This window comes from Miniopterus schreibersii, assembly GCF_964146895.1.
Source record: "Miniopterus schreibersii genome assembly, chromosome: 19".
NCBI lineage: Eukaryota > Metazoa > Chordata > Mammalia > Chiroptera > Miniopteridae > Miniopterus > Miniopterus schreibersii.
The window spans coordinates 17,997,679-18,069,767 of NC_138119.1; positions in this window are offsets into that span (position 1 = coordinate 17,997,679).

Genomic DNA, 72,089 nt, shown 5'->3' on the forward strand with positions numbered 1-72,089 from the left:
TGTTTTCCACATAACTACACTTGACAGTGTTGCTAAGCTTTCTGCCCTTGGATAATAAAGATTCCCTTCTTCAGTTTACACTAACCTATTCCTATCTTCTTTCTTTGAGTTCTCACTGGCAGCATCCCCAAAGTCCCAATTTCTACTAAAAATATGTTCAAGGCAATTTAGGCTTTCTCTAAACATGCTCCTTAAAATCCTTTTGGCTTCCATCCGCCTCCCGATTCTAAAGCCACTCCCATAGTTTTAGGAATTTGTTATGGTACCCAAATCTGTATGTTATCTACATATAATTCCTCCCCACCAAATGTAATGGTTTTCAACAATAAACATTTATTATCTCATTTATCGTGGGTCAAGAATCTGGGTGTGGGTTAGATAGATGTCCCTGACTCAAGATTTCTCACAAGGTTCGCATCAGGGTATTGGCTGGGGCTGCCATCTTATCTGAAAGCTTACCTGAGTTGGAATCCATTTCCAAGCTCACTGTCTCTCATGTGGCTGTTGACAGGATTCAGGTCCTCATGAGCTGATGAACAGAGGCTCTCAGTTTTTCATAGGCTGTTGTCTGGAGGTCTTCCTCAGTTCCTTTCCATATGGGTCTCTTCATAGACCAGATCATAGCATAGGAGCTGGTGTCAATCAGAATGAACAAGAGTGGAAATGTGCAAGATGGAAGCCACATTGTCTTTAACCTAATTTTGGGTGTAAATATAAAGATGTGGGAATCAGTGAGGTCCTTTTAGAGACTACCTACCACAGGAAGTCTCTTATGCTACAGGTAGGGAGAATGCAAGAACAAGACGTACAAGAAAGGTAGAAATAAGGACCACATTCTTCCTGGACTCCAATGTCTTCCAGTCCCTAAGTATAGCCCTCATGAAGACCAACTGCCTTACTTGCCCTTGGTTTCCATGATATACCCCTATAATCTATGCAATAAGTTACTTTTTACAATTTTTATTTAATTTTATTTTTCAATTACAGTTGACATTCAATATTATTTTATATTAATTTCAGGTGTACAGCAGACTCATGCAGATTCAGATCTGGCCATGTGGGGGGAGAGCTCAACACAGGAGACAGGGCCCTATTGGTTGTGTGGAGGACAGCTCAATACGGGGCTAAAAGCTGCCATCCTTCAGGCTTTGCACTAAAGCCACACAACTCACTTTTTCCCTGTATGTTTCTGGGGCCCACTGAGCTTGACCAGAATTTATCTAGAGTCTTTAAGAAAGACTACATTGCAGGCCCAGGGTGGATATGGCTCAATATAGGGATAATGGTAGTCATTCCTCCAGCTCTCACTGTGAAGTCATACAACTGAGGTCTTTCTGTATTTGTTTGTCGTCATCCTTGAACTTTACTGGAATTCCTTGAGAGATTTTCAAGAAAGATTCCATACGGGTACAGCCTGGTTGACTTCAAGAGAGCCTGGGGCCTTTTGTGATTTGGGTAGGGTGTGGTCTCAGGGAGTCCTTAGCGTAGTGCTAGTGGAGTTCACCAGGGTAATGCAGATTCGTATTTGACCGTTTGAGAGGAGGGCTCAACACAAGGACAATAGCATCACTCCCCCTCAAGCCCTCACCCCAAAGCCACACAACTGTTTTTCCCTGTATGTGTCTGGTACCTTCCAAGCTTGACCAAATTTCTTGAGAGTTTTTGCAAAAGACTGCAATTTAAGCTCAGGCTGGCTGGCACCAAGAGGGCATCAGGCATTGTGAATGTTGGGTAGATTGTGAATGTTGGGTAGGTTGGATTCTCTACAGGTCCTCAATGTGGAGCTAGTGGAGTTCACCAGGCTAATATAGATTTAGGTTTGGCCATGTGGCAGGGAGGGCTCAACTCAGGGACAATGGTGGCTCTTCCTCTGGCTTTTCCCAGAAGCCACACAAAGCAATTTCTTCCTGTATATCTCTGACATCTCTTGAGCTGACTGGAATTCTTTGAGAGTTTTTTAAAAAAACACTGCAATGCGGGCCCAGTCTCGTGAGTTGGAGAGGGCAGGGTCTTATGGAATCCTTAGGGAGGAGCTAGTGCAGACTGAGCATATATAGGCTAATGTGGATTCAGATTTGGCTGTGTCCGGGTGTGGCTCAACACAAGAAAGATGGTGTAATTTGGTCCTGTGGGACGAAGGCTCAGCACAGGGATAATGGCAACTGTCCTTCCAGCTTTCACCTCATAGCCACACAACTCAGTTTATCCTTGTATATTTCTGGTGCCTGTTGAACCATTTTCCCTCTGCCAGAGCCTAAGGTGAGTGCCTGTGAGTGAGTTTGTGTCTTAGCTTTTTAAGAGGACGCCTGGGTCTCCAGCAGCCTTTTGTCTTATCAGGATGGATGGAATCCTCACTGATTTTCTCATCCAGGTGTTATGTGGATTATCTTCTTGGCACTGGTGTCCTGGACTGGGGATCCTGTCATGGAGCTAAGACCCCTTGCTCCTTAGGGGGCACCTTTGCAGTTGAGAGATTCTCAGGATCCTCAGCTGCCACACATGGGTGCGCGGCTAGCCTGTTTCTCATCTCTGCCACTCCTACCAGTCTTAGTGTGGTTTCTTCTTTACATCCTTAGCTGTAGGGCTTTTGTTCAGCTTGTCATCCAGGTAATTGTTCTATGATTTCGGTCTAATTTTGATGTTATGGGAGGAGGTGAGTTCAGTGTCCTCCTACTCCTCCATCTTGACTGGAACCTCAAATTCTCATTTATTTTCTGTGAAGATTTTAAAAATATATATATATCTTTTATTGATTTCAGAGAGAGGAAGGAAGAGGGAGAGAGAGAGAGACACACATCAATGATGAGAGAATCATTGATCGGCTGCCTCCTGCATGCCCCCAACTGGGGATCGAGCCCACAACCTGGGCATGTGCCCTGACTGAGGATCGAACCATGATCTCCTGGATCCTAGGTTGATGCTCAACTGCTGATCCACGCCTGGCTGGGCTCAAATTCTCATTTTTAAAGATAGCTTGAGTGACTTTTGTTGCTTTTCACTGAAAAAGGCTTGACTAAGGCAGGATTGTAATTCACCAGGCCAGGTCTGGGCCCTTATTAGATTCTCAAATCATACTTGCTGCACTAAGTAAAATATTGATCTTTTCTAGAACATTCCCCATGAGATTATGGTGTCATCTTAATCAAACTATCAGCAAGAATACCTCTTATTTTAACCAGAATGTCCAAGGAATAGGATTTCACAGACTAAGGAGTTAGAGCAGGGCCTGGTGGTGCGAGTTATCGGATCTGGTTTTATTCAGTTTTACAATATTTGTGTGAGGAGCAGACTCAGTGCCATACGCCCTCACATTCCATGCATAGACAATAGTGCTGAGGGGAGATGGTGAGACTATAATAACTGGGGAAAGGAATTGGAAGTTGCCCACAATGCATTCCTTGCTCCAAATAGTCTGAGGCAGAGGCCTTTATCATTAGTCTCAGCGTGAGCCAATGTGTTTTAGAGTTTTATTCTTTTAGCTTTTTACCACTAACCCCTTGCAAAGGGCTTGGCTCTGTGGCAACGTGGGCTGACAGTGAAGTGTTCAAAATCCCATGTTTTGGCGAAATGTGGAAATTCCTTTGAGGATGACTCTGTCTCATCATCAGAGATAATCCTTTCAGGAATTCCATGTCTGGCAAATGTGGCCTTCAATTTGTGGACCCTTGTGGTAAATTGGTATTTTTCGGGCTTTGCAATCCTGAGATTTTTATTGTAGTTATCCTCTCTAATGATATAGTCTCTGTTACTTTTCCTTTCAGATAAACATAATGGTGCCAATGTTCTGCTGTGGTCTGGTTCAGGAGGCTTGGGATATCATTAATTTTTTTGTATATATACTAATACACCTTTCAAGTGAAATTGGACATTTGCTGATGAGTCAGCCTATTTACTAATGAAACTACTGAACTGAGACAGTAGGCTGCTGGCATTTCATATGCTTGCTGAGACCATGACAGAGTTTAAAAACTTCAAGGGACCATAGAGATTATCCAGTTCACAATCCTCAGTTCAGAGTCAGCCTTAATGAATCCAGGGCTTGAACCCAGGGTACTTGACTCTTTTCCTTTACTATGCTGTTTTTATCTTGATCATGTTTCTTACTGTTACTCCTAGAAAACTTCCAAAGATAGTAAACTCACATTTACCTTGAAGCCAAATGTAGCTTAACCTTCCCAAGTTTTCTAGACTCCCCAATCTTTGAATTTCTTTGACAATGTTATGCGGCTGTAGGAAGTCTAAACTTCCCTCTAAGTATTCTGAGAATCTTGGTTTTCAACAGGGAACGATAGACTGTCACCTACTCATTTATCTTATCCCACAATACACACATAATTGTTTCATAATAATAATAATACCAGCCCTTCCACCAACAGTATGATTTGGAGTCTATTTTTGAAGTTCCTCTCTATGTGGTTATGTGACCAACTGGATTCACATTTAGATTCTTTAGTTTCTTTTCTTTCTTTTTATTTTTTTATTTTTTTGGGAATGATTTAAAAAATTTTTTTACAGCCATGTAAAATATATACATGAGTCCAAAGTCAATCTGTAAAACAAGCTACTCAGAGAAGTCCAGAATTTCTCTGTCCACTCCACAATATTCTTTACCTATAGGTAATGATTTTTATGTCTTTTATATAAATAATCTTTTACTGTGTGGTCTATTTTTTAAGATCTCTCTTTTATATATATTATTCAGTTTTAAAATATTTGTATGATGTCCAGAGAAAGGTTTGCATTTTATTGTGATTGTCTATGAATAAATGCATTCGACTTTTTCCTTTCCAATATAGGTACGTTTTATTTCTTTTTCTTGTCTAATTGTAGTGGCCAGAACTTCCAGTACAAGGTTGAATAGAAGTGAGAATGTACGTCCTTGTCTTGTTCCTAATCTTAGGTAGAACCCATTGACTTTTTCACTATAAAAGATACTATGTTAACTTTAGTTTTTTCACAGATGCCCTTTATCTGGATGAGGAAATTTCCTTTTGTTTTAAGTTTGTTGAGAATTTTTACCAGGAATGGATTTTGATTTTCATTAAATATTTTTTTTCTGCGCCAACTGAGGTAACATAAGGTTTTTGTACGTTAGTGTTCATATGATAAGTTATATTGATTGATTTTTAAAATGTTCCTTATATTCTGGGTCATGCTGTGATATCCTTTTTATATATTGTAAAATTTAATTTGCTAAAATTTTGTTTAGAACTTATGCATCTATGTTCATAATTAATATTTGTCTATAATTTACTTTTCTTGTAATGTCTCTGTCTATGTTTGGAATCAAGGTAATCTGGACCTTGTGTAATATGTTGGGAAATATTCTCCTTTAGTTTTCTGGAAAAGTTTGAATAACATTGGTATTATTTCTTAGTTAATGTTTGGCAGAATTTACCATTGAGCCATGTGGGCTGGAGTTCTCTAGGCAGTATGGTCTGACTGTAATTTACCACTCTATAATAATTCTTTTAATCTCATCTTATCTGTGTTATTGCTGGATCAGTTTGCTTGACTTTTCCCCCTCACTGTGGGTCACACTTTCCTCTTTCTTTTGATGGCTGGTAATTTTGATCGGCTGGCAGGCATTTAAAATTTTACCTTGTTGGGTGCTGGATATTTCTGTACTATTATACATACTATTTATTCTCGTTCTTGTGATACCATTTAATTTCTTGGAAACTTTCTCATCCTTTGTGATCCTGATTTTAAGGTTAATTTTTAGGGAGGTGGAAACAAAATTTAGTATAAGGTTAGTTTTCCCCTGACACTGGGACAAAACTCTTTTGAGTGCTCTGCCTAAATGCCCTGTGCTAAATTCTGCACTCTGGCTAGAACTTTCTCCAAGAATTTTTTCCAAGAACCTCAAGGACTGTTTCTCTAACACTTTTTGGTGGCTCTTTCCCTGTTTGGTGGCTCTTTCCCTGTTTGCATGAATGGGGTGATCAGTGTTCAGATGATAACTCAAGGGGGCCCCTCTGGAGATCTCCAAATTAATCTCTCTCTCCCACTCCTGTCTAGCACTCTTCCCTGTGAACTCTGGCTGCCTCAGCCTCCCGAGATTTTCAGCTCTATCTCCCCAACTCCATCTATCTACCCAATTCTGGGATCTTCTTGGGTCCTCCAATGTGCACTGTGGCCTGGAAACTGTCTTTAAGCAGTACATTGGGGCATTTTTTTTCCTTTTCAGACTAGATGGTAAATTTGACCTCTGTTACTCCATCTTGGCTGGCATTGAAGTTTCTAACCTGTTTATTTTTCAGTTTAAAAGTTTTATTCTTTTCACCTTTTGTTTATCTTATCTCTTTTCCATTAATTGGTTCCTTCTAATTTAGTTGTAATACTGAAATTACGTAATCTTCTATTTATAATAACTTTTTTAGTTACATATTCTTTTTTCTAAGGAATTACATTTTTTTATTTATAATTCTTTTTTTAGTTACATATTCTCTTTTCTAAGAATTCTGATTACGATGTGTGTTTTTCTTTCATCATTTTCTTAATTGATTTTAAGCTCAGTTTGAAATATTAGGTCACAGTTTTCATCTGCTTTATAGACATGACCTTTTGCATGCCTTTGCTATCTAAAAGAATGTTATTCTGCTCTTTATTTCCTTTTTAAAACTTATAACAGGATTTGATCATGAACTTTGTTCCTCATTTTAAACGAAATGAGTTTTTCTATATTTTTAGGATGGTGGGATGGGCCACGATACCTTTTCCAATTTAATGAGCTTTATCTTGTATTATTTGCACAGTGATTGATGTCCTCACACTTACTGGGATTGTCTTCCCCTACGCCTCCACCCCTTTTGCTCCTGTTTCTCTGTCTTGCTCTATTTGTATAGGCTCTTAGGGATTTCTCCTTACTGTTGGGCTTTATCCTGGATGAGCATTTTAGTGTGTTAATTTCAAGATTTCATGTAGTGTAGACCGATCCAGCCCCTTCATACTTTATTGTTTATTCCATGCTCTCACCCTGAACATTGAAACACTCTCAGCTCAGCTATTGATCTCATATTGGCCCATTGCCCTTTTCAGTGACTCTCTATTGGGGATTTTGGAGTTCTGATGTTTTCAGGTGCATCAGACACCCTGGTATTTTCCTCTGCTTTCTCTGTGGAGATGCTGATGCCATGCTGGTTGTTGTTGGTTTTCTTTCTCTCTTTTGATTTTGTGATTTGTGGAAATTCTTGTCACCTAGTTTTGTGGTAGATTTATTCATAGGCATGTTTTTATTTATGTGTAGTAGGCAGAATAATGCCTCCTCTCTCCCCAAGATGTCCCCATCCTAATTCCTGGAACCTGTGAATATGTTACCTTACGTGGCAAAAAGTGCTTTGCTGATGTAATTAAGTTATGGACCCTGAGATAGGGAGGGTATAGTGGATTATCAGGATGTCCCCAGTGTAATCATAAGGGTATCTATAAGCAAAAGAGGGAGGTAGAAGTGCCAGAGAAGGAGATGTAATATGGAAACAGAGAGTGATGTGATGTGAAAAAGACTTGGCCAGGCCCTGCTGGCCTTGAAGATGGGGGAAGGGGATGATACTGGGTAGAAAGGAAAGGGAAACTTGAGTCTTTGAAACTTGCCTAATTCATGTTAGTCTCCTGACCTGCTGTATTAGCTTCATGTGGCTATTGCACAAAATTATCCCAAACTTGGTGGTTTAAAATGATAGAGATGTATTTTCTTATAGTTAAAGTCCAGTAGTCTAAAATCCAGGTGTCCAGAGGGCTGTGCCCCTTCTGAAGGCTCTAGAAAAGAATCCTTTCTTGACACTTCCAGCTTCTGATGGCTCCAAGGTGATCCTTGGGTTGCGACTGCTTAACTTCAATCTCTGCCTCTGTCTTCAACTGGCCTTCTCTGTGGCTCTGTCTTCTGCTTTTCTGTTCTTGTGTGTTGAGGGGAACAGATTTAAATTCTGAAGGGTCTAAAATAAAATATTATTCTAAACTTTCTGCGCAGCTACATGCTCCAGAAAAATTAATTGAGGTCACTTTAAAAGTTAAAATATCTAATATTATGCTGAAACTCTTTCATTTCTGGAATCTGGGATCAGAATGGGAAACTATCTCCCCTAGAATCTCCCTGAGGTGTCTGCAATCATCTCCTTTAGGTGCTGCAAGAGGAAGAAGAAAGTAAGGAAAAACAACCAAAATCTCTCTAAGTTTTGGTGTTTTCTTTTAGTTCATTGCTATCTAACCTTTTGGATACCAAATGTGAATCCTGTCTTTTACATAGTTAACTTCTTTGTGACGGTTCATACTAAAATAACTTACAAGGGGCTAGACTCACTTCTTAGCAAATGAACTTCTTTTAGAAATTATGCTTATTTTTTGCATAGTTATAGTAGGTCACTGATGGAGCTTGTCGACAGTAGACTGAACTCTGTGTAGAAAACCTTTAGTTTTGAGAAACAGAGTCAGAGATAGAACACTAGACTCTACCATCCTGCGGTTTTTATTCTGTATTAAGGTATCTTTTTTAATGAAAAAAAATTTTTATATTAGGTAACTTTATTGAAAAAACAACAACTCATAATTTGATTAATTATTTTGTTTTCATAAATAAAATTGCAGAGCAAAGATACAATAAAACTTTAAGCTAGTTGTTTTTTAGAAGAAAGTCCTTGATTGCTTTTTAAATGCCTATTATTCTGTGAGCACTGAATGAACTTCATTTCATGTAGCCACATTTCTTTATTGGCCTGCCCTCTGAAGCTCAGAGACTGTGTTATTTAATCTCCTGGGGGTTTCTCTAAGGACTTGGAAATGGCCTCAAACAGCTGATTGATTCTCACCCACATCAGAGTTCCTCCTTTCTGCTCAACGGTTCCTCTGCTTTTCAACTCGGCTTCCATAAGGGTTCAGTCTTTTTTTCTTATATGTACATTTTAAAGTTACCCAACAAGATTATCATATCCCAAAAGACTTAAAAAAAAAAAAGGAGGAGGGGGACATTTAAAATGAAGATCGAAATAATGGTATTTGGGAGCAAGAAAAATGTTATAAGACTATTTCATTATTTAAAGGTAGGTGAGGCCCTGTGGACAGTTCCTGAGGACAAGAGGCCCACCTAGCTCCTGTGTTCCCCATTTTCCCTTCTCAGAGAAAAAGGGATTAAAAAACAGAAAGGCTGAGTACAGACCCAAGGATGGAGATGAGTAAGTGAGAGCAAGAGGGCATCCAGTTGCTTCTCATATATTCAGGACTTTAGACCAAGGGGCAGTAAGTCAGGAACTTGGAAATGTGTGCATGGAACTGCCCCTAATAATCTTTGAGGAGAAAATGGAAAAGCGCCGTGTTGCTAAAAATCTGAGGGAGGCACGCATCTTAACTTTTATAATGGAAAGTATCGATTTCAGACATTACAGATGGGAAACTTGGATGTTCATTCACACAACTGCTCAGGCTGGATCTGTGCATGACCATGTTCAAGGCTTGGCAGGGAAGTGGCGCCCTAACCCCATGCCCGCTCCCAGAATTCTATACCTCAGTCTAGTATCCGAGTCTATTGATTTCCATTTTCCTGTGAACGGAGACAGGACTGCACCTAGAACAGATTATTAGACAAATAGTTTTAGGAACTTAGAAAAGTATGTTCTTTATACTGGGAACCAGTAGATGTTGACTGGTAACAAGTCATGCCAAAGCGACTTCTTTCACTCTCTGGGGGGTTTACTAGTGTTGAAAGTCTTTGTATGTCACCAAGATACCAGGAACTGTGGAACTGCAGGGATCTTAGCGATCACCTAGGTCAGATTCCTAATTTATAAGAGAAAAAGGAAGACCAGAAAGATGGACTACAACCCTTAATGTCACACAGTTAGTTTATGGCAGGTAGAGCTTGGAATACGCTCAAGTCTCCTCTTCTGAGTTCTTTCTAGCCCATTAGGTTCTTCTTGTGATATCTTTCCTGACAAGTGGAAACCCAAATGAAGCACAGGTAGGTGGATTTCTAATTGGTGCAGTAGCCACACTTCAAAAAATTTTAAGACACTTGTGTCATTCAAAGAGAGATCTTTAATGGTGTTCTTCAGGTCCCTGGCTCTGGCCCTCTCACTGTCATTACTGGATTGGAGGTAGAGAACCAGAAAACCTCTCACTAGATTTTCAAATGACACAAAGCTGGGAAGAACAGCTAACATATTGAACGACAGAATCAAGACTTAAAAGGCTTTTGACAGTGGAACAATGAGCTGAAAGTACTAAGATGAAATTTAATAGTGGTAGCAGAAAAGTGCTACAATTAATTTTTTAAAAATCAGCTGCTTCTGTTCAAGACAGGGGGTAGTTTTTTAAAAGCTTTAGTTGAATGTGAGCGCAATGTAGGCCAACAGTGTCATTTGGCTGCCAAAAGAATTTACTGCCATCTCACCCTGTGTCAGGAGCATTCTTGTGTTCCCGTCAAGGAGGGTAATCGTTCCTTGCACTGACCAATGTGGAGAACGAATCGGACTTTAGTCACACGTTTTAGCAGGAATATTGACAGTGGCAGTGCTTTAGAGCAGAGGGACAGGGTTCTGAAGGGTCTGTTGGGAGGAAAATGAGATCCGTTTATTTTGAAAAGGAAAGGACTTATAGGTAATTTGTTAATGTTAACTGTCTCAAACTCATTTATTTTTTTCCTGTTTGATTTTTTATTCATTCAGTAAACATTTTTTCGGAACCCTCTAGTAAGTGCAAGGGAAACAAAGGCAAACATGCAGGAGTTTTGGACAACTGGGTGTCCTTCAAGCAGTATAGAGTCCTAGCCTTCTCCTCAGATCTCCTGAATCCGCTCATGGGGGTGAGGTCTAGAAAGCTGTGTTTTTAGGACCACATATATTAGCAACATAGTTGGATAAATATTGTCATGGAGGTTTGTCCAGTGTGCTTAGGAAGCATATGGGAAGGAGAGTCAAGGTCAGTTTGATGTAGTAGAGGGACACAGGTATTTCTAGATGTTCTCTTCTATGACCCATGTTAGCACAAAGAGAGGGACATTTCTACCAATACTTTTACCCCCTTTTTCTCAATCTGCCTACTTCTCCCTCCTTCTGGGAGAGACTAGTCAACTTTGTTAGAGTCTGGGGCATTTTTGAGCCCATGTTTCCTCTTTATCAGGCTGGTGAGTGCTGTGAGTCAAACATGCAGGCTTTTCGTCCAGATGGGGGTGGGTCCCCAGGGTCTGCTCTGTAGATTCCAGTGACACACCTGAGTGTGTAGGCTCCAAGGTATGTAGTGAAGACTTCAACCTGCAACAGCTATAAGCTGTATTCCCCAGTGTATTTACCAGGACCACTGCTTTGAGGGTCATTGAATGCTTTCCAGGTCATTAAGAAGCTGATATTTGGATCTCTATTTAGTTAGAAGTTCCATTATTGGATACAGTTCTGAGGTGGAAAACAGGTGAGTCATAGGCCCACAAATCCATAATGCATTTTTTTCCTTATTGAGTGGTATGTGGAAACTAGCAGTTGGTCTCTCCTGGCAACCAGACAGGGAGTCTCTAGAGGGGGAAGTTTGGACTAAATGACTTTGTTAACCTTTCACAGTCTTAATGGAGTCTAGATGTTCCAAGTCCTTATTTGTTTATAGACTCTGGCTGATACTACTTGAACAATTTGTCCTTAAATCTGCTAATCAATTATGCCTGTCTGTCAAATGGCTGGATCTCAACTTTACCATCTTTCCTATGGCTTTAGGAATCCTCAAAAAGTTGGTGAGTCACATATAATTTAGATTGTCCCCTTCATTTATATAATAAATTGTGGTACATGCTGTGGTATGCTGCCCAGATCCTTCTGTGAGGACCACAACACTCATTCCCCAATTTGTCGGGAGTTGGAAACTGATGGCTTATAGTAGAGTTCCTCACCAGAGACTGTCTTCTGCTAAATGTAACCTCATCCAAGGTGACAATTCCTTCCTGGAGGTAATCCGCATGGTTGACCCAAGGGTATGAAGGCTCATCCCTTTCCCCAACTTGGGACAACTCTGTAGGGCCATCCCAGTTCCAGAGCTCCCCAAGGGGTTAGCTGAAGATTTTGTTGTGACTTACCACAGACCAATTTCTCTCTCTGTTCAATGTTGCTTTCATCTGTTCCCATAGGTATGAGCCCAAGAGGACTCTAAACAAAGGTCTTGCATATAACTTGCTGTCTTGGAAATCTTCCTCCTCCTAGGGAACCCAACCTGCAGCACAGATACTCACGGTCTTATTTTAGGTATCAAACAAGTAGTAAGTGTATGGAACATGCAGTGAGAAAAGAGCCTACAATGTTGTAGTTGCTCTGTTCCAGCTACAGTCCTGCCCTGATCTATGTTATGACTTGGTTAAAACATGTTACTGCCTTCCCAGGTCGACCTTACTGTTGATGTTCACAGGGTGCTGCTGCTGCACTCTTCTTGACACGGCACATCTCATCACTGCCTGTGGCTCTGCCATAGTCACCTCGAGGCCATCGGCCCTGCTCTGCCATGCTGGCTGTGCTAGAGTCTGGATGCCTTGGCACAGTTGAGGACCTATGCTCAACCTCCACATCCCTTGATATGTGTTCTTGCTGCCGTCTGCTCCCCATCTCTGCCTATATTTGTTTTCTGAGGCTTTTGCCGGTGAGGAAACCTGTTTCCCTTCTTATGCCTGTCTCCTGTATAGGCATCCTTGACATAGCTGCTTGGCTCCCTAGTGGTAAAATCTTTCACTCTCATCATCCAGGCCTCTGTGAAGGTCGTTTTCTTGTCAGAGATGCAGACGCTGTTGAGTGATTGATTTCTTTTGTATATTTGTTTTTATGCAGTTCTCTTCGGCCTTGGACATATGGACATCCCAGGAGGCTGGTTGGGGCTAGATGGAGAATGATTTAAGGACAGCCTCAGACTGTACCCAGAATAACTGCTCTCTGCCCTGCACGCAGGCCATGATACTAAGTTTGTCCCTCCCAAGACTCTCCCCACTTATGGTAACTTTTCCTTCAGTGGCCTGATTGTCACTCTTTGGATCATGGCTTCCCTTGGGACCTTCCAATCTATCAGTAATGTCTGCATTTGTCTAGACCTCAATTATGGACACAGTTCAAGTTCTTTCCCATGGGGGTCCTGGGCCCCATACCAGTAAAAGGATGCAGCTAGATTCTTATCTAAGTATTCACAAACATTCCATGACACTTACCCTTAATAGCCTGGTGCAGGACAGGAGGGCGCCTAGTTCCACATGCTAGCATATCTGAGTCTCAGCCAGAATGCAGTGCTCCGCACAGCTTTGGGGTTCCATGAAGAGATGATGCACGATAGGACGGGAACAGAAGCTGGAGTCAGGAGAGCCGGAGAGAGTCCCATTAATGCCACTAACCCATTGCTTTAGCTCTTTGAGCCTCGGCTTGCTCAATTCTGAAAGATGGAGTTAGATCAGATCATGTCTAATCTCTTGTAGTTCTAGCACTTTATGGTTCTTTCTGGCCATTTTGTCATCGTCCTACTTTTTTTTGCCACGACTTTAATTGGGTCTGGCATGAACTCCTCTGAGGGACGACATTTCCAAAACAGTTTGCTGCTGGAATGCAGAAGATACTTTTCCAGGGTTGACACATATGCATTTCTTTGTGTGACCCCTGGAACCCAGCACAGAATTTTCCATCACACAGTCTGCCTGGGATTAATCAAGTGCTTCAGGAGAGGCCCCTCGAGGGTAGCTCATGTATAGCAGACTCTCAGGTAGCAATAATTAGGCTCACCTTGTGCCCACATCCTATTGAAGCCTGGAAGGAAATTAGTTGGTTGGAGAATTTTTAAAATGCATTTACTGCCCTAATACTTACTCCCTGTATTCAACATACAGCAATGAGCAAAGAATAATAACGAGTAGATTATATACTCATATAAGAAGAAATTCAGTGGTTAGAATGCTCATAAACTGGTCCTACAGGATCGAATGCCATCAGTACATGATGCGCCTGTTTTAACACAGGGAGTGAAGCCCAAAGATGCAACAAAGAGGCTGGAAAGAACTGGGCAATGATACTTGTGTTTCCTTTTCTTAAGGGTGAATGAGCCTACATCGAGCCATCTCAAATGGGAGATGGTCGATGCTGCCTGTTTAAAAGCCAACGGAAAATCTATAACCCGCAGGAAGAAGCACTTTGTCATCCTCTTTATAATAATTCATGGTCTGGAAAGCCTTTCTGTCACCGCTGTCTTCACCCAGGCAGACCTGATACAGAGACGCTAACACAAAGGCACAAAATTCAGCGTCCTTCTTTAGTCTCTACTATCCATAGGTCTTGCCAATTCTTTCTCTAAAATGCCGCCGTGCTAGTTCCCTGCCTTTGTCACACCTCCTTGCTTGGGTTCAGGCCCTCGTCATTTCTAATCTGGATTACCGTACTTGCCTCTTCGTTCAGCAAGCGTCAGTTCAGTGGTGCCAGCAAAAAACTGGGACCCAAGGCAAGATCGGATATCCCCAGGCCCTCCGGCACCTCTAGAATTTCTCATTTTCTCGTAAGCCTGGGAAGGAAGGTGGACTAGCAGTGGTCTGGCAGGCGTGCTAGAGAATTTAGGAGGAAGGGGAAAACCCATACAGTATTGGGAACAACTGTACCAAAGACCTGAAGAAAGATGCCTTGGTACCTTTTCTTGAGGCCTAGATCTGGGCTCATCTTATATCTCCTGCACTAGCACTGAAACTGGCTCACAGAACATGACCCATAGGTGTGGGCCGGATGAATGAGGTTGAAGAGCTCCCTACCTAACAAGAGTGATTGAGAGGAGACATTTTTACTGAGTGCTGGTTCAACAAGACATCCTCTAAAGTCCTTCCTAGCTCTTAGATACACAATTGTATGATCTATGGGGACCTTGAGATAAAAATTCTCGGGAAGTAGCTGCTTCCATATAATAACACACATTTTTCTTGTTTGGGTATTAAATTTGGTGATTTTCATCATTCTTATGGTTAAGAGCATGAATTCTATTTTCAAAAAGTTCTTTTACTTTAATCATTTTACCCACAAATGGTTTAGTTCCATTATCTCTTCTTAAACAACTGGATCGGATTTATTACTCAGTGATTTTTACTCTGTCTCTAAGATCCTATCAATGTACTTACTATGTGAAAGTGTTTAGTATGGAACAGGGATTAGGTGTGGGTTGAAAAGACTTAGGCAGAGCTAGTTCTGAGAGTAAACCAGATCTGGGGGCCAAGGGTCAGCAGTCAGCCAGATGAGCAGTCTGACAGAGTCATGGGCATGTGTGTCTTGTGTCACAGTCTGCAAGTGGGATTAACCTGGGCAGACGGGGAGAAATCAAGAGAGCACAGACCTTCCAGGGTAGGGCAAGGCAAGACTGGTGGCCTAAAGGCTTGGTGGGTAGACAGGAGAAAGTAGGAAAGGGTCAGGGACAGTGGAGCAGGCCAAAGCAGAAGGGCAAACAGATTCAAAGAAGAGAACCTTGATTTTGGGGTAGACTCTGACTCAGTCAGGAGATTCTCGGTGCTCCTTGTTATAGCAGGTATTAACGTCAGCACTAATTCAGTCTAGACCTGTAGGATGGTATTTGTACTTGGCTGGAGGCAAATTGTCTATTGGAGAGCTGTGATGGTTCTTATGGAACTTTAACTTATTTTACAGTGTCTTATAAGCATACCTAATGTCTCCTGTTACACAATAACTCCTTGAGAGCAGGGACCATGATTTTCTATCTTCAGACTCTATGTTACACTTAGGGTAGTGTTTTGTATATATCTGATGCTCAGTAGTATATAGTGAATTAAATTACAGCAGTGTTGAAAACTTTCTAAAACTCAGAAATTCAATATGGTGAATCAGTTTTTGCCTTCTTTTTTCTAAAAAAAAAAATATGTTTTTATTGATTTCAGAGAGAGGAAGGGAGAGGGAGAGAGACAAACATCAATGATCAGAGACAGTGATTGACTGCTGCCTCCTGCACACGGCTTACCGGGATCAAGCCAGAAACCCAGGCATGTGCCCTAACCGGGAATCATACTGTGACCACCTGGTTCATAGGTTGGGTCAATGCTCAACCATTGAGCCATGCTGGCCAGGCAGTTTCTTCCTTCTTGATGAAGCATCCTTCTGCCTTTGGGACTGCACAGCTCTGCAGCCAGAAGGAAACTCTGGCAGTATAGGCATATCAGAAATGCTGTGTTTTCAGAATCTTATGTAATATGCACTTAGGAGTAAATATCAAATTTAACCCTGACAAATGAATACTGGAGCCTCACAAGGGAAGGTTCACATCTTCTGATTTCTTTTCTTATTTCCACACCAACTGGGGTCAAAACATTCTTCTACTTGCTTGGCCCTCCTAATTGTTTTTAGTTATTTTTTTCCTCCTTGCTAAGCCATGAAAATGATCCTATCCTAGAGTTTTCTATGGTAAGTATGTGGCCCTCTGTAGAGAGTGAGCTTGAAGTTTAGGATTCAGTTTTAATTCTGGGAGCTGGACACAAAATAGTTTAATTTAATCTGTTTGATTCTAGTTCTTTAGTTTCCCCATAAAGGAAATTTAATTTTCACCTGCTGGATTTTGCTGGTTACCCTTGGCCCTGTCTTGTGTTAGGCAAAGTCCCAAGTGGATTTGGAGTCCAAAGTCTTGGACTGGAGCTTCATTTCCACCATTCATTAGCTATGTGAGTGTGGGTAATCACTGGAGACTAAGTGTTCTTACTTGTAAAATAAGAATAAACACTTCTGCCCTGAGTGGATTAGATGAAGGACTGTATGTATGCCAAGATGTTTTGAGACCACTATTATCATGACCTAACTTTTTGTTTTTTTTCTTTATATATGAAAACTCTTAGAAACTTAGTTCCCCTACTGTCTTAACATTTTACTGCAACTCTTAAGGTAAAATTCAATCAGTGGTAACCAAAGACAGACAGAAAATGAAAATCATCACCATCACCACCGTCAACATTATGGTAGAAGGTATATGGGGATAAAACCAATATTAGGCCAAGGGGAAGATCCTCCTAATTGTTTTTAGTTACTTTTTTTTGTCCTTGCTAAGCAATGAAAATGGTCCTCCTGTACAGTTTTCTAGGGTAAATATGTGTTGTGTTGGGTAATAACTTGGCCTGGTTTCAGCTTTGTCTTTCCTATTAACAAGTTTTGTTTGGCCTTTATTCCTTTTTACCTCTTGTGCTCAGTTTCTGTAACTTTAAAACAAAAGGGAGTTGAATAGATAACCTCTTAGTTTCTTCCTTCAGAAAACATTATTGAGGTCCTGCTTCTTACTTTGTACTCTGATACAAAATAAAGAAGACACAGCCCCATCCTCTAAGAACTTACAGACTAGTAGAGCAGATGAAAGGTAGACAAATGCATGTAATAAAATATGTAATAAATATTGGCCTTGATGTCTGTCTGGGCCCCTTCTAATTTTAATATTTTATTATTTTAAGCATTTCTTATAAAATATGACACACAATTTGGGTTCCTTGCAATTTTTTCAGGGATTCTGTTGTCCAGCGACCATCTGTTCACCACTGAAAATCACCTTCCACAATTCTTCACTACCTGGTTTTGGTGTTTCACATAAAGCAAGGAACCTTCTAACCGAAAAAAAAAAAAAAGATTCTTTTAATGTACTTAACCCATATTATTCATACCATTACGTGTCACCCCAGATTCACTAGGGTCCATCAATAAAAATTAAAATAATGATAATTGCTAATGCTGCTATTAATTATTCATGTTAGTGTCATCCACTAAAATCACTCAAGAACTCCCCAGGTAGATTTAGGCACTTTCTTTTCCGCATTATTGTCTCATTGCCTATCTTCCCCTTCCTCCTTTCTTTCCTTCCTTTCTTTCCTTTTTCCTCATAGTGTTTTTACAATACTTTGTTATTTTTCTTCTCCACTAAAATATAAGCTCCTCCAGGGCCCAGGCCTCTTACCTATGTGAGCATCCTGGCACTTAGCATGGCCTCTGGGCACAGAGCACATGTGAGTGGAATGAAAGAATGAATTTGATTATCTTGACTATAGTTATGTAGACAACGCAAGTTTGCACTGTGCCATTAGGTACTCAGGCATTATTCTCATGGAGGGCTGGTGGACACTATACATCTGTTTATGTTTAAAGAAAGACACTCGATCGAATGCCATTTTACAGAGGCTCAGATCTGGCTTTTTCTTTTTTTTAAAGGGTTCCTTTCTCGCTTTTGAAAGAACCCGTTTCCATGACCTGAACCATGCACCCTCCACTTTCCTCCCCCCCCCGCCCTCACGCCTCCTTGCAGGCACATGTTTGGTGCAGCACCATTTGGGGGCAGAATTTTATAAAAGGGAAGGACACTGGATCCAGTTAGGTGGCAGAGTGGGGAAAGAAAAGCTCACCTGTTTCTTTGGTTTCTGCCATTTTTTCTCTTCTTAGTAAGACCTGCAGAGACAGCCTGTGTTCAAGACTCTGAAGGCTGAATCTGACACCAGGAGCTACCCAAGGGGTAATGGGTGAGGGAGGGGTTCATTGTGAAGATCTGAGGAAAGCATTTGGATCCAGAACCAGCTTTCACTCCATAGCTAAATGATCAAACGTCCCTTTGGTTCCCTGAACTTATCCATGAAATTTGTATCTTGGAAAAACTGCATTTGGTGTTGGCAGGACACAAGTTTTATGTTTATCATCGTTGAGATTTTAGTGTTTTGGGCTCTCTTTCCTTAAGTGCTCTATGTGTTCTGAATAACCCTACCTTCTCATCAGCCCACAGTAGTGAAGAAACGCTGCTTGCAAAGATGAAAAAACAAACATTAGCTTCATAACTTGTCTAAGTTTTTTTCCATTGGCCAGGGACAGTACCAGGTTCCCCATCCATTCTGGACACGGACAAGCTAGTAGCGTCCACATGAATCTAGATTGTGATGACTTTGTCTTGTTTTGACAACATGTAATATTCTGTGTCTTATTTAATCACACAATAGAAGGACAATTCTCACTGAGTCATTCACTCACCATATCCCAGCTGCAGAACGTTTGCTCATTTCCATCTTCTTCCCATGATGAGGGGCAGTGAGTCAGGTTCCTGTTCTTCTAGGGATCAGAAAGTGAAAAAGAATAGCTATTCTGGAAGATGAAAGTCATAGACGAGATGGAAAGTAGCTGGATATAGGGAGTTGGCATTTAGGGAATAGACAGTTTGTTCTCCTTATAGGCCAGGATGGTAGAATAAAATGAATGAAGTAGAAGAGGTGGAATGAAAATGTACTTTGTCCAAGTGTAGGAATAACATAGGAGAGAAAGCTGGAACAAGGGAGGAAATGCTGCCAGAAACCGAGTGGTGAAGAGACTTGACAAGGGGGGCGAGTGGTTTAAATTGTTTTCGGAAGGTACTGAGGTTCCCAGGAAGGGGGTAATTCATTAGTGTAATATAATAATAGTATAATAAACATAAAAGAATGTCCTTATGGTAAAGGGTGGGGAGCAGCCAGTGTTAAGTGTAGCAGATTCTTGTAAAGCTTCAATTTGGCGTCATGGTTTTATGAAGAGGTTGAGTAAACCTCTTGAAGAACATGACTCATAATATACCGCCGTGATGGAACTTAGAAAAACTGGACACATGGTATTAGATAGGAAGTCCTGTAGTAGGTGAGCTTTTTACCAGATTAATGCCAAAGGAAATGATGAGAGCCTTGTAACTTTGCAACTTTGATCAGTCAAAGGGTATTTTCCCAATGCTTTTCCACCCACGACCATAGGAAAACCAGCCAAAACTGTAAGGGAGGATGCTTGGGAGGGGCTTGATTGAAAGCCCAGGACTTCCCGCAGCACCAGAAATCCACGTGTTGAAGCACTCTTGTCTAGACTCTTGCAGAAGCCTCGCTTGTCAGGTCCTACATCTGAGTGCTGGTTCCCACCTCCTTCCTGGGAAGGAGATCCAGGCAGGTGGCACCTTGCTGAGGCCGTGAGCAAGCCCCACCCCACCCGCACTCCTCCCTCCTTCGGTAGTGAGCCCTTCAGAAGAATACTGAGGTTTGGGGCCTCCACCCTGAGGCACCCAACTTAAAGAGCTAATGAGTAAAGTGCAGTAACAAGAATAAATCCCAATGAGCTTATTAAAAAACACAACCACAGCTTTGGCAAGGGCAGGAACCATTGTCTGGAACTTGTTTGTTGATTTGCATGCCTTCATACATCCCCCACCCTGGCCCTTTCAGAACAGAGAGATTAGCAACAAAAGATAGATGTTCAAAGCTCCACACAGCTGTGATTTATGCTCCACTTTGGAAACTAGACCGTTAGGATGGCTTCTCTTTGGGACTGTAAAGAGTTCCAACTAGTCTCTATTTCAACGGACCTCCTGGGACTTTTGCTGTGGTGTGTGTGGAAAGCAGAAGTGCTCTGATCCAACCTCCATCTCTTTTGCAAAGGCTTCTTTGTAATTGCTTTGGACTTTACGAAACCCTCCCCCCACCAAAAGCAAAACCAAGTTCAAGCCTATAACTCTTCTATCTCGGAATCTGTATCACCAACAGCCTGGAATTGTCCCCCAATTGCCTGTTTCCCTCCCTGGGGGAAGATCATGTTTCAGAGTATCTATAGGTGCTAAGGTACTTCTGAGAATTTTAGGGACTTCATGCCCTTCAGGGACTTGCATCCTCAGGAAGGCTAGGGCTGCATCTGTGTAGTCCCTAACTAGTTAGTTCTGTTCAAGTTCTGTGATAACGAGGCCAGTGCTGGAGGGTGAAAATCATAGGTGAAAATGCCATCTTGGAGAAGTGTCTGGTGGCATCTGCCCACACCTGTGACCCAGCAGTTGCACTTCTAGGTGTATACCAAATAGAAACGCACCAAAACACTTGTACAAGAATGTTCATAGTAGCCTATTCATAATAGCCAAATCCTGGAAAGGACACAAATACCCACTGGCAATAGAAAGGACAAGTCCACTGTGACACATCTCACACAATGGAGTAATATACAGCAATTAAGATAAATGGTCTACAACTAAAAACAATAATGTGGATGAATCTCAACAAATAATGTTGAAGAAAAGAAGCCAAGCACAAAAGAATACACACTGTGTGAATAGTTATATAAAGTACAGAAACGAACTAAACTAATCTATGGTTCTAGAAGCCAGAAGCGTTTTTAACTCCTTAAGGGTGTGTAGACCTAAGGAGAACACAAGGAGGGCTCCTAGGGTGATGACTAAGCACGTTCAGTTTGTGTATTCAACTTGTGAAGTTCATTCCACTGTATACTTATATGCACTTGTCTGCATATGTATTATAATTTGATAAAAGGCAGAAGAAGTCACGTGGCTGGTTAGTTTCATTCTGCCAAGTGATCGCTTAAAACTCCAGCCTTAAAGTCACCTAAGAAAGGTACGGCTGTTGGTTCCAAGAAATAATGGAATTGGGTGGCTAGCTAGCTCACTGCAAACCTATCAGCACAATTGAAACATATAAACAAAGAAACCAAAAGCTAAAACTAAAGGTTTTAAAATCTGTATATATTGGTACCACCACCTGACCCCACCTATCTGGTTTCTAGACCTTTTGAGGTTGTGTAATCAGAGCGCTCCAGGTATGCTCCAGTGGCCCAACAGGAAAGACCATGTGTGAAAGGCAGGTGCTTGCTCAACACAGCATCTCAGGTGCAGCAAGAGGCTTTTTGGGTTAATTTGGTTCTCTCCATACATTATCTCTGTCATCACCCCTGCTAAAACCAAATTCTCATCTTCTCTTGCAGCCCAGAGTCTTTCACTCAAGCTTTCCTGAAAAGAGAGAGAAGACTAAAAGCTTTAATGGTGTTGGGTTGATTCTCACCTATACTGAACAATAAGGAAGTCTTCCAATATGGAAAACATCTTATTGGACCACTTCAGAGTGGACATAAAGTCTATATTCTACCTTTTTAGCATCTTGGGATGGGACTTAGACTTGTGTGTGCCCAACCTATAAATATCTGAGGACAGGTCCTTGTATTATAAAACTGCTTTACTTTTTCAATGGCTATTTACTGAGTATCTACAATGCTAGAGGTGCTGAGGGTTAAGGTAAGCACACTTGGGCAACTGCAGCCCTCTCTCTCAATGGGTACCTGTTTAGCCTTGTATTTTCTCTATCATATGAAATGAGAAGAATACATATATGTTTAATTATAAAATATCAATCAGAAGCATGGAATCTGAGACAGATAAACCCAAGTTTAAATTCTGGCTCAGGCACTTAATAGCTATGTGATCTTGGGCAAGTCCCTTAATTTCTTTGTTTTGCTTAAGATAGAAATAATAATAGTAACTGCCTCATAGATTTTTTGGAAAGGATTCAATGTGATTAGATGACAATTCCATCTTGTCCTAAATTAGACTCATGGCTGGATTCGAAGGAGGCAGAGGCTTGTTTCTTACGGCACTTGGAGTGTATATGGACAGCATTCCACCCAGTTCTCAGGTCCCTCCAACTGGTCCTTTGTGGCCTATGTAAATTGTACTGCCTTTTCCTCCAGGCTTGAGATAAACATTCCTTTCTGACTTCTGTATTCTGAACCTAAATCAAACATATTCTTACAGGACACATATACCTTTTCTTTACACGAGACATATCCAAACACACCATTCCTTTTCAGCCAAAAAACCCAAAAAACCCACAAAAACAAAAACACACAGGCAACATGAAGCTCAAGGATCTAGCAAACTGGGCCATAGGAAGTCCTAAGGAGGACAGGGACTTCATTATTCTTGCTCTTTGCTGTATTCCTATGCCCATCATCCTACCTGGAACATAGTAGGTGCTCAATAAATATTATGGGGTCAGTGAGTATACAAGCAAACTCACATAGCACACACACACAAGCACACACCTATTTGTCTGGAGTCAGCTTCCAGTTGTCACAGTTCATTTTCGCTTTGTTCCTCCCTTCTTAGAATTATGCAGTCAACAAACGCTTCAGTAAAACCTTTTGATGTGCTGATGCCTGTGAGAGTTGAGGGCAAAAATAAGATGGAATTATAAAATGTAGTTCTCACGGCCGAGAAGCTCATCATCTAGTAGGGCAAGTGCACGTGAGAAAGGCATGAGAACAGGAAGCAGGAAGCAGCTCAGCACTACCTGATACCATTTGGAAACTTATGGAAAGAGTCTCAGCCAGCAGAAGAACGGGAAATGGGGAAACTGCCCCCCCCTCCCCCCCACTGGCCTACACAAATCATGGGCCTCCCAACACACTTTGGGGCCTTGGAGGGTAGAGGGGTTGCTGGGAGAGCTGGCCTGGGGCAGAATCTTCACAAAGTTTTTCTGAGGGAAACAGAATTTGAGCAAGTCGCTGGTGGAGGCCCCACTGTTCTAACCAGCTGCTAATGAGAAACTGGCTCTTTGATGCCAGAAGAGTCTGCTGAGAGAGGCACAAGTACTTAATGGATTTCAACAGAGCTTCTGCAGATGCATCTTCTAAGGAGTGGAAAACTCCATTCTGGACCCGATGGGGCCAAAAGGGTGCCTGTATATGTGAACAGGAAAATTGTGGCAAAAAAGCCAATAATACAATGATGGAAATCCTCAGCTTTGCGTCCAGGGAAAGCTTGGTTTAGCAATCATTGTGAGAGAGTGGAACCAGCTCAACCAACGTCAGCAATTTGAAGACATCTGGTCTTTATTTTTGGACTTTTGTGCACTGAGGAGGATTATGGTTTATATGATGTAGAGGCCATTTAGCTTAGTCAATGTACAGAATTTCTTATAATAGGAATCCCTCACACTCAGAATAGAACCCTGTTCTGCAAAGCCTCCTTGAGGTGTTCAAATATTAACTCTGTCCCCTCAGAGTGACTTTCTGAGGGAACTTACTCGAAAGAGATATTTTCAATAGAAAAATTGAGTGATAGAGTAGGTCTGTATTTTACCCAAGAGGGGTAACCTAATAATCAGTGGACCCTCAGAAACTCCAGCTCCCATGACTGCCCAAAGCATTGCTCCTATTCCTCTTGCGGAGCCCCTTGGCCTACCCCCTACCCCAACCCCAAATCCAACCCTAACTCTCTGTTAATGGACTAAAATGACTTCCTCCACCAGGAAACAGTTACATTGGGGATCTCAATATCAAAGAAGTCAGTGAGGATTCTAGCACTATGGCAGTCTTCACTCTTGATTTTCCCCAGTCTGGCTGCCCACTGAGCCCACCTCCAGAGCTGGCACCTGTTCTCAGGCTATGGCTCCTGTAAGCTGGTTGGGCTTCTCTTTCATCTCAGTGTTTTCAGTTTATGTGGTATTTTTCAATATTCTAAGAGCAAAGGACAAAATGCAGGTTGCATGAAGAGGGAGGAAAGGAACGTTACAAGGAGTAAAGGGCCAGGGCCCCAGGCTGAGGTAGTCGATCTATGGAAAGGCCCATTGGGTACCAATAAAATTGTCCATTAAAAAAAATCCATAGGCTTTTTAAAAATGCATTTTCACCTTTATATAGCAGGAACAGGCACTCGGCTGTGCAATTCTTCAGGATTTATGGCTGGCCAGGGTTGATGGTTGAGGTGTTATCCCTTTCTGTGCCTCATTAATCCCCAGGAAGCACCCATGCTGGACTGTGTGGCTCGGGGAGGCCACAGAGGCATCCATGTGCCCGCTCCAGCTTCAGGGTGGCAGCACAGGCCTGTCTGGTCGGCTCTCAGCTCCCGCTTGGGCCCTTTGTCTGCACCAACGTGTCCCTCTGAGGCTGGCTTAGTGACCCCTCCACCCCAATGGCATTATGGATTCTAGATAAATTTTGGGACAGATGACAGACATTCTTCTCAGATACTGGCTTTGCTGATATGACTCAGTCCTGGCCTCACCACCCTCCTACATCACAGAAAGTTTGAAAAAGACGAAACTGTCCTCCTCTGAGAAAGGAGGGTGAGTGTGACCCTCCTCATGCAGTGGGTGACAGAGGAGACTGAGTGACAGAGGGGACAGACCTGGAAACAAGACAGAGTCTCTCAGCAGCACACTATGCATTCTGGTGACCAGAATCTATTACACCTTGTGCTGGGGGTGGGAGGGGGTGTCAAAGCTTCTCAAATAGAGGCCACAGTGTTTATAAAGTATTCTGTGTCTTTCTGTCCTACCTCTCTCCTTTCCACCAACATTAACTGAGTGCTTACTAAGGTACTAATGTAGATATGGGGGATTCAACCTTGAACAAGAGCGACAGGGCTCCTGTGTTCAGGTTTTCTAATTTTACTGTGTGTTTGGGTCATGTGTGTAAGAGGGCCAGACAATAAACAAATAAACATATCATCTTTTTGCAACCCTGAGACCCAGGCAGAGAACATACTCTTAACACTTGTTGAATTGAATTGAGCCAGCTCGTCAAGGTCTGGCTTCATATCTGGTTTCAAAAGGGTCCCCAGGCCATCAGAAATGCTATATTCAAATTAAGCAAATAAATAAGTAAAATAAAACCTCTCCTCATTCCAAACTGAAATAGAATTTGGTTGTTCCCCTTTCAGCCAAGCTTCCTGCTTTTATGCAATTAATTAAAAGCTGAGTAGCTGCTAAGTTGCAAGACAAATGGTAAATTATTTATATCTTATTTATTAATGGAAAATGTCCAGAAAAATCCTAAGTCAGCTGCATCACCCCTCATCCTTCCTGTCTACCTCCCTGGCCTCCGTTGGACGGGACCTAATTACAACATTTACCCAGCCTCAATCACTGCGGCATAGTAGGAGCCACGAGTGTGTCCTAGGCCCACCATTAGCTGAAATTCTGACCTTAGGTAGTTCACTTCTCTCCTGGTGTCTCAGTTTTCTAAGCTATAAATGGGGTTGTAATAACTGTCCTACCTTATATCATGAGTCCTTTTGAGGATCAAAATGGGCTGCCACATGTGGCAGAGGTTAAGAGGAGCAGAACACTCAGTACGCGTTAGGGGATGTCGTTACTATTACTACAGCACCACGCCTGCTGACTGGGGAGGATGCTAGACATTTGCTAACTTGGCTTGGTTTCCGATGTGCGCAAAGGGGTGTTAGGCTTTTCATATTCCTTTAGCGTCAGAGGGCAGGGATGTGGCTCTGGGGACAGAGGACAAGCATCGTTCTCCCCTTCCAAGGGTCAGGTTCCCACCTAAAGGCTCAGTTTCTCCATCTGGTAAATTGTCACAAGGCGTCTCATTTTCCCTTGATAAGTGATGACCCCTGGCTGCCGTGTCTCCTCTTAGGCTGCTAGGGCTCCCTGGAGCTGGCAACTGCAGTTCTCCTGGGCTCCGGCCAGGCCTGCGCAGGAGGACCGCGGAGGAGCTTAGGATGAGGGCTGTTCACATCCGCTGCAGACACCCTCTCATGTTCAGTGTCTGCTTGGCTGGCATTAAAGGCAGAGGGAGCGCTGAGGATGGGTGTGTAGGGGGTGCAGGAAGGAAAGGGTGGGTAGGGAGAGTTCTCTTGCCAAGTTTAAAGGGTTATAAGAGGAAAAGTAGGTTGGGGGGAAAGCAGGGAGGGAGGATGCATTGGCCAGAACCAAATACTTTATTTGAACGGAAGAGAAAATATTTATTTCTTCTACAGATAGAGTGATCATGGTATCCAGATCAAAAATTGTGACCATGGACTATGATCAAACAGGTATATTTATGAGGATAACAGGACAGTGTAGTTCAAATGTAGACTGTCAGGGAAAATTCTGGAACAGTGTGCCCTTCTATCTATGTATGACTTCATACTCTCCCATAATTTCAAATCTGGTTGAGTATAGTTTTCCTATGAAGCACAATTGGGAAGTTTTTGTTTGGGATCTTCCTACCAATCTTTCCTTTCTTTTCTTTCAACAAATGTTTGCTGAGCACCTGCACTGTGTGGGGCTCCAGGGCCGCCTCGGTGGGCGTGGGATCTGTGCACTTTCAGAGGCCCTACACTTAGGAAGGCTCTAGGCTTGGTCGAATGTGCTATTCCTGTTATCTTGAAATTTTAATATTTCTTATACAAGGGGTCCCGAATTTTCATTTTCAGTTGCACTGGGCCTTGTAAATTATGTAGCTGGTCCTGTGTGGGGTACCATTAGGTGTTGGGGACACAAAGATGAAAAGACACAGGCTTTTCCCAAAGTTTCTCCCTGGCTGTCATCAGCCCCCTGCCTAGGTGACACCTAGGTGCTGGATATAGCTCTCCACACTATCATCTGCTGAGCACTGTCTTGGATAGCAGGCAGTTTGAAAAGGTCCAAACACTATAAATTGCATCACTATTTTTCTTGTCAGAAAAGTGGTTGAAATTACTGTAGAAAATTAGAACTACGCAGAAAAATGTAAGGAAGAAAATATAGAACAGTCCATGATCCTGTCACATATCTGTAGTGGTTCTCTCTGGGGGCAGCATATTAGATGTTTTTAATTTTGATTATTTCCTATTTATATATTTAAACTAAAGTAGGATTCTACTGTGGTTACAGTTTTATAATCCTGCATTTTTGCTTAAAGTTGCATTCTTCCCATTTCCCACATCACTCAATAATTTCCTAAAACATGGTGTTTTATCTGAGAGTAGATGAGATTAAGTTCCAGTGGTATGATCCAGGGAACCACCCTTTAGTATTATAGGGAGTCAAAAAGAAGGCATTTCATGAGGGCTGTAGAAATCATGGAAGTCCTCATAGAGGGAGTGAGCCTTGAATGACTCAGTCTGTGCAGTAGAAAGGGGTGTGAAGGCTTTCCTGGTGCAGAAAACAGCAGTGTGACTTGCTCTGGGCCATGAACCCAGACTAGGGGTGGCCCTGTTTTTTTTCACCCATCAAATCAGGGCCAAAGGGGATTGATCATCTTGGGAAGCCAAAAGTTCCTTTCAACACCAAGTGAGAAAGATTACTTCCAGAGCTCAGGACAATTCAGGTTGGGTATTCCACAGTGAAATTCTGTCAGGCTCACCTGTTCTATTTAGAGATTCTAGATTATATTTTGCAGCTCTGAGATCTTGTTGGAGGCCCAGTCATTCTGAAATAAATCCAAGAGAGCTGAGGGCCTGTCTCCTCCTCTTTTCAGTTGTTTTCTCCTGAGCTTTTATTCTCATTGTTAAAAGTGTTGGCAGGTCTGGTTAGTTGCAAACAGAGAGTAGCAGTTGTCTTGTAGGAGGTGAGCTTCAGCTTCTCCATCTCCAGCTGCTCCACAGTTGGAAAACTCCCTGTTTGTCACACAGGGACTTGGCACCTGGGCTGTCTGGTGAATCCAGGCAGCCGGCACCTTGTTTACTCAGCTAACGGAGCAAGGTGCTCGTGAGGCTCAGGTGCTGGTTCATTTCTCACTGAGCCAGTTCATTTCACAGTTTTCTACAATGGTCCTAAGTGATATCCCCTCATGTGATCTATCAGTTCACAAAGGCACCAGTTTGGGTGGAGAGCTGTAGGTTCTTCAGCACAAGCGACGTTCTCAATTGTGCCTCACAGCTGAGATGCTAGACACATGGTTGGTGCTCTGTGAGTCCATTGGATGGACATGAGCCGCTGCAATGTACAAGGAACTGTGGTAGGTGCTGAAAATGCAAACTAATTTAGGGCTCTCTTTGTCCCATGGATTTGATAAATACGTGCAATATACACAGAGACCCAAGATGGGTTGGCTGGGAAGATAAGCGGCAGCAGGGAGTGTGAGATCAAGGCTGACCATTATAAAGTGGACAAAATGTGACAGATAGGGAACAATCCCAAAGGTCGCTCTATCCAAAAATTCCATGTACCTCAAGGTTTGTGGATTCAGGTAGCTTCCAAATTAGTTTTGCTGGGCTCACTTTGGAAAGTGAGGCAAACAAGCCTCTGAGATGTTCCCATCCTGATGTCTCTGGGCCATCACATTCCTCCCTTGAAATACCCTTTGTGGAACTTCTGGCTGAGTTTTCCCATTGCTCAGGAGCTTTGTTGATATGGGAAGACAATTTGGGTGTTCAGCCAGCACAAGCAATTCTGCTTATTAATCCCTGTGGCTTTTAGGTGTACCCACAGCAAATGCTCCTTGCTAACCTGTTGAGGACACCCTTCCAGCTATAGGCTCCCATCTCTTCTTCCATCTTCCTAGCCAAGCACTGGGGAGTGTAGTCATGGAGGTTCACTCACCTGGTCAGCTCCGGCCCTCTTGCTGGTGGAGTGGGCTGGGAAAAAATTAGGGGCTGCAGAGGCAACATCTTCTGCAAGGGGCCCCTCCTGTGTTTTCCTGTTCCTTCCCATCCTTCATCTTTCACATGGAAGGACAAACTGATTTTAAAACCTGTTAGCCCATTGATCACAAGGGTTGAGTTGGCCGCTCAGGTGCCAGCTTCCTTCTTCCCACCTGCTTGCAGGTATCACTTATCAAAGGGAAAGGTTTCTCTGGCAGGAGGATAGATGAAGGATGTTGATCCCCTGCTAGCACTTCCCTTTGTCCCTCCTGGGTACTTTGGGACATACAGCCTTTAAAAGCTTTACCTTAATAACTAATAATAACAATACTATATTTACAGAACATATATTACCTGTTCAGTACTTTGCCTGGCAATCTAAACATTCATCTCAGTCCCATAACATAGGGACAAATATTACCCCATATCAGGGATGAGTAAAATCAAGTCTAGAGAAATTGTTAATTTATAGAAGCTGGTAGATGGAGCAGTTAAGATTCAAGTTCAGGTTTCTATCGATCGTCAAACTCTGTTCTGACCACTGTGCCTCCAAATCCTTTCAAGGATTATATATACTCAGCAGCTTGATGGGCAGCACAATGTGGAAGGAATAGTGCTGGTCTCAAAAGTGAGTGTTTCTACTTTAATTTCCTTGATAAGCCCAGGTCTTTTTGCCCACGAAACAGCTCTCTTTCCTCAACTCCTTGTGGCTTTTTAAAAGCCTAACTGTTGGAAAAGTACTTTTCTATCAGAAAAAAAGTCATTTGTGACTTCTCCCTGGGGTCCATCGAATGCACTAGTGCCTCCTTCACTTCCCCCTCCCTCTCTTTTTTATTTCTGTGAGTGGTATCCAAACACACACTGTAACTTGCACATCCCTCTAACACCCCTGTAAACACATTTGTGACGATAAATGGAGGATGGTCCAGGATTAATTGCATTGTGGGGAGAGGTGGGTACAGCAGTTTTTTTTATTGGACTCTTAATGTGGGTGGCACCTTGGGAAGAGCTGTCTTCAAGGATTACGTGAGCAGTTGCATACTTTCCCCAGCTGGGAGAACTGCTCCCACTAGAAAAGGCAACGAAAAGCTGACCATGGTATTTCTTGGGACCCGGCCCAAGTGTGACTGCTTGTGAGAACATCCACTGGGCCAAAGGTCCCGGATTGTTTTATGGGGAGACAGTGCTCTCACCTCCCAGGCTCTGGAGGGCCAGGAGATACTTCACTATCCCCCAGATGTCCTGGAGGAAGTGCATGTAATCGTGCTCTGGCTGCGTCAGAGGCCTCGCCACAGCCCAGCCCGCAGTATACAGTCCAGCGCCGCAAACACGTGCTCCGGCTCCCTGCTGCTCTCTGAAGTTAGTGCTGCTGTGCACTGAGACTCTCTACGTACCTCTGCAGGGGAAGCTGCCAGCTCCTTGAGGGAGGTTTTTATGGGCTCCAGGAAGGGGCTTTGCTTTCCAAATACTGTCCAGGAAGCATGATGGAATTTCTCTAACAGGAAGCACAACGTTCAGTTTTGTTAAATTCCCCAAGGCAGATGCTAGCTGGAATTCACACTGATATGTAAATGAGAGCCAGCCCACTCCAGCACCTGGCAGGGAGGTCTCCGATTTTGAAGGTGGAGATGAGGGAGAAAGCTTGGGTGGGGCTCACTTACACCACCCCAGCATTAAGGGAGCGACCCGAGAATTAGAAACTTGTGCTGACTTCTCATGGGCATCTGTTTCCGTCTATTTCCTCTGCTTACCAGAGGCTTCCTTGAGTAAGGGGTAAGAATTCTCACTCTGTCCTTGTCAGTGGGTAGCTATATAAAACAGCCTCCTTTCTTTAGTTTCCTAGTGAAGATGTCTCAACATCCATTCATGCTTGTCACCTGCTGCTCTTTCTAGACCTGAAAGCTGGGAAGGCAAACCAGAGGGACATGGTCTAGGTCCAGGGGATAGGAGAGTGGTCAGGCTAGGACATACCAGGGAAGTGAGGCTGGCTCTAGACTCCATGGAACACTGAGAGAAGGAAAATGGAGCTGAATTGAGAAAATAATACTTTCCTAAAGGAAGACTTCATGTCCCTGAAGGCACCAAAGCAGAAAATCCAGAGAAATGTTCAACCCCCAATGAAAATGGATCAGAAGCAACAAAAAATGTGAAATAAAAACACAATCATTTTTAAAACAACACAACAATTCCAAGAATACTTTGTGATTATCAGTTTTGTGCCAGCCTTTTTTAAGTGGCGTCTCCTCTAATCGTGGCTGGATCTGATTTCTAATCTGGAGACCACTGCTTTGGGTCACTGATTTTTTATTTTATTTTTTAATTTATTTTATTTTATTATTTTATTTTTATTTTTTTGGTTTTGGGAGCTGGCCCCATGGTTTCTCTCCAAGTCCCCGGTGGCTTCTTGGATCACACTCTCAGAATGTGAAGGAGCTATTGATTCTAGGATTGGGTTTGTCTTCTCCAGCTTTTACAGATAGCTGGTGAATGTGCCTCTTTAAGTGGGGTTCATGCCAAAGCAAAGGAGAACATGGGAAGGGAAGTGTTTGTTACCTGGGACGCTAAGAACCTTTGTGGGGCAGTGAAAAATGGGCAAAGTTTAGAAGAGGAGGGTTATGGGTGGTTCTGTGCTTCTTGGTTTGGGCCTGAGGGATTTGAGGTGCTGCCCCCAAGTGGATAAGGAGCTCAAGCTGGGTTCTCGGAGACTTATTTCCCTCTAAGCCAATCAGATTTTTATCCCCAACTTTCATTTGCCCTGCCTTTTAAGATCCAGTTCAAGACATCCTACCTTGGAAAGCCTTCTCCAAGTACTTCAGACTTTTTGAAGAACCCAGGGCATTTGACCTGCAGAGTTTCCTGCAGTCTGGTTGATGTTGGTTGTGTTTTTCTGATGCAGTTCTGTGTTTCCTGCCAAATGGCAGCTGGATTTGGAGGCTTAAAACTCAGGTTCAATCCTTTTGGTAAGATGATGGCTGATACTGATGGTTGGCTCTCTTTGTTGTTTTAGTGAATATAGATGCCCAGTGCCTACATCCATCTATTTATTGGGAGCTGCAGAATATTATGATTGTTTTTTTCATTGATTAGTCAGAATAGTTCTATAAAAAGACACTTTTTCTCATTGATTATTTGTTTAATCAGTGGTACAATTCAGATAGGAAAGATAAAGTAAGTGCTTCATTCTTTCCTTTTATGTACCAGTTGTCATGATAATGAATGTTTCCCATTATCCTCCGAAGATACCTTTTTATTTTAATTACACAAACTCATGTATCCATGTATTCATACATGTATTTAGCACATTTGGTGAGTTTTGAGCAATTATAATAATTTTTTTTTGCACGTCAAGCCATCCCATTGTTAGCCATTGAGAGCCTCTTCCATTGGCACATGAATCCTTTGACATGACCCTAGTAGTCTTTCACGACTTCTTGCTATCTGATATGACAAGATATTCTGGGTTCATCTTGTACATTTCCTGCCCCAGACCTGGAATCTGCCGTTTCTTCAAGGCACCCTGGTTTCTTTTAGCAGGAATTTGTACTTCAAAACCACAATGTAGGTATAAAGTATGTTCATTACTACTCTGGTCATTGTTTCTTGGCTTTTTCATTGGACAGAGCTAGGAAATATCCATATATATTTAAAGACAAAATATTTCATGAGTTCATTTTGATATTTCTAATTCAAATTTGGTGCTATAGGTTTTTTACAAACACAGCAGGCTTAGGGACAATACTGGTACTACTATCACCAATATGATTACTAAGAGTTATATTTTCATTTTCTCTCTGCAGTTGCCTCTATTTTTTTGGTGTGTGTTTTTAATTTTTAAATTTTAATAGCTGTTATTTCTAGAGCAGTTTTAGGTTCACAGCCAAATTGAACAGAAGGTATAGAGATTTTCTATTAGCCCCCTGTGCCCACTTACACACAGTCTTTCCAATAATCAACATCCCATACCAGAGTCATACATTTACAATTGTTGAACCAGTGACACATCATTATCACTCAAAGTGCATAGTTTACATTAGGGTTTACTCTTGGCATTATATATTGTATAGGTGTAGGCAAATGCATAATGACATGTATCTACCATTATAATATCATACAGAATAGTTCAATTGCCCTTAAAATCCTCTGTGCTCTGCCTGTGCATTCCCTCCTCCCCCAACCCCATAGTCTTTTTTACTGCTTCCATAGTTTTATTTTTTCCAGAACTTATATGGTTGGAATCAGATCATATTATAGCCTTATCTGATTGGCTTCTTTCACTTAGTAATGTTCATGTAAGGCTCCTTCATGTTTTTCATGGCTTGGTAGCTCATTTCTTTTTAGCACTAAGCAACATTCCATTATCTCTTCTTCCACAGTGCATATGTCAGTCCCCTTGATGGTGTCCCACAAGTTCCTTATACTCTCTTTATTTTTCTTCAATTTTTGTTTTTTTCCTGTTTTTCAGACTTAATAGTTTCCATTGTCTTATCAAGTCTCTTATACATGCTCAAATCTGCTTTTGAATCTCTTTAGTGAATTTTTAATTTTAGTTATGGTACTTTTTAGCTTCAGAATTACTTATTGGTTTCTTTTTAGGTTTTCTGTCTTGTCATTGATATTTCTATTTTCTCCATGTTTTTGTTTAGTCCTTTGAGCTTCTTAGGACAGTTGTTTTAAAGTCTTTGTCTAGTAGATCTGCCATTAGGTCTTTTTCAGGGATAGAGTTTGTTGATTTATTTGTTTCCTTTGAATGGACCACACTTTTCTATTTCTTGCAATGTTGTTGTTGAAAACTGGACATTTGAATCTAATAATGTGGTAACTCTGGAGATCAGATTCTCCTCCTACCTTAGGGTTTGCTGCTGTTGTTGTTATTGTTTTTATCATTAAAAAATTATTGTACACTGTCTCTGTGCCAAGGATAGTCCTGAGGTATAAATTTAGGGTCCTCTCAGGTCTCTTCTGACCCTGTACATTTCCCTGGATGGGCATGGTCACTCTCTAATTTTCCCCTGCAAAAAGTAATTTTGCAGTTACTTTTTAATATCCTAGTCTTTAATGTCTGGCTCCCCAAAGGGGAAAAATGGGAAAATGAAGAAGTGGCAGAAGAGACCACCAGGCTTTTAAATCCCCTGGGAGTCACTTCGGCTTAATGGGAGGGGCTTGCCACATGGGGTAAAGTGCAACAACAACAGCCTACCTCATCATCTGCATCTCAGTAATTAGAAGCAGTAATCAGTGATCAGAGCACAAACCCCTAATGTTTGGAGGACAGGGCCCTTATTGGCCACCCTGGCTTCTGCAAGCTGTGTGCAGATTGCTCCAGGAATATATGCATAGCTGCCTGCCTTGGGACTAGGAATGGGTTATGGATAGCTGCAACTGTGCTAAGAGCTGAAATTGACTAAAATTAACCACAGTGTACTGTCCAAGCCTTCTCCTGGAAATTGCAAGACTTCAATAGGCTCCAAAGTTCCAAAATAGTTACATCAGACAGATTCTGCCAATGCAATTATTGTCTAGGTCAGAAGACAGATCTCTGGTTCTTCTTACTCCCTCGTCTTCTCAGAATCTTCTTCTAAGCCCCAGGATTTTACACTTGGAAAAATCATATGTTGTGTGAATAAGTGGGGAAAACAAGCAAGAGAGAAGAAAATTTTATTTGCAGTATGAACACAACAACATCAAACAACTATAATACAAACTGAATATAAAAAATGAGAGGAAAATAAATGTAAACATGGTAGTTATCTTTGGTTGGTGATCTTAAAAGTAATTTCTTTTTGTTTTTCTTTTCTAAAATATTGAAACTAAAACAGAATGAATTTACACAGTAAACAAAGTCCACGAATGCTATGCTGTGAAACAGTTCCTGAGGCGCATGGCTCATCTAAAACGTGTGCAGCAGGTTTCCCATAGTGAGAAAGCCACGCTGTCCTTAACTCCAGGCTGGCACCGAGTAGGTGCTCAATAAATATTTGTTGAATGAATGAATGATTACATGTTTGTGTGTGGGTCTGACTTGGCTCACAAATAACCAGAAGCCTAGTATAGGTGAGGAGTTTTTAATGGAGTGTTACTGAATATGAAAAGCCCAGATTCTCCTGTCTTGGCCCAACATCAGTTGTTACTGGCCCTCAGTGCATCCTTTCAGGAGGAAGGTCTACACTGGAGAGAGATGGTTACCTCTTTTAGTAAGCAACAGAACCCTGCGTGCTGTCACTTCATTCTCCTGATACCCAAGAATAGCTCTGGCTAGAGAAGTTCCTGTCATTAGGGACCCTCCAGGATGGGAACTGGGGAAAAAAATTGCCAGACATATTTGCTTTCTGAAAATCTCACCAGGCAAGTTAAATGATTGAAAAGGTCAATGGCAGTATCTTGGCTGAGCCAAGAAAATAACACAACATCTTATATTCCTAATAATAGAGGTTAGCAATTTTAGTGTGCTTTTTTTCACATTGTTTTTTGGAGGGTAAGAGAGGCAAGTGTTTTAAGGAGATGGAAAGAGTTATGGCCATTGTTCATTTAATTTTAAACATCTGAAAATTGGGATGTTAAAATATTAAAAGAGAAGCAACTGGATTATCTCCATTGGGATACCTAACTGGTACCTATTATGGAAATGGGAAACAGAAACCAAGTGTGGTAATTGGGCTTGCAGAAAATGCAACTCCTCAATATTAGTAGGATATTAGGTTTTCTGATTTACTACAGTTATTTGGTGCTTTGATTTTAAAGGGCTCTTGTAAGTTTTGGAGCAAAGACTATTTTTATAAAGCTTTGATCATTTCTCATTCCCCCCTAATATCTTTTCTGATGACCAGGCCAGCGTTATTTTAGAAGAGTTACAAAAGGGAAAATATCGAGAACACATTCTCAAGAAAGCCTTCATCTCAGTCTTGCCAACATCTGGTTCCCCTAGTAATATAAAATGTGGTTTAAAAAATATCAGCAAGCACTTGTTTCATGTCTAGATTGTATGTTCCTTGAGAGCAAGGACTTTGCCTGTCTGTTTCCTGTGTCCCAGCTCCTAGAATAGTGCCCAGCACACTGAATGTCATTTGTTCTCTGCCATACGTGTGGTTCTGAGAATCCAAGAGCTGAAGTTCAAGTCCCCACTATAATAAGAAAAACATGACGACTGCAATTTTCTCCTAAATCCAGTGACCTGCCCCAGGTGACATGCTTTATTATGATAGGACATGAGAGAGAGGGTTCTGGGTGGGCCAGGTTGGTAGTGAGATAGCATGAAGGCCATTGGCTTTGTCTGAGGAAGTCCAAAAAGTGGCATTTGGGGTGGATATCAGGGTGGTAATGGGTAGTCACTTATAGCTATGGCAGGGAAGCATCAAATGTTTTCATTCCAATGGCAACAGTAAGAAAGAAACCAGAGAAGACAGTGAAGAATGGAAGATGAGAACCAGAAATTCCTGAGCAATTGGTTAGGCAGAACAGAGAATGGCCAGCAAGTCTGGCTAAGCTTCTCCATGCATATTCTGCCAATTCTGGGTGCAAAGATGGAGGTGGTCTTGTGGAATACTTGATAAAGCCTCTCCCTCTGGTCTTGAATGAAGACCTGGTTTTTACCCAAGGCCTATTTATGCCACAGTCACCTGTTGATATCTTAGGAGTTAAACTTTGCTGTCCCTTTGTTGGAGCTGAATCAAGCTGGATTGAGGTGAGGTTTAAGTTACATAAAACCTTGAAGGCAGACTAGCTGCTAGGGTATCTCTCCATTAATCAACCAATGAGGGTATGTTCTTCATGGGACCTTGACAAGAATTCTACTCAACAAACATTTTGGAGACAAATAATAACTACTATAGTAGTAATATTAGCTAACACCTCTATAGTACTTACTATGTGTTTTAGAAAACCTTACATATTTTATCTCATTTAACAATTACAGCAAACCACAGGATAGGTACGATTATTATCTCCATTTTGAAGATGAGGAAACTAAGGCACAGAGAGGTGAAGAAATTTTTCCAAGGTCACACAGCATATAAACTAAAGCACAGAGCCAGATTCTGCGAGAGCATAAGGCAGCATTAGAGCCATCTCTTTTGGGTGCAGCTAGTTTTGGCTTATTTATTTTTCTTGTGAGGGTGGTGGTGGGTGGATGGTAGGGAGTAGCATCTCTTAAGTACTTAGCAGAGTCATACAAAAAAAGGAAGTGGTAATTCTTTGGCTTTTGTAATTGTGACAGTTGTATAACAGACTGCATACCAGCCTAACAAGCAGGTGTCCCTAAGAAATTACACCCCCTTACTTATATATAGTTGGAGAGGGAGAAGTGTTAGAGAGGAGGCGATGTGGTTCAAGGTTAGTGGGCTCCCGCAGGTGTTTGCTGAGCAATTGTGGAGTCGGCTGACTCAGAGAAACGTCATAAATAAGGGAGTGCCCTCTCATGGCCTCTCCATTCCTTGCACTTCTCATTGTTGGTCAAACTGTGTTATTCAGTGCCTAATATGATTCAAGCTTCTCTAGGGAGAATCCAAATACCTTGCTCCTTGCATTGAATCTGGAAGCTTCCCTTTTCCAAGCCCTGTGGTCAGGACGCCTCAGCACGCAAGATACAGTACAACTTGATTTGTGAAATTGACTGCCACCACTTTCTTCCCCCAAATTCACAGCACATCAACCTTAAAGCACAGAAAGTCAAAAAACATTATTTACTCAAGCCTGGATTTGAAGACAGACTTCGGAAGAGAAATACCCAGGGAAGTGCCGGTGGCTAGGGGCCCCTCTCCACCTCCTCCTGGCCACAAGGTAGGGTTTCCAGCTACTGACACCCTTTGAGGCCTAGCGTTGAACACTGCTGCTCACTAACCCTTGCTGGAGAGAAGCCAGTGGTGGGAGAGGGGGTGTGTGTGGAGAGCAGCCCTCTCCCCCGCAGTCCTGCCCACACCTAACTCTCGACCATGCCTGTAACTGGGCCTCCTCAGTTCCCAGCTTGGCTTGGCAGTACTGCTCTGGGCACCAGTCTCCAAGAAGTCTCTCTGCCTTCCCCAGCTCCTGGGGCACCCAAAAGGGCAGCTCTGGATAAGCCTCAGTAACACAGACCAGCTCTGGGGAGAAGGCTGCTCCATGGTTTTCAGGCGGGCAGACCTGGAATGAGTTGGCAGGCTTTATTCCAGTCCTGAGGGACAGGTACCCACATCAGGAAACCACCATCCCAACTGGCCCCTTTTTTGGCAGTCTGGATGGAGAGGCGTGGAGGGGGAAAGCAGGACGTAGAATTCCACCCCACCTTAGGGCAGGCATGCGGTGGGCGGGGAGTGGCCATAGGCAGGCTCCAAGAGCCAGGTGGGGAAGGGGACAGGCGGGGTCACTGTGTCGCACACCAGCTGTCTGCTGGAAAAGGTCTGTTTTGTAGATGCTCACCGGGCACCTATTCTACACTCATGAGGGGCACCCACAGGCGACGGAATGGATGAAAGAAAATATTTTCTTTCTCCTGCAATAATTTCTTTCCTTGATGCTGGTGAGGACCTCCTTCCCCTCCCCCTTCCCCCTTCCCCCTCTCCACCCTCCACCCCTCCCTCTGCTCCTGCCAGGAAGGAAAATCCTACGTACACACCTGGAATCACAGGCCAGACGAAAACACTAAAGCCAGTCCCCCGACAGTGCACACCTCCTCCAGCTTCCCAGGGTGGCCACACTAAGCCTCTCCCCTGGACGTACCTGTGACTACGTGTTGGGAGAGTACCTCTCCTCATCACCTAGCGCCACCTACACCCCGTAGTGCCACCTTCTCGTCACAACGCCCTGCCGTTGGCCCGCCTGCCACCGCCCCTCCTGCGGGGTTGTGGAAGGGTGGATGGTTTCTGAAAATAACTCTGAACCCAAAGTGATGAAGGGAGAAGAGAAGCTTTCTGAATATTGGATTAAGACTGGCCCCAAGAATATTGATATTCCCATAAGAAAGCCGTTAGCTTGCTCACTACTCTAGAGCCCCATGAATATTTCATTGGTTCATTTAAGCTCTGAAAATTTAAAACACCCAGACCCAGACCCAGATCCAGTGCCTTTTCGGCAACAGGATGATCACGCCAGCTCTGGGGTGATGCCATGTGGTAGCTTTGAGAGGGAGTTGTCTGTCTGCCTCACAGGGATCTAGATTTAGATCTTACCTGGGATGTCTCCTAGTGTGGCCAGGGCAAGACTTCCAGAAGACAAGCAGTGGTTTAACACACATTTGTGACCCACTTGAGTAAGCTGACTTCCCCAGCTACCCACTGCTGGGGGTGATCAGTGGTCAAACCATCTTATTGTCTTCAACTGAGTTAATGAAGGTGGCAAATCTGTATTAATTATGGCATTTGTATATAAAGGCAAAACTGAGGCTATGATTTATATTGCCCTGACCCTGGACAAGAATAGCTGTTCTTAAAAGGGTAGGTCTCTACATATTTCCAATTAATTTCAAAGTAAATAGTTCTTACTCACTCTCTTGGTCACAATGCCTCACCACTCTGATACTTTGAAATTTTATTTTCTTCACTATGACAAACTCTCATGCCACAGGGGGAAAAGAGAACAGCCATTCGACACAATTCAGAAAATCTCCTTTAATCATAATGAAATCTATTAGTCCAAATTCTTTTCTTCCCCACGCTGAATAATGACAGTCGTAATGCGTATTTCTGAACTCACTAGAGGAGAGCTTGATACAGTGGAAAGAACTGTAATGAGTTAAAGACCTGGCATTTAGATTCAGCTTGACCACAGAGTCTTTGGGCAAGTTACGTAGCTCATCAGTTTTCCACGCTACAGTTACTAATTAAATGTTATTATTTTGCTCATGATGCTTCTGGTTGTAAGTGAAGAAAATGAAAATCCAATTGTCATTAAAAAAAAAGAAAAAAAAGAATTTATCATCTCATGTACCTAAAAGTTCCAGGGATGGCTTCAGGCTAACTAGATCCAAGCATTCACACAAATGCCATCAGAAGACTCCGCTTTCTCTGTGCTGGTTCTTTTTTTCAGGCAGGCTCTATCTTTGGGTGACAAGATGATGTTCTAATCCTGGTGTGTCTTGGATGTGAATCTCATAGGACCAACATGGCTTATGTGCTCATCCAGTCACAGGAACCAAGGGGTACAGCGCTCTGGCCAGCTTAGATCTCATGCCCAGCTGTGGGGTCAAGTCTACTCAAATCACATGTAATGAGAAGAGTGGATGGATGGATGGCTTCCCTAGGGAATTCAGGGTACTGGTTCCATGGATTGGGAGGGAGGTACAGGGCAGGTAAAACTGATATATGCTCTTTTCAAGGTTATCAAATGTCCACCACATTGCTGGATCCCATGGGCAGGTCTCCATTCTCCTTGTGCATGATAATCAGCTCCCCTTGACACACTGGATCTCTCCTGCCTTCTTGTGACACATTCTTCACTTGGATTCCGGGCCCCTCCCACCTTCACCTGCCTGTGTCCTTTATCGACTGCTCCTTTGCTGATTCTTTTCCCTCTCCCCGACTGAATCAGTCAGGACCCAATCAGAAACCATAACAGTAATTTGAACAGAAAAAATATAGTACACAGAGTTGCTTTATATGAGTGTCTAGTTTTATCCACTATATACATATATACAGACTTGTGTGTAGTTTTATACACTAGCAAAAAGGGTCTAGGAGGAGTAAAAAAGGTCTCTAAGGGATAAAGTGAAGCAGATGCGGAAACCCATCTCCCGCTGAGGTTCTGGTCAAGGCCATCTTAACCAAAAGCTACTCTGTAGGCATTATCTATGTGGTTCCCTTCAGAAACATGCTCCAACTTCAGCGGCAACTAGAGGGCCTGCAGCTTTCTAATATCCGTGTCTGCCCCCAAGGCTATCTCATTACTGTGGCGTCTTCATGCTGGTCTTCTGGAAGAGCTGACAACCAGCTACTATTCTCTGTTGACGTTCACATTGATCTTGGCTACTGTGGCCAGTTAGTCAGAATCTAACTGGGAAGCAAGTTGGGGAATTTCCAAAGAAAAAGTTCTTAATCATGACTAGCAGTATAGTTATGAGAAACCCTAGAGGAGCTAAATACCCTGGGAGCTTTCATTATTATTTTAAAATTTCATTATTTCTCCAGTCCTTGTAATCCTGATTTTGGGCAAAAGCACACTAATACATGAGAAGTGGGCAAACCAAGTGGGTGGCCAGGGCTGGGGTCAGTGTTCACAGCATAAGCATGGCCTGTCCCACACACTGAAAAACTGGTTAGGCTGGGGCCCATCCCTGGGAGTTTATTGGTTTGACTCTAATAAGCATTTATTGAGTATGAGTATGTGTGAGGGCCTGGGCTGGGATTGGGTGTGGCCAGAGATAAATAAATGTGGTTCCTGCTCCCAAAGGGGTGTGGAGTCAATTAGGGGGTCAGATATGTGTGTAAATAACACAAGAGAGATAAAGGGGACAGGAGCAGATTTTTTTAAAAAAAGGCTTTTGGGTCAAGAATAGTAGTATCCAGGCTCCAGATTCAAAATTGGAATACTAGTGTTAAGTGGCCTCTTTTAAATTCAACTTAAACAGTAAGGTCGATGTGGGAATCCTAGCTGGGATTTGAGGCAGGTGAACAGAAAAAATAGAAAGGGCTGCTTTTGAATCCTTTTTTAAGGGTGAGCAGCAAATGTATCTTCAGAGAAACGAAACCCTTCTGTTGCTATTCTGTTCTTTCCTCTGTGTTTAATACTGTTCTTTCTCCAAATGTCCTGTGTGGATAAAAATAGGCCCAGGCCATCCTCATCTCCCAGAGTAACTAAACTTTTATAGACATCTCACCTGTTGTTTAAAATAAGAGAATGAAAGGTAGAGTTGGTTGGATGGTCTTAGGTTATTACTTCTTAGGGATGCTTTAGCTTTAGCCTATACCATATGAATAAAAATTGGAGTATAATGAGGGTTGGAGATTATCTACAGGTCTATATATGGATATATATATATGGATATATATATGGATATAGATATATAGATAGATTCAGATATACACAGATTAATATTTGTTTATATAATATTTTTCCCATTAGACAGGCCTTCAAGGGCAGGGACTGTTCCTCCTTCCTCCATGTTTGAATCTCTAGCCTTTCCATAAAATTAACTTAGAAGTACCTATAAAAGAAAAATGTGGTTAAAATTTGAGAATTAGGGTTAAAATATCTGAAAGCAGGGTAGTGGTGGAAAGGGCTGAAGGAGTGACATTGAAATTAGATTTGAATGTGAGTCTTGGCTCTGCTTCTAAGTAGCTGTGTGGCCTTGGACCAGTACCTAACTCTCAAGTTAGTTTTCTCACCTGAATAATTGGGATGGTAACACTGTATACTTTACATATGGTGGAGATGTAAAGTCCCTATCCTGGTGCAAAGCCCATACTAAGTCCTTGGTAAATATTACCAATTATTTCGGCTCTTGTGGATGGGACATGGTTGATCAAAGGTGGTGTGAAAAAGTCCAGTGCAGCCTATGTCTACAAGGAGACCCAAAGGTTCAGCTCTTTAGGCTCATCCTTCCTCCCTGTCCTTTTTCACCTTCTACCATTGTGCATGGTGATAGGGTGTGGGCAAGCGCTGTGGTACAGATTGCTCTGTGTTCATGTTTGTCTGAAGTGACCAGAGCTCAGAGTAGCCAGTACAGGCATCAGGAGTCAGCTGGCTTCTCAATGCTATTATTCCTTAGAGAGGGCCCTGCAGTATGATTGGGGCTGGGAAGGTTTGAAGGACCCAGAACACCTGACCTCTCCCCTTACCATCACTCCGCAATCTACCTGGATCTCAAGAATCCCAGTATCCCCCAAATAGGGATTTTTGTTGTTGTTGTTACCATGCATCTTAGGCCAAACTCAACACTGTCCAACTTATTGTACAATATCTGGCGACCATATGCTGGTCTGCCCAGCCTGACACTTGGTTCATAACGTGATCACCAGTGCTGGCTCGGCCTGTGACTCACAAGGGTTGGGCTGCTAACTGGCTTTGCTGCCTGAAGGAGAAAGAATGCACATCTCTTCCATAACTTGTCAAAGGCTGTAAATCTTGAGGAGTCAATATAACTTTGTTCTTTGATCAGACTTTGACTATCTGCCGGCTAAGTGCGAGGTGCTGGGGAAAGGCTAGAGATTCCAACGTGGGGAAGAGGAGGGATAGTCCCTGCCCTCAAGGGGCTGATGGTTCAGTGGGAAGAAATAGAACTTTGATGATATCCTGTGGTTTGCCCTACACTATCCATGTGGATTGAGTGCTATGGGAGTCCTGAAGTGGTAAAAATTAATTTTGCTTGGGGAAGAGTTGGGAGCTGCCTTCCCAGATCAGGGGATATCTGGGCTGGGCTTGAACACAGGTGTGGAGTTAAGGGAGAGGAGAAGACATTTGCATGAACAAAAACGTGAAATTAGAACATGTCTGACATGTTTGGAAAATGCCAAGGCTGAGTATGACCACAGCATTAGATGAGCAAAGTATGGAGAATAAAGAAAAAGGTAGGTGGATGGTGACAGGTGATGAATGTCAAAGGAAGTTATGCGAAGTGATAAGTATACTTGAGAAAAATCAAGGTGGTTTTTTATATAAATAGTAAATATTACCATAAAAAAGAACAGTATTTAGTTATTTTTTAATTAATTAATTCATTGATTTGAGAGAGAGAGAAACACCAGTTCCACTTATTTATGCATTTATTGGTTGCTCCTTGTATGTGCCCTGACTGGGGATCAAACCCGAAACCTTGATGTATCAGGTCAACACTAATCAACTGAGCTACCCAGCCAGGGCCCAGAAGAGTACTTGTTGTTATTTTTATTTACCCCAAACATTTTTGAAATGAAATATGTTGCAGTGGTTATTTGTTTGGCTCCCACTAACATCAATCTGTTTTGGGAAATGCAAATATTCCCCAATTTTTACTCACTGCAATTTGACTTCTGGTTTTCTGCTTGGCTTCACCCTATCTTATTGAAGGGGGAAAGTAAGGTCAGAGAGATGACATGATTTAGCAAAGGTCCCATGACAAAGTGGCAGAACTGGAATATGAGCTGAGGTCTTCCATCCCGAAGCTCAGCGCTTGTCCAGTGCAGCTGACCCCAGGTTCTTCTCTTCCGGCCAAGTGTATGGTTGGAAGTCCGCAGGATGCTCCTGAGTACAAAGCAGGGAACCCTGAGAGAAGCACCAGGGGGTCAAATCTGCAAGCCTGGAAACAGCAAGATCTGAGGCTTGATAATGAGAAGTGTGTCAAAAACTACAGGGTGAGTTAGCGGTGCTCACAGGGCACGGGCGGTGGAGCCTGTGCTGCAGGTCTTACCGGCGTCGCTTTGGGCAGGTCATGCTCCGATGGCTGCCGAGCTGGCTCAGACAGCCTATTCTCTCCTCCTTTCCCTGCTCGCTCTCAGCTCAGGAAGCATCTTTGTCTCTTCAGTGACAAGGGAGGTGCTCCAGTAAGAGTGAGAAACATTTTTTTTCTCTGTGTTTCCAGAATATAAAACAAAAATAATTTTTCAGATGATGGTGATGATAATAATGATACTATCCTGAGACCTAGGGAGGTTAAATAATTTATCTTAAGTTGTACAGTTTATTCAGAGGCAGAGCTAAACTTGAGTCCCAGTCTATATAAATAACTCTGATGTCTACTATAACCATTATCCTTCCCTGTAGCCTGAAGGTGCTGCGGATCAGCTGATTGACCTGGGGCTCTGGCCCACACCCTACATGGACTCAGTAGCATCTTAGGAGAGTGTGGGTGTGGGGTAGGGCCTGCACCATGGTTGCTTTCATGTAGAAGAACTGTACAAAGTTTAAGGTCACCTAGCACAGACATTTCTCAATAATAATAATAATAATAATATAATCAAAACAAGACTTAAATGTAGTTTGAACTTTATGGTTTTCAGACCATTGTTATCTGCATACTGTCACTGAGAACCACTTGGCTTGATAAATGGATGTTACAGTGAGGAAGCTAGTTGAGGGTTAAGTAGGATGCTGGGGAAACGGAACAGATTTCAAACATTTTTTTAATATAATACACAATAAAAATATGTTTTATATTGTGTTCCAGTAATGCCCTCTAACCTATCTATTTCATTTCATTTCATTTCATTTCATTTCACAAAGCTGGTCACAATTCAGTAAATTGATTTCATGACATGCTAACCAATTGTGACTTGCCATTTGAAAAACACTGGAGAAGATCAATTAATGTCTCTCCTACCCTGATATGTTAAGTGTGAAATCATGAATCGTTCACCACATGTCGATACTAGGTTGAGCCTGAGGGTGAGTGAGAACAGTGGCCTCTTGCCATACCCCATGTCACCCTTCCCACCCCACCCCATCAATCTGATTTTCAAGGGCAACCACTTTCAAACTCCCTTTCCCCCCCCCTTGATATTTGCTTCCCTGTTTCTAAGTAATGCTCTTAGTCTGTTAGTTTTTAATTGATCAGTTCCCGACATTAGCCAATAACTTCTTTTCACATATCCACCAACCCCCCTTTATTAAGATGTCAGGCTGGCAGACATCAGGCTGGCAGCTCTGTTGCTCCTGAAGCCACTGGAGAATGTGGTTTAGGTATGATGGGTTTGTGAATACTGATCCCCTGGATGGGACAGATTTCATCCTCAGTTATAGGCAATGCTGCCTCCCTTCTTGGGGACAAAATTTATAGCACAGGAGCAGAGCAGAATAATGCTCCCTGCAGACACAAGATCCCAAGGAGAGAGCTTAGATATGTTCTGTTCTTGCTCCCTAATTTATCGTTTATGTAATATGCTCCTCCCCTGAAAAAGGGAGTGAGAAGTGACAAGTGGCCCAGAAAGCTTTCCTGAGTCACGTCATCCACGAGGAAACTCGAGCATGGGAGACACATTTAGGCATACATCCATCTAAATTCTAAGTAAGAATTCAAGAGAAGTCTGCTTCTCTGGACCCAAAGCAGAAAACAGAACTCGAAATAGCTAGTGAAAGGAACCAGAAACATCTCTGTTCTTAGCTAAGGGTTTTTTTTGTGTGTGTGTGTTTTTTTTTTGGTCACTGGCCTGGCTTAATATTGCTGTTGAATTGTGTTTTACCACTCTGAAACTTACTACCAGATGCTCAGGTCTGGGAGATCCAATTGTTAACATCATTGCATGAAATTAAATTACATTTTAAAAACCGCACAAATATTAAGACAAAGCTATGGATGTGTCTGAACATAAATTAGACTGAAACTCAGGCTGAATATGCTAAGAATGCTGAGCCCCTAAATTTCATTACATAATTCTTCAATCATCTAAGGTGGGGAATGGAGTCTGCTCGGCACCACTGACTGATTTCAGCAATGTTGTTGAAGCCCAGACCAGGAATGGAACCCTGCAGCTGACAATGAGTTGGGGCTGTGTGTTTGGGTTTTATCTGAAGCCAGAGATGCAATCTTAGAGTTGTACTTAAAGGTCTTACTTCAGTGGGAGGCCACACACAACTCCTATGCACAATAGCGTTCGGGGCTTCCAAGTTAGGCTTGAGAAATCCAGGACTCCTTAATTACATGGCCTGTGCAGAAGATGAGATTGCTTTAAATTTGCAACCTGCATCAGCAAAATTTTTGGCATTTAACTCTATTAAAATCAAAGAGCCAAACTTCTGCCTCCTGTTACATGAGCACAGTTCTTACTGACGTCAGTGAAAGCTGTGCATGCATAACTGAGGGCAGATTTTGGCCTGGGCTACCAACGAATGAGAACCTACACTCCAGGCACACTTGAATCAAGACCCTGTCCCACCCGGCCTTCTGATAACACAGCCTCCTCATTTGTAACTCTGTCTCCACACGCCTTCTGATAACACAGCCTCCTCATTTGTAACTCTGTCTCCACACACTGGGAGCCGGGCCTTAACCCAAAACACAAATTAGAAGCATTATCTAATACAGAAATCTAAGCCAGAGGCAAATTTAATGTAGACGTGACAAAAGCCACCTGACTGCAAATTTTACGAACAGATTATGGGAGACTTGTCTTTGAAGCATGCTCAGTGCAGTTTCTAATTTATGCATTTAATTAGATAGGACGCGGAGGCTTGCGCCTACTTCTACCTTACTGTTTAGTTCTTGTGCTTGAGAATGCACTGCCCGCACCAATCACACTCCCGCTGCTGGTTTAGGAAACGCTTCAAGTATTTCAGCGCTCGGTACAGTGCCTAGAAGTAGCCTTGGGACTACCTATGGGGCAAGTGGATTTTATAAGATGAGAGAGAATAATAGCCCACAGGCACACAGAGCTAACTATGTGTCAGGCACGGCCTTCTATACATTAAGTTATTTAATCTTCACCTGGGATTTCTGAGGCCGGGCTGTTGTTCACTCTGCTAAACTGCCTCTCAATTAAAATGCAGGAATTGTTTATTAGTAATTAGCCATTAGTCAAATAATGTATTGATAGCCGAGCAATCCTACCGAGATAGAAACATTTTACGAGTAAGTGCTTGTCAAGAACTACTTGTGTGATCTTATTTGTCTGAAAAGGGTGCTGGGTTTTTTTGTTTGTTTGCTTTTACCCAGACAGTTTTTCTAGATACTAGGAGCAATAGCGTTACCTTCTAGACTAACCAAGCATTTTAGTCTCATGGCATCTTTGATATTTTTCAGCAGAAAGGAAAATGAATTTTGCAGACAAATTTGATGTGCACTGTAAACAAATTTTAAGGTTACATCACCCATAGGTTACATTAACTAAGTTTTCTACTGTCACTTTAAAAAAAATAAATGTGTCCAGACGATGCATTGGCAATGATAAGATTTTCATAACTGCATTCTTAAAATCTGTTTATTTATTAATTATTTTTTCCATCAGCATTTATCCCCTCTGTGCCCTATTCCACTTCCCCACCCTGCGATCCCCACACTGTTGTCCATTATCCAGGAGTTCTTCTCCTTTTTTTTTCTCCTTTTTTGGTCAATCTCTCTAGGAGTCTGTCTCTATTTTGCTTGGTTCATAACTGCTCTTTAATATGGATCATCTTTTCCCTTTGAAAGCAAATTTAAAGTGATGATTGAGTTTGACAGATACAAATGATTTCACATATATTCACTTTACATGGAGGGTTGAGGGACTCAGCTACAGCTGGAGGATGGCACCTTCTCCCTTGCCCAAAACCCTACAGGCAAAAATGAGAAGAGGGTGGCAGCCCTGCCTGAGGACTTATCGGGCCCCTGTAGAGGCCATTTCTGAGCTTTGGTTGGGCTTTTGTATTGCCCAGAGTATGTACCTTCACGAGACTTGTGGCTCAGCAATATACCTGCTTTCTTATCTGGGGACCTTATTGTCCTTGGTTTCAAGTGGACATTCCTTACTTTGCCCTCCTATACCAGGAACACAAACTTCTTCCTTAGATCATTGCTCATGATGTCAGCTCAGAAATCTTGCCCTTGTGATAGTGGGCAAATGATAGGCCACTGGAGTCCAGGGAGAGGTCAGGTCTTGCTGCTTCCCTTGGCATGGGGAAATCAAGGAAAGGAGCTGGAGAAGAAAGGAAAGTGGGGGATACTATGTTTGCAATATTAAATTTGAAATGATGGTAAATCATTCACGTTTTTTGGAGAGTGAGGAATGTGACTCGTCCATGGTCAGGTGACTCGTGAGTAATAGACCTGGGACAAGAATCCAGACCACGTAACCCGCAAAACCACACTCTCTTCATTCCAAATATCTTAAAACATGTCACAGGGCCAGGGATCCTTTTTTTTGGTAACTAGACAAAAAGAGATTTGGATTTATGTCCATTAAAATTCTATTCCATTGCCCTGGCTCGGTGGCTCAGTTTCTTGGAGCATTGTCCGTACACCAAAAGGTTGTGGGTTTGACTCCCACTCAGGGCACATGCCCAGGTTGCGGGTTCAGTCCCAAATTGGGGCCTGTATGGGAGGCAACCTATCAATGTTTATCTCTCACATCAATGTTTCTCTCTCTCATCAATGTTTCTCTCTCTCTCTGTTCTCCTCTTTCTAAAAATCAATAAACATATCCTCCTCAGGTGAGACTTAAAAATGTGACATATCTATATCTTCAGTGTGGTCTTGCCTGCATTTAGAAATATTGTGCTATGTTGGCTTTCTCCATTGTCTCTGTCAGCAATGTGTTCAAACCCAAGGTTGATTATATAGTCCTCAAATGATGTCTTCTCCTCCTTTAGACTCCCTCTCAGAGAAGAATTCTCTGGGCTCATTTCAAAAACATCAGAGTCAATCTGTAGACTTGTTATGAGCTAGTCAGACCACCGAATACAGGATCATTTCCACGATATTCCTTAACAATGATCATCAGCTTCTACTTACCTATATCCAGATGCTGCCTCTCAAAGCATCATGATGAGAGAACTACACCATGATGAGAGAGTTATAGTTATTGCACTATATATATATATATATATATTATAAAACTGGTTCTAGTTTTACCTTCTAGAACAGATAGTTATTGCACAATATATATATATTGCACAATATATATATATACCTTCTAGAACAGATAGTTATTGCACTATATATATATATTGCACAATATATATATATACCTTCTAGAACAGATAGTTATTGCACAATATATATATATATTGCACAATATATATATATATACACATATATATATATATATGTATTATAAAACTGGTTCTAGTTTTACCTTCTAGAACAGATATTTCCAATGGGGGCATTAGAGGGGTTCCTTTTCAAAATCATATTGTTTGGCACACATGGTGTTTTTAAAAATAATGAGCCAACATTGAAGAAATTTCACATAAAAATAGGTTTTCTAGCTCTTTTTGAATGAGAAAGATCTTCCAGTATTACACCTACATTCCCACAGGGCAATAATGATCTGGACCTGAGGGGGGACATAAGTTCTCCAGTTCTCCAAAGCCCTCCCTCCCTAGAGATTAACACAACCTGTGGCTGAGTATCACTTGCTGTTACTTATCATGCATACACTATTGTTTTTCTAACATCTGGCTACCTTGTACCCTTATGTCACCTTTCTGGATCCTGCAGGCACATTTGTGACCCCTAGAACTAGGCAGCAGAGAGTAAATATGCTCCTTCGTCTACAGGAAAGAGATGTCCTTTTTCCTCTACATGCCTTCAGCCCTCCTTTTTATAAGGTATGTTTCAGTTCCTTCAGCCACACCTGGTATGGTAGAACTTCTCATACCATCACCCCTCTGGACATGCCTTTGATTTGTCTAGGCCCCTTTTCAAACATGGTTCCCAGAGCGAACCACAGTGGCGGAAGGCTAGAACCATGGACTTCTATTATTCTTTCCAGTTCTTAAGTCATAGGTGTCTTCAGAATCTGGAAACGTTAGATGCTGAGTGGGAAGGTTGGACATTTTCTGTTTTGTTTGCACAGTATTCTTCTTTTCTCCTGGACATAGGACTCTCCTCTTCTTTGGGATCCGCTCTTGGCCATGCTCTACTCTGGGAGTTGCTAACTGCTTATGAGACCTTGGCCACAGAGATTCATCGCAGGGCGGGCACCTGTCACAAACCAAGACAATGAGAAATTTTTCGTACCAGAGCTTGAAATTTTGGTTTCTGAGATTATAAGGAAATATATCTGAAGCTACAGGTGGCCAGTGTCCATGCCTGTTAGAAATGTTGGTCAAAAAGAAACCACCATGCAGCAAAGCAGAGAGAAGAATCACAAGAAAAAAATGCCAGGTAGCACCACTGGAATCCCTGGTACCAGTTGTCCCCAAGGCCGTCCTGTCCACATTTTGTGTTTGTGAAGCCAGTGTATTCCTTTCCTTCTTTTCTTCCTTCTCTTCCTCCTCTCCTTCCAGCCTTCTCTCCTTCCATCTTTTCTTCCTTTTAAAAACGTATTTATTTAGAAAAAAACACACAGGACTATTATTTGCATCACTAAGGACAGGTCTTTGCAGGACAGGGAGTAATTTCTGACAGTGGTGAGGAGGCCCCTGCTTGCCTGGGATGAGTAGGTTCTGCAGGAAGTGATGGCGACTGGTCCCCGCGCAGGATCATCTTGGAGATGTAGTGGTCCTTGTTGAGAGGCTTGGACTTCTCACCCTTGCCACTCTTGGGGATCTCTGTCCATGTCTCCTTCACTCTCTCCAGCACCGTGTCAAATGCCTTCGTATGGCCCAGGAGCTGCTTCTTGTGGCAATTGCTGAGCATTCGGGCATTGTTCTTGACCTCCTGGAGCACGGAGCAGGACCCACGTTAACCTGCACTTCCTCCCCCTCCTGCTTCTGCAGCTCCTCTGGGTCATCTCACTGTTGGGCCTATTGAGGCTGCCCTCTCAGGTCACTGTGGTTTCCTCCGTGTTGCTTCTGCCTCTGAAGGGGGTCTTATGCTAATTTAAATGGTCTTTCTCTAGCTGGCAACCTGGCAAGAAAATCTTACCTAGCCTATTGGGTGATTCATAGGTGATGTGACAAAACAAATGACCACCTGGCTGGATGAGAAATGGGTTTCTCACAAGAATGGGCCATGAATTTTCTATGATTTCTACTCCACAGCAGTTAGCTCAGGACCACATGTTTGGAGAAATGATTACCTACTAAATTGACTTCAACTATGTCTCACTAATCCTCGTATTCCAGAAACAGTAAATTAATATTAAATAGTGATTCAATTTAATTGATTAGAATTTCAGAGTATGTGGCTAGTCATGCCAGGGTCCCAGAACAGATAATAACTTAATCTTTGCATATTCAGGATTGTGCCTCATACTTAATTCTAAAGGGTACAAAACTCTGCAAAAAAGTTCACCACACACGTTTTGAGCTGGTGATTTTGAGTTGTACATTTAAAACAGATCTTAGTGTAGAAAAGAACAAGGTTGTTTTGATTGTTCTGACCCTTGCTTCTGTGGTGTATTTGTGATCCCCCCAGTTTTCCTTCTAGCCCTGATCTGTCTTCCAGCTGGGGAGGGGAGGCAGTGGTGGACAGCTCCCTCCATCAGCTCTCCTCCAGACTCCTCATCTGCCCAGTTACAGAAAGGGGCTCTGAGGTGGAGAGGACCCAACTGCAGAGAGGACTTGCCTACCAGGGACCTCATCGCAGTCCGCCTTTCTGGACAGTTGGCTAACCCATGTTTTAATGTGTTTCGTGAGGAATAACCTTCTGAATCTGCGAGTAGTTTTCTGTCTCTCTCCTCTCTCATGGTAACTGAGCAAATGCTTGCAACGTTTTCCTGGGTTGGAGTCTGCGATGTGTCTCTCTGTGAGTATGGTTGTATTTGGAGATCAACATGTTCTTTCAATAATAAATGAGAACACCCTGGTCTAGTTTTGAAATGTTTATACCTCTTTGCAATTTAACTAGAAATAAGAATCCTAAGATAAATGAGTGTGTGTTTAGATGCACGGGGATATATGTACTTAAGTCGAGGGAAAAGGGACACTTTTGAAAATGTTAACATTTTAGAAATATGTATATGTATGTAGAAACTTGTCAGGTTTTGTTAACTCAGTAAAAATAGGATATTCCAGATATTTTGTTTTCCCCCCACCCCCCCACCCCCCAAAACTGGAAATATTTCCTATGTGTATTTTTTTTTTTTAATTTTTAGGTATTTTATTTCAAAAATGAGAAAGAAATGATTTTATGGACAAATCATTATACTGTTAAACACAGCATAATTTTATATTCCTAAACAAAAGAAAAAAGTGACTTTAGACCTGAAAGAACACAAAAAGAAAAAAAAAATTTAGGATATATTTTATTTCCAATACTTTTATACTTCTAAATATGTGTCCATATATGCATAATGACATGACTGAGTTCCCACCTCATTTGTGACCTTTATATTATCTTACAACAGTAATTGCAGTTTATGCATATTTATCTCAAATCTCTTTTGACCAGCAACATGAATTTAGAAAATTTCTGGCTAAGATTATAGGTACACTCTGTATCCATGCAATAAATCAAATACAACCAGTTTTTATTGGAATTAACCTTTGATAATGACTCAGTACCAAATTTCCCCTGACTTAGGTACACGATAGCACAAATCTAAACCATGGTTACTGCTGACGTCAGCAGTATTAATTGGCTAATGCCTAACGTGCCCTTGAGAAATCATCCTGAGGCAGCTCCTTTAAAATATTGACTATTGACCAATATGTGCTTTACTTTGCAAATAGACTGAACAAATTGGTTTTCTTTTATAGTATATTAGTACCTGGAAGGCTGCTGGGTTTGCATTAATTGGCTATTGTCAACATTACTCATTTTCCAATGTTAATCATAAAACATTATAATTTATACATATACATGTGTATAATGTTATAAAATACACAGGAAAGAAATAGACACCCAGCCATCACATTGAATCTAAAAGTTAAAAGCACCAAAGTAGCAGTAGCAAAGCAAATTCCCAGAGTTGATGGAAAAGTCTTTTCTCAGTTTTATTACCACTTTTTTTTTTCTCCTTAAATATTCTTTTTAAATTACAGTTTACATTCAGCATTATTTTGTATGAGTTTCAGGTATACTGCATAGTGGTTGGACAATCATATACTTTACAAGGTGTTCCCCCTGCTATTTCCAGTTGCCAACTGGCTCCATATATAGTTATGACAATGTTATTGACTATATTTCCTTTGCTTTGCTTTATTATTACCTCTTAAAAGTTAGTTTTAATGTGGCTTCTAATAAATATTTTCCTAGTTTTTTAGTTCTCCCTTTAATAATATGTTTCTTTTCTTCTGAATGGTAATTACAAACAAAGAATAATAGATTGTAAGACAATCCATTATTGCTGCAAAATTCTCCCATATGAAATTGCCCTGTCTCCCTTCATCCCCCATCTCCTCCCTCGGGCCTCTACTCTCCAAACCCCCAAATCACATCCACACCTCTGGGTGAACAGATGAAAACACAAAACTACAGGAACTTAAAAAGGGGAGCAAACAAACTAATAATGAACTACTGTATCCCTGGACACTTATAAAACCTTTCTCTCTTGCTAAAGTAATTTTCCAGTTAGGAGATGGTGAAGGCTTTCCCGAGGTCATGTCTGCACAATGGCTATAAAAGAGCCCAGAGACTCCATTTCATTCTTTGCAGTAGTCAGAGAAGAGTGAGTGATTGCTTCCGTGACTTTGTGGCCCTGGTCATTCCTTAAGTGGCTGAGTAAACAACAACAGGTCCCTGGAGAAGAGCTTCCTAATGGCTTTCCTGTGGTCCACTGCCCCTGGAGTGCTCACCGTCACAGCAGGTCACCATGGCAATGCTGCACTCTTCAGGGTCCCTCTGAACCTTTTGTGATAGTCATACTAACATCTCGTTTATAAAATTAATGCAACATGGTCCTGCTTCACAGTTGCTAATAAAAGACAACCTTTTGTGGAAGAAATGAGTGGAAAGTGATGAACATAAACTACCATGACAGATAACTTCTGGCGTAAGTTCCCTGTTAAGTCTGGATGGAGCTGTCTTTAAAAATAAGCAGGGCTAACACTTATTGTTGAAAGTAGGGATGACCTATTAAACAACAAAAAACTGTTCAAGCTTTATTATCCACTTTTCTCCAAACATCTGATTCAAGACCTGCTAGCTGTCTGCACCATCCTTTGAGAAGTTTGACCATTTGTTTGAAAGTATTAGAACAAAGTGGTGATGCCTCAGACAAGGCTCCTGCCCATAGCTTTGTAAATTTAAATGATATTAGTGAAAGTCCATGTCTGGCCTTTGATGTGATACAATGAACTATCACATAGCTATGAGGATGGGAAGGAATTTACTTGTATTCTCAGCCAGTCTTATGTATTTACTCTTTTCCTGAAATGGTTAATACAATTGATGTGATCAATTATTATTTTTCTTTAATTTTTAAACAATTCTTTCAATTACATTTGACATTAATTATTATATTAGTTTCAGTTATACAGCAAAGTGGTTAGACATTTATTTATATAACTTATGAAGTGTTTCCCCCCTGATAAATCTAGTAACCCAGTGACACCACACATAGTTATTACGATACTATTATTGACTATATTCTCTATGCTGCACTTTACATCCCCATGACTATTTTGTAACTGCCAATTTGTACTTCTTAACACCTTCACCTTTTTCACCTAGCCCTATCCCTTCTGACAACCAGCTTGCTCTCTGGATCTGTGAGTTTGTTTCTGTTTTGTTTGTTAATGTTGTTTTTTAGATTTCACATAAGTGGAATCATATGGTATTTATCTTTCTCTGGCTTATTTCACTTAGCATAATACCCTCCTGTTGTCACAAATGGTAAGATTTCATTTTTTTATGCCCGAGTAATGTTCCATTGTATATATGTACCACATCTTCTTTATCCAATTGTCTATCAATGACCAATTAGGTTGCTTCCATATCTTGGCAATTGTAAATAATGCTGCAATGCACATAAGGGTGCTTATATCTTTTCAAATTTTTGAAAACAGAACTACCATATGACCCAGTAATTCCAGTTCTGGGTATTTATATCTAAAGAAATCCAAAACACTAATTCTAAAAGAAATGATCAATTATTGATCAGTTTTTTTCTTGGAGAATGTTTTTGTTGAGTTATGCTAAATAAGCTTGTGTTTATTATTCTTAGTAATCTTCTCTACCCTCAATGACATAGACATTGCATTTGGTCAGTTTTTCATGTAAAAAAAATCCCCAGATATGTTTCAGGTTCGGTGGGTGAGATACTAAGACAATGACAAGAGTGCAGCCTCACCATGTGAAAGGTAGCCCAGTCCTGTAGAAGGCTTGTGCATGGCATGGCAAACTAAGTTGTTTTTCTTCTGAAGAACTTATTTCACATCCATTTGAAACATGGCCCATTCTTGGATCTTCCAAAGTTAATTGGATGGCTTGATTGTCAAGAGGACTTCCAACATTCAATTGCTTCGAGAGAAAATGGTACATGCTCAGTTGTCTGCAGAGTCTGTCTCAGGTTTCTCTTCCAGGCTTGTCAGGAAACCCAGTTGATGTCCTCAGTATGAGACCCCGGTGCTCTATATAGAGTTAAAAACTGGGAAATAAACATATTGTATTAGTTTACTATCGGTGCTGTAACAAATCACCTTAAATTTAGCAGCTTTTATAAAGAACACAAATGCATTGCCTTCCAGTTCTGGAGGCCAGAAGTCTGACTCAAGTTTCATAGAGCTACAAGTGGGCTCAGGGGAGAATCCATTTGCTGTCTGGTAGTTCTGGGAAGCTAAGAGGGTGAAATATCCACCCACCCAACAGTCCCTAATCAGCCTGTGTTTCAAGACAAGACCAGTGAGGAGCCATTTGCTGTCTTTTCCAGCTTCTAGAGGCTGCCCGCATGCCTTGGCTTGTAATTCTCTTCCGTCTTCAAAGCCAGCAATGGCCAGTCCTGTCTTTCTCGTTCCTACACTAACTCTTCTTTTCCCTCCCACTTCTGCTTTCGAGAACTCTTTCATTACATCAGGCCCACCTGGATAATCCAGATAATGTCCCTATTTTAAGGCCAGTTGATCAGCAGCCTTAGTTCCACTTGCAGTCATAACATAATTTAAATATAATTTGTCATGTAACGTAACATATTCACACATCTAAGGACTAGGACATAGGCATCTTTCAGGGGCCATTTTTCTGTCTCCCACCCAAATACAGGGAGAAAAGTTTGAAGAGATGCTTAGTATCATAATTTTTTTTTTTAAACTTAGCTATAGAAGTAACTGAAACTTCTTGACTCTCACAATAAGAGCAAGAACTTTTTAGTCAATATGTTTATTACGCCAGTGTAGAGTTGACCTTGTTCTTGAGTGAAGGGACCACTGTGCCAATACAATGAAGTGAGGGGTTCTTGGGAAAGTAGTGTCTGTTCACTGTCAGGTTAAGGCGCCTCATTCTGGAAAGTTACCTCCATGCTCAGGAGGCAGAACACCTCTTCAGATCAGGAGCTCAATGGCAGTTTCTGAGAGAGGAAAAGATGGCAGAAAAGGAGTTGTGCAGATAAGCATTAAACTCAATTTAATTTTTGGGATCCGTATATAATGAACCAAGTACTCTTATCGGTATGGGATGAAAAACCACAGCATCAATGTCACGACCTAGGGAGGTAACTTGAAAGCTCCATTTCATATTTCCTTTTTCTTTCATTAGGCTGATCTCTGAAAATTGTGAAGGACTTCCTGGAGTGGGTCTGAACGTTCACTGTCAATAGTTTCTCTGATCTCTGTCATGGTCTTTCAGCAGCGTGGCACTGTCTCTTTACCCTATATCATACTCTCGACCGTTGCTGGGGAAATTGGTTGATGTCAAGCTCTTCAGTGTACCATAGCAAGGAAGTAATTTTTAAGAGGTCATTAGGAAAATAATAAGTGCCCTGGAAAAAATTTAAGCAGTACAAAGGATATATGATAACATCTGTCCCAGTCTAGGCCCGTGTCTGTGCCAAGGGAACATTTTCCTGCATATTACTGAAAATTGACATTTTAGTTTACGGAACTTATTCTTCAATAAAGTTGATCAAGATAATTGTAAAAATGTCAATGAAAGGTAATGGAACCTTGGCATTTCAGCCTCTGCCCAGATGAACAAAAGAAACAAGAGGCGCCAACACACAGGGGCCTAGGAGCGGGGCTTCCTGGTATCAGACTGACCATCAGTCTCCCCAGACGTCTTGCAGGCGGCTGGTGAATTTTGACAATGTCAAAATTTAGGGATGACCTGAACCTTCTACAGATTGTGAATGATTATGACCCAACTCATTTTTCTCATTCATATTCTACAGTCGTTGGATAAACTCTTGTGACTTCCTTGTATTTTTCTAAATTTTCAAATAAAAGTTTTTTCTTTCTCTTTCCTTTCTTTTGCTACCGTCCGCAAAGCGTGTTTCTGGTTCTTTCTTCCAGCTGTTTCACAGGGAAGACCTACCTTGTCTCTCTTACCCCCACTGGCTCTCCCTGTCTACTTCTCACATAGCAAGACATTTATCAAAAAAAACACAGGACTTTATGTTCTGAGAAGAGAAATCACAGCATGTCTGTAGAAGTTGGGGGAATCTGAGCTCCCATCCTAACTCTTCCGTGAATGAGCCTTGTTACCTTGGTGCAGCTGGCCAATCACTCCTTCCACAAACTCCCTGGCTCCGGGAGTGTGTAAAATGAGAAGGTTGAAGGCTGTCTCTTCTGCCACTCACTGGAACGGCTACAGAAGCCTCGCCATGACTTCCTTCTCTTTACATACTGCATCCTCTGTTACTTAGCAGGCCATGTTGTCTTGCTGGCAGCTCAGGAGAAAGAAGGGGATGCATGTCAACCGTCGTCCTAGGGTTCCACTTAAAGACAGGCAGCTTAAAGGAGTGCACCTTGAGGGAAGCATGGACATAACAACCTTCTCCAAAGAGCAACACACACTTGCTCTAAGGGCTCTCACACATGTGACCTCAACATGAATGGGTGGGGATGGTTTATACCATAATTTTATGGATGACTGTCAGAGAGAGCCTGCAGGATACTGCTCGATCCTCCAGACTTTAACCCAGAACTTAACCCAAGTCAGCCTCTGGAGTCCTTTCTTCACCGTATGGGTTTAGCATAACAAAATAACACCCCAGTAGAGAAGTTCCCTCAGGTTTCCAGTCATTTGGACTCAGTCTCTGTTTCACTGCAGTTTGGGCTCATTACCAACAATAGCATTTTGATAAAACATAAATCTTTAGAAAAAAGGTGTAAAATCACTTCTCCACAGCTTTCTTCCTGGGTTGAATCTGTTTCAACTTTAGTTTCATCATCAATAAGATGGGGAGAATAAAAGTATAGACCTCCTGGGATTAACTCAGACAGTGCCCAGGAAACATTAAGCACAGCATTTGGTACTTGGAAAGTCTTTAGTAACTGTTAGCAAATACCATCATCATTATCATGGAGGGAGAGGGACTTGTAAATCTTAATAGAGCAGGAGTATTCTTTGGGGATCTGAAGTAAGGAGGGATTTGTTCTCGCCAGGTTAATAGGGTTGGCTTCCCAGAGGAGGGCATACTTGAGCTGCCCAAGTAGCTGTTTGATAGCCAGAAATTGTCAAAGAGCATTCTGGTTGGATGGGTCAGCAATCCAGTCCCTACGTGATCCCATCTAGGAGGACATGATTGCTGAGACTTTCAAAAAATAAAGTCCCAAGCTTGTGGGAGCCACCATGGTGGAGGGACAACTAAGCTGTAGCCTGTTCATGGACTTCCTGCTGAACCTGAACAGATTTCTCAGACCAGTGACTCATCAACAGGACAGACTACATGTACCTGTTGCATAAATCCAGTGCTTCTGGTTTATTTTTATCTTGCTTCTGTAACCCCTCTTTGTCCTGTTATTAATATCCAGTGCCCTGGGTGAGAAAGGCTCAGAGATGTGATAAACTCGCTTCGCACTTCTGCATTTTGTGGCCAAGAGAATGATTCATCTCCATCCCATCTTTAATCCTTTTGGAATTATGTCCTTCACTATGACATGGAGTAGTTGTCACTTTTGTATTTTGTTCCATAGTGTGGATAGTCAACTGGGATTAGTATTTGCTAAGCATGGGACTATTTCTCATTTAGTTCTCACAACCAACCTCTGAAGGAGATACTGTTTCTCATTTTATGGGTGAGACTCAAGGGGAAGTAACCTGGCCAGCGTCGCCAATATCAGCTATCCTGAATGTGGTGCTCTGCTTGATGACCTCTAGTTCTTGCCATCTCCATGTTCTCAAGAAATCTGGGAAGAGTGACTGTGTGGGGAAGGCAGAGCCCATTCCTTCCTTTGCTCACTTTCCATGTTCCTCAAGCTCAGGTCCATGGCTACTGAGCCTCATCAATAATGCTGCCAAGATTCCCATTGGTATTCCTTGATGTTAGGTAGAGATAGCTTAATTTCCCCTTATGACAGGCTTTCACATACCTGAAGAAAGTTTAATTATAAATACTCTTATCCTCAACACTTACCACAGCCCCTCCTCTCCTTTTGTCTTTTTTTTTTTTTTTTTTTTTTAAGACAAAACAGTTTCCATTTATAAGCTTTGAGGTTCAAGGGTGACAGAGGTGAAGAAAAGTAAGTGACCATGTGACTCTCCCTGGGAAGCTGATGGGCTCTCAAAGGTCCCGTGTAGGTGAATCACTTTCATTCAGTTACAGAATAGTGACTCCTGTCACTGTCAAGTTCACTTTTATTTTACTTAAAAAAAAAAAATCTATTACCTGCTGTTCCTGGTTCTGTGATTTCTGGCATGAATAAAACTTATGAAAACTCTTAAAGATGAATAAATTGAACTCACTTCAGTATGAATGATTAATCCACAATTTCTGGTCAACTGTTCTTACCAGGTTCCCATATTTATAGAGACTCTGCCTTAACTTTGCTCATGAACAAGGAGATTTCCATGAGTTAAAGTGCTCTTTTCTTATTAAGAAGTCAGCACTGCAATGACATGTCCGCTTTCTTCCCTCGCCTGCGTTGCTTTGACTGGTGGTGGGATTAATTGGGCCATGATCAATCTCCTAAAAGACAGCAAATTGGGAATGGCAGGTGGAAGGAGGAAGGCATGAATATTAATTAGCATGATTCCAAACAGAAGTCTTTTAATGATATTAAAATGTATAGGCCTGCAGGCAGTGAGATAGTTCCTGCTGCAGACCTGTCGGCAGGCTATTACCTCAGCAATGTCAGTGTCTTTTAATGAATGAATATATACATTTCAAGTGGGGGAGAGGAGAATTCTTTCCTGTTTATAAATATTAAAAGGAAAACTACCCATGTGAGGTGGTATCCATGACAGCTCCTCGCAGGCTGGAGGTGTTTGTGGAAAGGCGGGGAAGGCTGTCTCCCCGGATGGCTCATCCCAGGCTGCGAAACCAAAGCCTATGGCTAATCTGGGGACCCACACAATTAAGAACAGATGACTGTGAGCCAGGGTGAGCCGGGGGCTCCGTCTCTTGGTAGGTCAGTGAGCGAGGCATTTAAGGAAGTTTCATTGACTTTTCGGGTGGCGTCAGAAGCATTTGCCACAGAAAGCAGGGAAGTCAGAGATCTTTCTTGGGTACTTGTTAATACGAAGAAAACAAAGTCTGAAGGGTGACTGGCCACCATGGGGAAAGGGGCCCTAAACCTGGAAGTTCAAGAGTTCCAAGGCAAAAAAGAAGGGAATTTTAAGGAAGCAGATTTCAGTAGACCTAGGGTTACCTTGAAAGATCAGTGGCTGAGGAGTGGATGGTGGAGAATATAGAGCCACCAGGGAAATGAGCACAGGGAAGTGGGCGGGAAGGAAAGCCAGCCACAGGTTACTTCAGACACCCAGAGAGCTTGAACAGAGCTTAATGACCAAATAGGGTGGCCCCCCAATTTAGAAAACTGGAAACTGAGGCCCAGAGGGAAGGCATGACTTGTCAATCTCAGGACTAGTTAGTAGGGTAACACTGGTTGGTTATTTACTTACTTACTTACCTACCTACCTATTCATATACCACCTCCTGCTATAAAATATTCAAGACCTCTCACAGTTCTCCTGATTTCCACTCACAGTAGTTCTCCTGACTCCCAGTCTGGGTGATTTTCTAAGACTTCTTGCTGCCTTCCTAACTTTAAATAAGAACACATTTGAGGAAGTTAAGAATACCGCATACTATGCACACCTTACATAATCTGAGAATGTCCAAGGGGTCAAAAATAGTTGGATCCAAATGCAGAGAATCTCTCAGTTCCATCCCAATCAACTGGAATGTCAACAGAAAGGCTGTAGTGGAGTTACCCGTGATTTTAGAAAGCTTGGCAGGAAAAAAAAACTCACCAGAAAACACCTGAAATTGGCAATTTTGAAAGGAAAGTAAGTAGGAAAGAATTATTTTAAGTGCAATTAAAAAAATTCTCTGCATTTAAAATCCAACCTAGAGTCCTTGTGATTTTAAAAAGCTTTATGTGGGCTTTTCAAGGATAAGTTAAAAAACCATTCGCAAATGGATGCACTGCTGTACATGAGCCGCAAGTCAAGAATTAAAGGAAAGCATTGCTGTTATATCACAATGATGGAAATGCTCACACACATTGTTCTAGAAAGCAAAGATCAGGCAGGCTCAAAACTCCTGAGATGCAGTTAATTTAGCCTCATGACTGAGACACACTAACGTAACTTATTTGGTAACATTGAAGAGAAGAAAGAGAATCCCAAAAGTCACGCGGCAGAATGTTAGATGTCCATTCAGTTCAGCACTTTCTATGAACCAGACAGGGGATTAGGGCCTAATGATGCAAAGCAGAGTAAGACAATCCTTTGCCAGCTAGAGAGACGCGTGAATGAGTGAGCAATTCAACACTTGGGGGCATTCAGCAATCCACCATTCACAGTCCCGAGTTGGTCCTGTTTTGCCACCTAGATGTTTGGAAAATTTGGCTGCTGATAATCTCCAGGAAATAGAAACAATATGAACAGCCATTCATCAGGATAAGCCCAAACACAGTGATTTCTCACAAACTCCCCTCACTGCAGATAGCATTCTTTCCCTTTTAATATTCATAACCAGTCAGTGAAGCTGAACGTCAGTAGTTGGCTGGAAGCTACTGTAAGAAGAAGCTCTTTCATTGTCTCTTTGTTGTTATCAAGTGCTCTTCTCATGGCCTGCACTTCTTTAAGGCGAGGGAGGAGCAGAGCTGTTGGAATGGAGACGCTGGGACTGGGAAAAGATGTACCTTAGCTCTGACTTAGTTTTCTTGATTGGTAACTGTCTTGGGGCAAGGTTTTCGCAGTTGACCCTGGCCAGAATCTTTGTTACCTGAGAGGGGACAGGAGGAGAGTCTCCCCTTTGCAGTGTCAGCAGTGTTAGGCTTCCTTTTAGACCAGGGACAAGGCAGGGGTTAGAAATGTTACACTTCTCTTCCCCCGACTTGTCCAATTCTATCTTCTACCTTCTCCACCCTAGGCTCCTCACTGGTCTTGTCTCCAAACACAGGCTGATTAGGGACTGTCAGGTAGGTGGATATTTCACCCTCTTAGCTTCCCAGAACTACCAGAAAATTCTGGAATTATATCAGTTCAGGAACTTGACTCATTGGGGGTCTAAAGTAGTCCAGATTAAGGCAGTGAAGCCAGATTTTCAGAGAACAGAATTATTGCGCTGAGTTAGATCTGGGGAACTTTTGGCGACACGTGGCTATCCAGGCCCTTTGAAGGCCTTGTCATTTCTGTGCCAGTACTGGATAAGTGGCGGAGACACTTCATAGTTAGCCCCTTATCGAAATGGCACATGCATATCTCTCTGATTAAGGTGAACTCATGCTTTTGTGAGTAAGCCAATGAAACAGAAGCTTCAAAAGGACACAGAAACCCTGTGATAAATGGAGGAAGTGTGGGTGATTGGAAAGCAAGGGAGTTTGGGGAGAAAAAGACTGCTTGGCGCAGAAGGATTAATTCAATAGACTGCTCCTGCTACCAGACTCTCCTGGACTGGTTTCTAAGGCTGATGGAGTTGCCAGTAGAAATAGACCAAGTGGTTCTCATAAAAACTCCCTGCAAGAGGTTGGAAGTTAGAGGGATGTGCTGAGAATCAGTGTAAGAAAGTGCAGCATTGGAGTGTGTGTGTGTGAGAGACAGTGTGGTGTGACAGGTTAAAGATGATTGCAGTTTTCCTCCCCCCCTCTCCTTCCCAATTCTTCCCATCTGGAGATGTAGTCTTTTTCCCCTCCTTTGAGGTTTGACCATTTGAAGGTGGCAGAGGTGACACTATGTAGGTTCTGGGGCAAGGCCTTGAGAGATCTCTAGCTTTTGCTTCCATCTTTCTGAAAGCTCAGTGACCATGCTGTGATGAGGCTCAAGAAACCCCAAGTGAGACCCACTGGAGGGCCACCAAAGCCCCGGCCAACAGCCCCAACTGAGCTCTCAGCCTGCAGCCAGCATTAGCTGCCAGATGTGGTGAATGAGGCCACTTTGACTTCCAGTCATCCTAGTGTCCCACCTGGCACCCCATGATGCAGAGGAAATGCTCAGCCAATCCACAGGATCATGAGAAATAAGAAGGCATTTTAAGCCACTGGGTTTTGGGGTGATTTGTTACACAGTCCTAGATGGATGGCCGACAGAGCAGAATCTCCACGCTTTGGGGGAATGGCTTCCTGGGTGTACAAGCTTAGTGAGAAGGGGGGGCAGACACTGGAGGTGACACCTGTGGCAAGAAGTGGGCCAGGGGGGCAGTGGGAAGGCACTCCCAAGGGCAAACAGAAAAGGTGGAAGAGTGATGGCCACCAATGGGTGGCATGTAGCTCTTACTCTGGTGTATACACCAGAGGAACTTCTAGAAAGATTTGGCGAGATGCTGATGGGAGTGAATGTGGGAGCTAGCGATTCCACAGGAATGAGTGGGCAGGGACCCCCGAACCTTCCCCAGAGCAGATTTCTGTTAATAGCCTGTAACAGTGTTATAAGCTGTGTCCTCTCCTTCCCTTGAGAGCTGAATAACACTGGATTAAACTTCTAATTCCACATCTTGTGAACACCCAGAAGACTACCTGGGATTACTGTGAATTTCTAGGGGAGTCATTTTCTCCTCATTAGCCCTAGTTCCAAACTCTCGCTTCCTCCATTTATGGGTTTCTTTCAGGCTGTTTTGTTTCACGTAATATCGACGTAAACACAAAATCGAAAACTTCTTTTAATTTCCACAATTTCTACTCATAGTAGCAGTTGTTGTGATTAGTAGATTTTAATAAGGAATTTGGGGTGTAAGAAGAGGGTTTTAAATTGTAGCAATGCAAACTTCAAATTGAACCTGAGACGATGCTCATTCTTAAACTGTTCTGGGTGAACTTGCCCCGGCCTGGTGGGCTTCCACGAGCAGAGCACTCTGTGCTGCTGGAGCGCGTTCCTTGCCATGGCTCCTCTCTCCCTTCCACCTCTCAGCGGCAGAGCGGATCCTTCCCATGTTCTCCATCGATCTGTTACGCTCTATGACTCACTCTCCATCCTCGGCTGTTTATCTGGGTGTTTACTCAACGAAGATGGTTCTTCCCCAAGGAGCAGCTATGATGTCAGTTGTTATAATAGTAATATTTCACTCTCCCACTTTATACCCCACTGAAATCACTTGTTTCCTGCAAAGGTGCTCATGTTGGTCTCTCCCTCTCTCTCTCTCTCTCTCTGAGTGTTGAGAGGAAAACCAAACCTAATAAACCTGGGCCAGGACTGGCTCATTGCCAGCCTCTTCTTTCTTCCTCTTAGCGGGTGAAGATGATGCCCATCAGGCACCCTACAGGCGGTGCTCTTTGTAACTCTTCGGCACTGCCCAGGTGAGGAGAGGGGAGGGATTCCTGAACCTCCTCTCTGGATTTCCAGTCTGTCCCATCCCACATCAGCCTCCTCCCCTGGACTTGGGGACAGGCAGGCAGAACAGCCTTGCGGGTTTTGGCAAACTGGGGGTGTGGGTGGGCAGCCTCTTAGGAGCCGATACAGCAACTTCTTGTACTGACATGAAGTGTCCCCTGCTATTGTGCTGCATTTGTCAGGCCGGGTTCCTCCTGACACACCGGATGCATGCGCCTTGCGGTGTGCCTGTCTGCGTGTGTTCTTACCTCTTTGTGGGTAGGGTGGGTGAAACTTCCAGCCTGGTTTTCCAGGACACCTTATCCAAAACAAATACAAATGATTGTGTTCTTGGGGAGCTGCGGAGAGAGCTGGTGAAGACCAGCACCTTTTCATGGAGTCTCAACACATCTGAGATGCAACTGCTGCTATAGCTTAACTGACACCAGCCATTTCCCGCTTTCCAGACCCCCCCCCCCCCCCCTTCTCCTCAGAATGTCCAGAGGAGCCTGTTCTCTGGCCTGGACACAGCCACTTCCTTGGATGAGGCCTACATTTTTCCTATTTCTTCTCATTCATTAAACTGAATATGGGGTCCACCTGGGAACCTGGAGACTTTCCGATTATCTCTGATCCCTGAAAGTCAGACTTGAGCATCTGGCTGCAGCTTGAACCTGACTCAGCACCAGCTCAGTGCTATTTGTCTTGCTGATCTCCTTTGGGGAGGTCCTGACATGGGGATTTCTGACAAAAAAAAAAGATCTGTGCTCAGAACCTCTGAGTTTTTAATTTTTATTTTCTAAGTGACGTGTCAGAGATGGTGAGTGGTCTCTTTCATTAGAAACTCATTCATTCATTTTTAATTATTTTGGCATGACTCCAGAAGGAAGTCATATAGGAATGAAACACAGGATCTCTTGTTGAACGAGTTTGTGACTGGGTGGGAGAAATGAAACAATCTAACCCACCCAGTGTGGCAGGGCTGATGCCCTCCTGGAAATGGAGCTCCAACTGAATCAGAGCTATGCGGTTATTTATGGCATAGTCCCTGCAGAATTAAGTTCCCTCTTCTATCCATGGGCCAATTCTCTGAAGTTGTGACCGGTGTTCCTTCAACCCCATTCATACGAGTGTGTGGTAGTTCTCGCAGGGGACAGTGATGTTTTAGGCCCTCGATGTGTCAAAGAACTCCCACCAGACTCTAACTGCCTGCTGACTGTCACCCTCCATGCCGTCCGTTTCCTCACCCACGTCCGTTTCCCTGAAGAATTCTCAAGCAGCTCCCAAACTTACCTTTCAGCATATACATCGTGGTATTCTTTGTGTATTTCTTTCTAGTACTGTCATTTGCAGACATTTTCTCAGTTAGTATAGGTCAAAACTGTTGATCTATAAACATAAAACAAATGGTAGAGGTAGAGATCTGATTAGATAAGCCCCACGCTCAGCAGGATGCACCTTGCTCACGGTAGCATGGCGGCACTCCTTCTGGTCTTCTGGTCAGGAGCATTTGCAACGTGATGCAATCTCAGTGGCCAGGAGCGCAGACATCAGGCTGCCACGCTAGCTCTCGGGCTGGCACTCAGGTCATGGAAAAGAGCTACATAACTAGTACACTTGAATGAACTTTCCCCCCCTAAAAATATTTGAAAGGAAATAGCATTGTAACAAGTCAACACTACAAAGGAGGAGAGGTGATGTTAATATAAATATATAAACATAGGGTAGTGACCTGAAATAAATAAAAGACATAGTATAGGAAACTATTATTTTTGGCTCTGGTGATCAGGAAAGGCTTCCTGGAGGAGGTAGCCTTTGATATGGCATTATCTTCTTTGCAATGAAGGATGAGACTACTCACCACCGGGTAAACAAGTTACCTCCAGGTAACAGGATAAAATGTGATTAAGGGAGCAGAAATAGGGTCCTTCCCTTCGTGTGGAGCTCCATTTATTCCCAATAAAATGTTACAGGCTTAAAATTTCAGGAGCATTGTGGTGGGCGCTTTTAGGAAACAAGCTTGGCTATAGGTGTTCTTTGTCTCCTTGAAAGATAGGAACTGTCTCTTATTCATCTTTATATTCTTAGAGCCTTGCACAGGACCTGACAAATGGCTCAACAGTAATGATTCTCTGATTGGCTGAATGAGTGAATGACACGATCACTCAACCTAGTAAAACTCTTCTGGTTTCTGACCAGCCCCATGACTTCATTCAAATATTTATCTGTCAAGTTGAAGGTGTCTATACATATGCGCGTGATGGTGCATTTGCTTGTGTAGTTCAACACTGTGAAAGATATAATACCTAAGGATGGTGTTCTGCTTTATTTAACAACTTAGAAAGTAGATAAATGGGTATGGCAAAAAGATGTTCAGGATTTCTTTTAATATATTAGGATGGTGTTTCTTCATGAGGTTAATGGAATAATGCCTGACTACCTCAGAATTATCTGAGAAGCTGAAAACAATTCAGATTTCTGGGCCTTCTGTGTTTTTGAAAAATTGCTCATATGATTCTGATACACAGCCATGTTTGAGAACCACTGCCTTAATCTTTAAAATAAGATTAAATTTTTAAAAATCCCAGCTATTGGCAATTTTCCAGAAATAGATCATGTAGTAGAGGTCCATTGAAAGTCCACCCAGGTAGCTTTTATGTGGGGAGTTCTGGTCTCTCTGAAAGTTATACCTTTTGGGAGGAAGACATTGTAAACTCTAAGGTTTTACATTTTTAAAATGTAATTTAATTTTTCAATAATAGTTGACATTCAATCTTATTTTATATTAGTTTCAGGTGTACAGTATAGTGGTTAGACAATTATATAATTTACAAAGTGATCCCCCTGATAATTCTAGTACCCACCTGGCACCATACGTACTTATTACAGTATTATTGACTATATTCCCTATGTTGTACTTAACATTCCCTATGTTGTACTTAACAACTGACTATTGGCAGTTGCCAATTTATACTTCTTAATTTATACTTTATTGGCAGTTGCCAATTTATACTTCTTAATCCCTTCACCTTTTTCACCCAGCCCCCCAAGCTACCCCCCCAACAACCTTTAGTTTATTCTCTGTATCTATGAGTCTGTTTCTATTTTGTTTGTTTATTTTGTTCTTTAGATTCTACATATAAGTGAAATCATATGGTATTTGTCTTTCTTTGTCTGACTTATTTCACTTAGCATAATAACCTCTAGGACCATCTAGATTATCACAAATGGTAAGCTTTCATTCTTTTTTATGGCCAAATAATATTCCATTGTATAAATGTACCACTTTTTCTTTATCCACTCATCTACTGATGGGCACTTAGGTTGCTTCTCTATCTTCACTATTGTAAGTAATGCTGCAGTGAACATAGGGTGCACATATCTTTTCAAATTCGTGTTTTAGATTTCTTCGGATATACATTCAGAAGTGGAATTGCTGGGTCGTAAGATAGTTCTATTTTTAATTTTCTGAGGCAGCTTCATACTGTTTTCCATAGTGCCTGCTCTAATTTGCAACCCCACTAACAGTGCACAAGGATTCCCTTTTTTCCACATCCTCTCCAATACTTGTTGTTTGTTGATTTATTGATGACAGCCATTCTGATAGGTGTGAAGTGATACCTCATTGTGGTTTTATTTTTCATTCCTCTGATGATGTGACGTCGAGCACCTTTTCATATGTCTATTGGCCATCTGTATATCCTCGTTGGAGAAATGTCTATTCAGGTCCTCTGCGCATTTTTTAATTGGACTGTTTGGATTTTTGGTGTTGAGTTGTATGAGTTCTTTATCAATTTTGGATGGGCCACTCATCTCCCAGCTACTGAATTCATCGAGCTCTGCACATGGAAGTGCTGGGGATGTCATGTCAGTTCCATAGAGCTGTAAGGTATTCTTTTTTATCCTGGGGTGAGGGGAGGGTAATGGTGGGGAAAGGGGAGCAGCTATCAGCCCAAGAGAACTGGTGCATGAGCTAGTGCTCTGCCTTCCCTCACCACCCACGTCTTAATGTTGCATTTTCCAACTTAAACAAAAAGTCTGGAGAAAAAATGATTTTGTGGCTAGCTCTGTTTTCAATGCCGTGGAACATTTGTTGGCATGGCGATCCATCACCAGACTTTTTTTTTTTAACCCTGCAAGATGACCACTTGCCTTTTCTTTTTATCAGCATGTTTGCATCCATATTGCTTACTTTCTCTCAAGACCAAGTTTTCTTCCCCCGGCCCCCCCGATTTTGCCATCTGTGCCATATTTCTTTAGAGTTTTTCTTCTCTCATCCCTTCTTTAATGCCAGGAGAAGGAATACCAATGGGCTGGAGAGAGTCCAATGCTTAATGCACAGGAACTGGCTAAAAATCTCAACAGCATTACTTGACACACATTCTGGAAATTTCTCTTTCATTTTTGCAAGTGGGCATGTAACCGTGGTTGCAAAAGAAGACTCACAATTCAGCCCTACTCTGAGGCCTGCGAGCTACCCACTCTTAGAAGGTAGATCAGTAGACCCAGTGTCCCTGGTGCTGCCTGCGGTCCTGGGAGATGTGATGCCCCCAGTGACTTAGGATGGCTGGACCTAAGAATTGCAATGTCAGTAAAGCCTCACTCTTCCCTCGGGCTTTGAACAAATTAGGAGCTGATGCTTGAGACCCACCTACATCGCTGTTGTTTTTTTAATTTGTTTTTATTGATTTCAAAGAGGAAGGGAGAGGGAGAAAGAGAAACATCGATGATGAGAGAGAGTCATTGATCGGTTGCCTCTTTCACGTCCCTCCTGGAGATGGAGCCCACAACCCAGGCACATGCCCTGATCTGGAATTGAACGGTGATCTCCTAGTTTATGAATCAATGTTCAACCACTGAGCCACACCAGCTAGGCAAGACCCCCCCCCCCCCCCATATCTTAAGAGAGCTGTAGCAGATTCCCCTTAAATTGTGGTGGAAAGAGGCTGGGACTTTATGGTCTTAGACAAGTCACTTCAAGTCTCTGGATCTTAATTTCACGCATTGTTAATTGTAAGAGTTAGAAAATGCATGATTTTATATTAAAGGTATATGTTTCATGTCAGATATCGGGGTTGGATTGATATGAAAAACAGGGGCTAAGAACTGGAATCCAAAATTTTATGGGGCTAAGGAAGTCTGTGCACTTTTTTCCCCCCTTTTCCTCTCTCATACAACTCTGCTTTTTTGCTTCCAACTGGGAGAATCAATTCTATGACCACATGAAAGTTTCATTAGGTCCAATATCTTAGGCCACTCTGGTAGTTCATAAAAGACTACCAGTTTTAGCTCTGTCTACAGGAGGCTACCAGGCCAAAGTGGAACTGAATGTTCTAATTTGTATTGAGTTATTTGCCAAGCAAATATGCAGCTCTTTTGATGTCAACAGGAGTGTTCACACCAACACGGTTCCTAGCAGCAGGCAGGCAGAGCAGATCCAACTTGGATCCTGCCTGCTTCCAGTAGCTCTGCATTACTGTTGATGTAAGTTAGTCCGACTTGACCCTGTGGGATGTTCAAGGTTCACCATCATTGGTTTCCAGTGTATTGTGTCAGAGGCAAAGCCTGCCAGATGCATGACTTTCTGAACAAGGATGGAAACTGAAAAAAGGTTCTGCTTGGGTGTTACAGTGTTTATAAGCACAGTATAAAGGCAGCCGTAAACCTGGAGTTATAGTCCTAGAGTCAACAGACATTTATTGAGAACCTGTCCTAGGTGCTGGGGATATAATACTGATGATGTTTCTTGAAGTGGTATTTGCCCTTTTCAAGTTCCCCCCCAGAGTCTAGACTTTCAATTAATTCTCTCAAGCAAATGGGTCACTGTGTTTTTTTTTTTTGGTTTTTTTTTGCAGAAAGGAGAGTAACTGAGTAGCTTTTCTTTCTAGCATTTCCCGGAGCTCCTTACAAGGATGTGCCAAGGTTGCTGTTAACAACCAGCTGATCCCTGATTGATTAGCAGTTGTAGGGGTCAGTGTGTCTCTTTACACTAATTCTCAGGACTTTCTTTCCAACTGAAGCGTGGACAGTACACAAGTCAGTAAAAAAAACCAAAACTACCAATCAAGTGAGTGGTCTTTAGTATTTTTATGGGACTCATAATGAACATGAGCCGGCCCTTTGGCCCATTTCGGCACTGACCAAAGTTGATGTTAATGGTAGCACATCTGTATCTTAGGAACTGGGCTCCCTAGGGGCCTCGTGGGTAAGGGCTGCCTGGGCTCAGGCTGGTCTTGACATTTTGGGCAGGAGCAGAAGGAAAGCTGCCTCTCACTCTGACGTTTTTTTCACTCCATAAACCAGCAGTAATTTGGTTGTGGAAGACCCCGGCAGAAACAACAGGAGCAAATTGAAAACACATAAGCACATTTGCAGGGTTTAATAGCCCTGCTCCTGCTCTCTCCCTCCGGTACCTTAGGCAGAAACTGCTGACCTCTATTTAATTTTCTGAACTGTAAGAATTATGGGCCCAAGGTTCAGTGAATTGGAGGAGGTAAGCTTTTATGCCCCTGAGCCAGCTTCCCTATAAGCATTAAGTCTACAAATAAAAGCAACATTTCTATTTATACTTCCTGGGGTTTGTGTGTGTGAGAGAAGCCAAGCGTGTCCCTGTGGCCCTGCGAAGGTGACTGCGTGGTCACATCTCCGTCCAGGTAATGTGACGGAGCCTTCTGATTTGGGCCAGAGGAAACAACCAGAGCAGATGGACAAGAGATATTAAAAATAACACACGCAATTTCACTCGGAAAAGGGCACCTGCTCAAACAGGGACCGATTTACTCACGGTGGTGTGTTT